Below are 72,089 nucleotides of genomic sequence, written 5' to 3' on the forward strand. Positions count from 1 at the left end.
ATATCGCAGTGCTTGTTAAACACAACGATAATGAGGAATTAAATTTAAATTTTAAATGAAAGTCTACAGTGGTAAAAACTTTAATGGTGCACTAAAAAAATTAATTACTGCGTACATATTTTGCGCTTCTTACACGACACAACCGTTTTAGATAATCACATGCTCTTTATATTTGCCATGGATAAATTTAAAGCTGAAATGCAGGCCCAAAATTTTTAATATCGAATTACAATTTATAGACTTATACTACGGTATGAGCCTAAAATTAATAGCAATTTCTTTTCGACATTTAATTGCAGACTTTCTTTAAATAAATTAGTTAATTATAACACTTTTAGTTTCCGTACAAAATTACAAAGATTGTTACCTTATGAATAAAGATAATGCGAGAATTTACCTCAAATATTTCTAAGTTAAAAGAAGTTTATTACTTACTACTTAAAAGTATACATTGTTTACAAAGTTTGTATTGTTTTAGAACAAGTTCACATCATTAATGAAAATATTCATAGTTGAATCATTAATCTTTGCCACAAAATTCGTTACTTTATTCATTATATGGAGTAATTAATCTTGTTTCCAGATCTGGATGTCCCTTAACACCAGCATTGCTTGTATGAAAATTTCACATAATGACTTCGTCACTTTTTGCCTTGTCATAATTTTACTAACCTTAAAAAAATGGATAAGGAAAGCAATTTGGAAACTTTAATAATTTTATCTTATTATTTATTTTTATTTATTTTCCAAAAACGGACAAATAGAGAAAACTTGCGTTAACAAAAATGAAGATAAGGTTAAGACAACTTATTTACAGTGAAGGATTTATCTTTTGGAAGTCATTAAGGAACGGATGTGACTTTGAGCCATTAATCTTGAAGATTAACGTTCGCGTGTAGTGATTCTTAAATCTGCACCATGCTGTGAACGTGAGCATTATAACGTGCATTAACGAGCATTAATTAACGAGCATTGTAACGTGAGCTTTATATGTAACTTAAAAAAAATCATACTTTTTTACCAAATATTTATTTCTATTACATATTCTGTTTGTAAGGAGCAAGATGTGAGAATATTCGTAATAAATCATTTTGGCAACGAAAATAAATTCCATACAATTGACTATTTCACAATTTTTCGATTGCTAAGATGGATCTGGGGTTTTCAAATTGATTACTCAAAAAATGGCAAATGACATTTAAAACCAACAGATTAATTAGCAGAGTATTTATTATTTACTAATATTTATTGTAAACACGACAATAGTCGAACAGCGGAATTCGAACTCGCAATCACGTGATCGGATGTCCGCATCCTATGCTTACACTTCTAGCACTTTTAATGCAAAAAATCTTACGAGAAGATACACTTTTTGTTGCCAAAAAAACAATTTTTACGGAAACATAATAGTCCGGTCATTTTAAACAATTGAAATAAAGAAAATTCCGACAAAGCCAAATCTTCGTAGAGACCTTAGGTTTACCACAAGGAATAAAGTGTCAAAAGTCCCCATCAGTCCCATGTGAGCTTCGGGACTTATTCGGGGCCCAAGGTCAAAATTTTAGGTTTTTTGGATTTTTCTCGAAAACGGTAAGTTTTATCGAAAAAGTACCTCTGAGCAAAGTTGTAGATTTTAAAATTCTCTATAAAAATGGTCCCTATGATTTTTTCTCTAAGACCCACTATTTCCTAGATATTGCGCTTGTAAAAATCATGTTCTACATAATATGCACATATATGCCACGTATATACATATTTAGCTACTCAAGCAAGGAAAAATGCCTACTCGTGTCTCTTTTATGTATACATTATACTATTCTAAGAAAATTTACTCTAAAATGATAAAAAATTGATTGCATAGATACGTACAGATATTTAACATTTGTAAAAAATACACGAAACAAAAAACAAGTACAGCTATCTTGTCTTCCTCCAACAACATCTGCTAGTCAACATTTGTTCCGAGTATACTATCAAGTTCAGACATGGCAAGGCAATGAACTGAACCCTGAAGACTGGGGTTGGAAATTGATAAATAATACCTTGGAACCGATTCGAACTTTACTGCCCCCTGCTCCAGAAAAACTTCTTAACACTATTTTTTGCAAGAAAGGTTGTAGTGCCAAATGTGGCTGTAAAAAAGTAGGGTTGCAGTGTTCTCTAGCGTGTACCAATTGCCAAGGTGTCTCTTGCTCAAATGTTCAATTAAATACAAGAGAGGAAGATTCATGTGATTTTGATGAAGAGACAACTGATTCATCTGCATTTGAACAATTTCTAAGCGTTCATCAACAGGAAGGAGAAGAAGAACAAGAAGAAATTGAAGAAAACATGATTGTTGAAGTTAAATATGAAGAGTATGAGTTAGATTAAAGTAATAAAAAAAAAGTTAGAAAGACAGTTAAACTCAGTAACCCATATCAATAATCTTCATACTATTAAATAATTATTGTTCCTGAAAATAACGTCATAAAGGTTCGTGGAATAGGCCTACCGGGGATACCACGTTAAAAAAACGCGCCGAGTACACTACCTCACAGGTGGTGTGGAAATGTGTGCATATTATGTAGAACATGATTTTTACAAGCGCAATATCTGGGAAATAGTGGGTCTTAGAGAAAAAATAATAGAGACCATTTTTATAGAGAATTTTAAGATCTACAATTTTGCTCCGAAGTTCTTTTTCGATAAAACTTACCGTTTTCGAGAAAAATCCAAAAAACCTAAAATTTTGTCCTTGGGCCCCGAATAAGTCCCGAAGCTCACATGGGACTGATGGGGACTTTTGACACTTTATTCCTTGTGGTAAACCTAAGGTCTCTACGAAGATTTGGCTTTGTCGGAATTTTCTTTATTTGATCACTATTTTTATGTCTAAAATGACCGGACTATAAAGCATCTACTAAATAAAATAACCCTAATATAAAATTTAATAAAACATGCGATTTTCGAGGAACAAGGATTCTGACAAAGGAGCACGGCACGACCCAATGCCGTTATATTGCATCCCAAAATAAATCCGTCTTACCCCACTTGAATATAAAAACACTGAGCTATCTGCAATGTAATCGCAAAATACATTTCTATTGTGTAACTAATCATAAAGATGTGTATTTTTAAAAACCTAAAAAAATCAGATTTTGTAAAATCGATAAAAAGAAACATGAAAAATCAATAAAAAAATTGGTAAACGAATGTAAGTTTTGTGAAACTTTAGCTCTCTAAAAAGAAACCCAGAGTTAATAACAAAAATGAACACATGCGTGCCCCGTGTGCCTGTGACTTCGTACGCGTGAAATTTAAAACAAAATGAGTTATTTCAGACTGTCCCTCTTCCAAATTTCATGCAGATCCGTTCAGCTGTTGTGGTTGTATGATATCAAACATTAAGACTACTCGTTGGGCCGGTCGGCACAAAGAGGAACATCCATACATACATCAACCATCCAATCATTCTTTGATAAATAATGGCAACAGCACCACAAGTGTGCAATGTTACTTCAAAAAAAACTAGAATTCGAACCCAGGACCTTTGCAGGTCACGATGTTTTCCTGCCGACTTTTGAACTCAAATAGTATTTATGCTTATTCAAAGTGACAAACGATAGTGCGATTTTTTTCGATGCAGCGCCATCTATCGCTCGCTTAGAATAAATGAAATATGACAAAATACACTACTGAAAAATGTTTTCTGATTAATTTGCTTAGACATGATTTTTAAGATTTATTTATTTGTACCATGATGAAAAATAATGAAAAATTACAAATTTAGCCCCATTTGTGAACGGATAAATAACATGTCTTAATGCATAATATATTTACGCTTTGGAAACCTTATAACAATAAAATATGAAACTAATCTATATGAAATAAAATTATATGGAAAAAATTATAATATGAGAATATGATTTTCTTTTCATTTTTTATCATACTGTCTATTCAAATTTTTTGTTTTCACGTAAATCTGTAATGAAGTCTCAGCGCCATCTTTTATCGCATAACGAATGAAAAAGGTTTTACAGTACGCCTGTTGCTTTGCAATTGCAATGCCACGCAATGTAATAAAAAAATAAAACAGTGCGCAAAAGTTAGGAAGAAAATAAAACTGTTTTCTATTTAAATACTTTTGAGTTCGAAAATCATCTTGGGCTTATGTGCGCAAAAACGACAGACTTTCAAACAACATTGTACAATGTATTATGTTTACGATTAATTATTAAATGTTTTAATACGATCTACTACAGCAAAATACTTATTTAAAATTTATCAAGTATATTTATCAAGTATTATGTATAGTGTGCTATATTGTTCTCATGTAAGTGACTTTTTGTTTGTCTTTTTGAGAATAAATTCTTTAAACCTAAACCTAAACCTAAGTAAAAAATATATTCAAGAGATAATATTTATCAACATATTGTATCTAATGAGCAAAAATGAATCGTGACGATAGTGAAATTTTTAGAATCTTACTAATATTTTAATTGCCAAAGTTTAGATAGTTGGATGGATGGATGTTTGTTAGAAGTTATCTCCAGAACGTCTCAACGGATCTTGATTAAAATTGGCACAGATGTAGAACATAGTCTGGAACACATAGGCTACTTATTAAGTTTTTTTTTATATTTCCGACGGAGTCGCGGGTGACAGTTAGTATAATAATATATTTAGAAATATACAAAGTTGTAAAAAGGTATGTTAAAAATAAAAAGTTGTTCAGAATGTTGACGACGCCTGACGTCTAGTATCAATTTAGTTCAGTGTTAATCAGGGTTAATGGTTTACATTCAATTAGTCTTGGGTCTGTTTTTGTGTAAACCCACCGCTGAATAAGTCTTTACAATGGAGTATATTTAACATAAAGGGAGTAATGAGGTCTAAATAACCCTCTTAATTAATGATGGAATTAATATCCTATTAATTACTAAAGGCTAGCAGTCACTTGAGTTAAATTGCTGGGATTCAAATCATTGCAAAAGGTCGCGCATATTCAGAGATCTTGAAAGAAATATTATTGTTTACGATTCTATTTAGACTACGTTCATAGAAGATACAGCTGTAATTAATTTGGGTAGTTTGCATATTTTGTAGAAAAATAATAATCTACTCATGTTCGTTACAGTCTCTATTATCTTGTCTAACTGTTACAGTCCGCTGCGCCAGAGTTTTAACAACTATAAACACTTTACTGATACTTGAGTACCTATCGTGGATTTGTGTTTAATTAATTGGAATAAAAAATAGGAATTAGGAATTTTCTATAGTGATACAAAATTGAAAAGTACCAAAAACTCAATACCACGAGGAAGATCGACCCAAATTAGGTCTTGGCTTCCGACAGTATTAGTAGGAAAACTTTTCTCCGTCCCGCGCCACCTATGACTCCAATACTTGAACCTGGGACGGCCTTATGGGTGTCGGCGTATTATTTTTGGTGCAGACCTAGTAAAATAACTAATTTCTAAATAAGCATTGTAATTAAAATTAAAAACATTGTAAACTCTTATAAGTGTTTTATTACGTATTTTACCTTATTACCACCAATATAACAATATCTTGCAAATGCAAGGAGGTAACAATTAAAAAGGAAATTAATTTTACTTGACGTAAGCAGACAAATCTTCAATAATGTAATATTTTGTTGGAACTTTATCGAAAACTTTACTGCTGAAGAGTTGTACGTATTCTATGGTTTTATCAAAGAATACTTTTCCGAATGTGTCCAAAATCAATTTCCAATGGTCGTTCAAATACTGTATGACGTTATTACCTGGAAATAAACATTTGACAGTTACCGAAATATTGAAATTCCTTATCTATCCCCTGCCCAACAAAATTTACAATTGTCAAGGTTTTTGTCACTTTACATCAAGGCCAATTTTATAAAGTTTTTATACTTATGTTCAGGTTTATCAATAATGTAATATTTGCAGTTCTACGAAGTCTGTGTGCTAAGTCTTCGTCAACATCCTACTTTTGAAATATTAATTTTTTAGAAAACTACTTACTAGCTTTTGTATCACCATCTATTAGATTATCAGCCACAAAAGTTGCTTTTCCTAAAACTTTGAAACTGTATGTCAAATCCTTTTGAATTTTTAAGTATACATCATTGTCTTGTTTCGCTAAGATATACGGAAAGTCAATTCGGGCTTCAATTTTATCTGTTGAAATAATTGTCCATTAAATTAATGAATTTTCAAATCAATTCTTAAAGTTTAATTAAAATAAATGAAAATCTTAGATATTTGTTACTGATAACGTACCAATGATGACTTTAGCATGTCCTGCCCCGTGCACCTTGTCACCGATTCCCTGTATATTCAATAGCGAACTGATGAGATCAACTTGGTAGTTACCCTGGATCTCGAGGTGTTTACAAAAAACTTTCAATTTTGCATTTCTATTTTCTAAATCGTTCCTAAAAACATTATTAATAAGTTTTTAAGCTATATACAAAAACTACAAAAAAAAATAGTGTTATAATATATATGATTTTCGTGGAGGATGACAGCCACTCATTTACAAATCATATTGGACTTACTTAAAACTTTTAATAGTACAAGTCTGAACTCCAACGACGTTGCCTTCTGCTAAAGTCAAGTTTAAGAGATCCAGAATAGACACGTGGACATCTTTCAATTCCATCGGATCGATTTTTTCTACACCAATATCTGTTGCGCCTTTCTCGGCTAATGTTTCAACTAGTGACTGATAAAAGTTCCTTGAACATTCATTGTCTTCTATACTACATTTCTGTAAAGTATCCACTGAAATATCGAAAAAGGGTTCATTATACTACTTTTGTAGATTTAAATATAAAAACAAAACACTAACACAAATTTCTCTTCAACATCGGTTAACCTTCAGTTAGAGAAAGTCACAATGGAATGTATGAAAATGCATGCAAACAACATACTCGTGAAAACATACAATACTATTACTATTACTGTTGAGACTGGCAATTAACATTTAAAGAATTTTGGTAAATCATAGAACTAAAGAAATATTTCTATCAACATGGGCTTATTTACAAAAGTCATATTACAAGTCTTAACTCCTTAATACTAAATTAAAAGACAACGACAAACGACACAACTCACGTCGTTAACAAAAAGTAGTAGGCAGAGACACAGACCTCCATATGGCGCGGTCTTGGCACGCCTGTTCCACTTCATCCCCATACATAATTCTCATACATACAGTCAGTTTCTCATACATACAATTATTGATCTATGTGTACTCTCCAACTATGTTCTACGAGTATATCTATGCCAAATTAGAGCAACAACCGTTTAGCGGTTCTGAAGATATCTTCTAACTAACATCCATTCATCTATCCTTCCATCCATCGGTCTATATATTCGCATTTATAATATTAATAAGATTACAAGTCATATTTCTATAACCAGCAGTCTATTATTCAATTCAACTTACCAAATGCAGATTCACACAAAAAGATTGACGTTGCAGTCAAAAATAAGAAGTATTCTTTTCCTATATTCATGATGCTGAGGGTTTTTGATGGAACCTTTCGAGGATTACTACTAAACAAGCTGTATTCGCCACATTTATATGAAATCATATGTACTTAACATCGGATTAAGCAAGCAAGGATTTAAAAAACATCTGCGCCTTGTACAATAAAAACCTTGAATATTAAGTTAAAAATGAAAAAAAAAGAAACATTAACTTACGATTATTTCATTATTATTCTAATTTTTTATTGTTCTTCTCAAATGTCGACGAGCAATTTGAAATTAATGTTCATATTTTTTTTTGTAAAAAAATAAATAAAACAACGAACGCATTCCCTAACTTTTAGGTAGGTTCGCTGCAAACGATTCCCTTTTTTTTAGGGAAATTGTGTGTATGGTAAACAAAATATCAAAGTCAATAAACTGGGATATACTTTCCTTTATTGTTCAAATATAATGGAAAACATTTATAACTTTATTATCTACTAATGTTTTTATACTTGTGAATCTCACAGATAAGGTGTCAGGTCATCAGAAAGGTAATGCTTCGCTGGAACTGAATCAAAGAAGTTCTTTTCAAAACGATTGTAAAACTCGGTAGCCTTATCAATGAAAACTTTTCCAAAAGTTTTCATTATAAACTTCCAATTATCATTCAGGTAGTTGACGGCTAACTTGCCTGTAAAATTAATAGAAGTATTAACAAATTATATTCGAATGTCGAAAACAATCCAAAAGGAAATTTAGCGGCGATTTCTTGCAAAAAAAATGATATCACTATACATATTTTTTGTATATATAAATCAATCTATTGTATACTTACTGACGTCCTCTTTGCCTATATAAAGGTTGTCTGCATCAAAGGTAACTTTTCCCAAAATATCGATTTTTTCTGCCGTTTTGTTGTAGTCGGATTCAATGTAAATTTCACCGTCATCCTTTTTAAATACATGTACAGGATAGTCAAATGCAAGTTGAAGTTTGTCTGGAAAAAAAATGTTTAATATTAACATCGTGAGATATTAAAAATCAAACTCGGTACTTATTTGGTCAATAATTCTTTAACAATAACAAAGTCATAAAATATTACGGTTTAGAAAATGAGAGTAACCAACAAGACTTGAATACCAATTAATCAATCTTTTAAAACCATAACTTGGAAGAAGTAGAAATTAAATTTCTAGTCAACACAACTTCAAGGGCGACAATTATATTGTAGGTACTATTATTGTGCTTGACTACAAAATTGTCGTTAGTTTTTTCTTAACAATTATTATTACAATGTAACAGTTAATTGACGTAAGTTTTTAATGTTCTTTGTTGGTGATTAAATTATATGAGATCCGGAAGATGCTTTAAGCCAGATTATCCGTTTATTAAGTACCGATTTTCGTAGTCTGCAGAGGTTATGTAAATTTTATCTTAAACAATAATAGTTTAGTTTTAGATGGCATACTCTTAACATAGCCGTCTATTAGGTTAGTAGTTTGATTAAATCTAACGAATATTTAAAGAAAAATTGGAATAAATATTACGTGTCACTTAGGAAAGAGCGCTCAAAAGATAGTCTGAACAGGTTTTAATGAAAGGTAAGTAAATATTTTATAAATTATAAGAGAACTTAGGTTGATAAAGTCTTCAAATAAAGTGTAATCTAAAGTATAAAAATTAGTACGGTTAACAATTTTATATTTTTAATAATACAAGAATTTTTAAATTTTTAAACTACTTTAGGATCGAGGTGAAAAAAAATATACTCCTAGTGGGACTTTTGTCAGTCTTTCTTTCATGTTAAATAATAATATTCCTACAACTATCCAAGCAATTTACTAAGTCAAATTTTATGTATTCAAGAATTAAAAATAATAATATATTTTCCATACCTATTTTAACTTTTCCGTTGCCATCTCCTACTATTTCGGATCCTCCGAGAACAGCTCCGATCTCCGGAGATGTAGCCACTACATGATAATGTCCCTTGATTGTTACATCACATTGTAATTCTTGACTACCTCTACCCTTTTCAATATCAAGTCTGTGAAATTCGAAATTATTTAGTAACGTTATGATTTAGTATATAAATGAATTATTTCTATATCAGGAGGAAATAATAATTTGTAATTCTTTAAAAACTATACAAATACCAAAATAAACAGTAAAATAGACAGTAAGCAATAAACTTCGAATGGTTTATTTTCCATTACATTTGTAATCATAATTAAAATAAATGGCTCAAACAAAAATAGAAAAAAAAAACAAAGCAATACTTACTCGAATTTGGTAAATTCACAGTCCTTTATGCCCTTAACAACTCCGTCGATCAATGTGATGTTAACCAAATTCAAGATAACAACTGACACACCCTGAATTTGTATAGGATCAATGGGTGGTATGTTTAGTTCTGGTATACCAGTATTTCCAATTCGTTGAAGCGCGCTTTTTATCAGGTTCCTTTGACAATTACTGTCTTTGATACCACATTTCGACAAGCTATCAACTGAAAAATAATTTTATAAATTTTAAATGAATATCTTCTTAATTTCGTTAAGTGGTAAAATACAAAATATTAATTAAAAATTACGTACCAAATGCAGAATTACTTAAATCCACAGTAAAGCAGATTAATAAAACGCCAAAAGTGAATTTGATTGCGTTTGAAGACATGTTTGTATCACAAGTCTTGCAAAATAATAATCTAACAATGTGCAATTTGTGATATATATATATATATATAAGTCTACGATGAATAACAATTATACTTTAACTTATATGAATATATATTTATAATTATTCAATTGAAAACCGGTATTGTTGAGGTCGACTTTTGTTTCCTTACTGAAAAACCTACCTATGGATAAAGATAATAAGATAATTATAAGAATACATTTTAATAGCCGAAGAAAACAAGGTTCCTTTGAAACATCACGATTTAAAAAAAAATGAGTACATTTAATGCGTTGACCTGGGGACCAAACATTGTTCTTTGGAGAGGTAATTTTTTTATGAGAAATCTAAATTAACCTGCTGGATATGCAGTATTTAAAAAAAAGGAATATATCTCTTATAATTTGCCTAGCCATATTATAAGAGATATATAATTAGCCTGCGACTCTATCCGCTAAGTAAAACTACATCTGTGCCAAATTTAATCAAGATCTGTTAAGTCGCTCCGAAGATCTCTTCAATCAAACATCCATCCATCCATCTAATCATTCGCATAAAATATTAATAAGAAGTAAGATACATCGTTGTTTCTATTAAATTGTGTTTAAAATATCTATGAAAATTGGGTCTAAATAACTTACGTTACAGAGTTGATCCGTGTTTTATTACCTAAAAATCAAAGTTAGAGTAAATTGCTATTTAAAAGTAGGTAATAATTAGCATAATGGTAAGTAATTCATGATATAAAAACTGACCAAAGTAATCACATCCCACTTATTAATAATATCACAGTTCATATTACGCTTTATTACTGTATTTCAATGTTACAGGTTACATGGAAATCAACTACAACTAAATGTATGACAACAAAAAAATGTTAGTAGTTATGTTACAACTAGATGTCTCCCGAGACTTCATCTACGCGGAATTAAAAAAAAAACGTAATTAGTGTGTGTTCGTCCAGACTATGTTCTACATCTATGCCAAATTACATCGAGATCCGTCGAGCCGTTCTGATGATACCTTCTAACAAAGATCCATCCATCTGTCTAAACTTGTACATTTATAATATTAGCAAGATAAGCAGAGAGCTTTTGGGCGCTATATTATCCTTTACCTACCAATATAATCAGCTGTTCCTGTTAAGAAAGACAGACAGAAAAGTTTTACTTAGCGTTCTTTTTGCCATAAAATACCCGACAACAGTTTTATTCTTTTACATTGAAAAGAGGATTAGTAGAGGGTAGAGGGCTACAGTCGGCTTTCGGATGGCATTCATTAGACGAAGCGAAGAATAAATGTACTTCACGCATGGCGTCTATTAGATTATTGTAATTCAGCTGTTGCACCAACCAGAACTTAGTAAAAACAATTATTTTTTATTGCTTTGCAACAGTGTTAATATAATTGAATGCGTAATTATGTATAATTTTTACTTTATACAAATTGTGTCAGAGACCAGGAACTGGTTTTGTATTATCAAATTAAGAAGTTTTTTTTTAATGTTAACGAATTCATGGCTATTACAACGTAATCATTACATTTTTAGCATTGAAATATATTCTTGGAACATTTTTCCCGCTTGTTTGATATCAAATCGTGTAATTTGAAGGATTTGAAACGGAAGGTATTTGAGAATAAAGAGTTAATACCGCATAGAACTCAACCAACCTAAAATAATTGTATCCTTGGTCCGGATAGGTCTCTTGGATCTTCAATGTCGTCGAATAAAAAGCATGAGTAAATGAAGTAACATAAAATCAGACATAACATATTAGAAGTTATAGTGTATCATATTAAATAAATTAAATACATTTTTAAATATGTAGTTTTTCTTTGCTTCGCTTCAATGGGGAGTGGTCTGAAAGCTGTACTCGTAAGTAGTTGGCGCTTGGGTCAATAGTGGGCTGTCATCTGTCACCTGTCAATTTTTTTTTACATCATTCTACCGTATTATTGTTTTTTTTGTTATAAAAACATTATAAACTATCTTTAAAAAAAAATCTATTTTTTGAGTGAAATATGTCAAAGTCGTTGCTTCAGTCCATAAAGTACTTTGTTTACTTTCATTCTGAACATACTAACATTTATAGTTAGAAAAAGACAGTTTTTTTCCCCATTGGAATCACGGCATAAGATATTATGGATAACGCCTTCCTTTTTATTTCTGCAATTTTTTTGTTTGCATTTTTGATAAAAAAAAACAACAGGTGCTATTTACAACTTTTAAATTCTAGGTGAATAAAGATCTTTATATTGTTTTAATTCTTTTTGTTAATAAAATCATTTTTTAATTGATTAATTAACTACTACATAAAATTTTATGAGCCATTATATTATTTTGTTAGCGCAAATTTCACCCTTAAATCTATAGAATACACTAAATACTTACTACAACATATAAGATACTACAATTTAATTTATAATATATATAATAATTTTCATTATATTATTTACTATATACATCAATTAACCAGTTATTACAGAATTATATATTTATGTTTGTGTATTTCATAAGGTTGTTTTAAATGTTACCAGAGTAGGTTTTTGTTTTAATACCTCTTGTTAATCAATACATAGTATAAAACAAAGTCGCTTTCGCTGTATGTCCGTATGTATGCTTAGATCTTTAAAACTACGCAACGGATTTTGACGCGGTTTTTTTTAATAGATAGAGTGATTCTTAAGGAAGGTTTGTATGTATAATAAATGCATAATATAGTAGAGAAACACTGATAAATTTAAAGGTTTCTAATGTGAACGCTGTGAACGTTGTGTATAAGGACATTCTGTAGTAGGTATATTTTGCATTGCACCCGTGCGAAGCCGGGGCGGGTCGCTAGTGAAATATAAATTCGAATTAAGTTAGTCTGCTGCTGTACGATGTATGGTGGGAAAATTTTAAGAAATTATAAGTTAAAATAAGCTTAACATATTTCAATTCCCGTGTACAAGGAAACGCATTATTTTCTTGTACAGAGTCAAGTTCAGAATAGTAAGTAGCATGAAAAGGTCGACGACTAAATATAAATAAGTTTTCATCAAAACGCGTTAAGTTTGATTGAGTTTATTACTTAACAAACAAGTTCTAGCTCGTGTTGAAATAGTGAAACAGGGAAAGTGGGCCAAACGCGGACTTCGATGAACGAGACAGAAAAATTGAGGAAATTTAATGAAAAAATTCCGTAGTCTTATTGAATTTTTGGATAAAAATGGTTAAATTTTAGTTTTTCCTACTCAAATTTTAATATAAAAGAAATACATACATACATACATGTTTTATCTCAATGTCAGAATTGTTTTATTCTTAAAGGGAATTAAAATTCAACTTAATGGCATAGTTTCTTTAATCCACTTTATCATATATTTTTTACTAGCGACCCGCCCCGGCTTCGCACGGGTGCAATGCAAAATATACCTACTACAGAATAAATGCACAATTTATTTAAGGTACTTAAATGGATAAGGATTAATGCTGTATTGTTTAAAATCACTTCGTAAAAGAATAAAAATGGTTATGCTGGGTTATCCCTAAGAGATAGACATATACCATCGCGGACTTTTTTGTTGAACTTTTTAAGGTGAACAATACTGTAGTACATTATTTTGGTCTATCTCGTAGGGTTCAGCCAGCGTTTGCAATATAAGCGCAAAAAAACGTGCTTATTTACGACATCACATTAGAAAACTTTAAATTTATCAGTGTTTCTCTACTATATTATGCATTTATTATACATACAAACCTTCCTTAAGAATCACTCTATCTATTAAAAAAAACCGCGTCAAAATCCGTTGCGTAGTTTTAAAGATCTAAGCATACATACGGACATACAGCGAAAGCGACTTTGTTTTATACTATGTATATATATATTGATATCAATAGTAGGCAAACGAGCAAGCAGCCATCTGAATTCGCTGAAATGGCGAAGCGACCGCTGCTCATAGAAATAGAGATATTATATGTTTTCGTATAATTGTTTTGTCTGTGGAAAAAACAGGGGAAGTGTTTTTCAGAGGACGTACACAAGTATGCGTTGTGTCCGATTTGCTTGGCTACGCTTCACATATCATGACCTCAAGCTATTCACTGCATTACAACATATGTACCATTCACGACATTGATAAATAGGGATAAACAGATATTATACATTTACATTTGGTATCATCCTGTATCAACTAACATACCAACTATAATCTACACCATTTTAATAATCTTCACTTATTTCTTTCAATCATTTATTTTATACCTATCATTAAAATATCTACAAATCTATTATGTTATCAATAGAACTATATTTTAGTAGGAATAAAATTTTCATTCATAAAAAAATTAATCTAAATTCCAATTTACATAATGCTGCCAATTTTATTTAATTCAAGATTACAATTCGCGAAATAAATCTACTTTATTTTGATGACTTTATATTTATAGCAATAACTCTGAATCAAGGCACTATAATCTGTTGATAGAGTCGTAACTGATTTTACCCGATATAGTAACGACATTGCCAATAAGTGTCTTAAATATTTATTTGCAATCGCTTAGTCCGATTTTGATTACGCGTTGCTACCAGTAAACGCGTGTAAACATACACAGTGTGGCGTGCGAGGTGCAAACACATTTTTAGAACGCATTATAGTGTGGTTTTACGTTGGTACTTGACTAAGTTGGCAAAGAGCTAACTGAATTTGTGCAACCGAAAATGAGAAAGAACCCGTTTCGATTTACATAAGAAATACGAAACTAGCTAAGACGAAGGTCACAAAGGCAGTGTGTCTGTCGGTCTTCAATAGACCGCTGCATTGTTATCATTAAATTCATATTTTTCTTCTAGTCTACTACGTTTAATGTGTGGTGATCGAGATGTGTGAGAAACACGTTTTTGTTAGTTTTTTTGTGGTAGTTGCGGCCTTTATCAGTTCCTCTACGGCACTTCTTGCGCGTAAGTTTTCTATTCTACTATACATAATACATTGAAAAAAAAAAATACAATGTAAGTTACGAAAATAAATCGTCGATGATGAAATCTCAAAGTTTACGTAGTTAGCAGCATTTTTAATAAATCAAAAAATGTTTGCTATTTTTATAATACAACGTTATACATAACATAACCTCCTTCTTTTTGAAGTCGGCTAAAAAGTACAAGACACTTATTAGACTTATTTAGAAAATGTAAATCAAGATGGGTAAGTATTTTCAATTGCACAATTTATCGATTTTTCAAATTAACCATTACTATATTTTTTCAGTAAAGTGTTTATTTATAAAAGATATTTATTTATTTTTTGGTTACCAGACTTAGGACAGATTTTAGTTAACTTGTTGAGCCGACACAATCGGTTTCGTGAAGTTTACCTACATTTTTCACCATATCTAATGCTTTCTGAGTTATGTTATTTAAGGGGAAGTGTAACACAAACCTGTTAAAGTTTAATTTACTTATATCCTCACAGATTAACAACATTAATAATCTTAAGGAACATTAAAAAAATGGTGGTTTTAAGTTTAAAGAAATCGGTAAACCCTTCTGTGATACTCTGTGGCAAAATACGAATCGAATGACACCTGACTCAGCAAAATAGGTTTATTCATTTAGGTTACAGTTTGTCATAATGGAATTGACATACATACAAACTTATACATAAAAAATCGTATTTGTCGTTAAGTTCTTTTTCCAGTCTTTCGGTTTTACAATTTTATAATATGTACGAGTATGTTACATACATAAATGATAGGAAATATCCACAGAGCAACTATGTGTACCATGTTGGTACCCTAAGAAACTCTGTTAAAACCTTTTCTTGAATCACTTTAAATTCGAATAAAACCGTGTTTATATTATATCAAATACTAGCAGACTTTATTGGTAAAATAATAAACCATCACGTTGCGTTCGCATAACTTAAGTAGTTTCACATTAGGATAGAAACATGCAGTAACTTATCCGGGTCAAGTCCGCTGCTATGTACTTCAACTAACGTTTACTTAACGTTTTAAGTGTGCAGTTGAAACTTATGATTATATCTGTCATATATTAAGTCGGAATTCGGAATTAAGAAGTCGGAATGAAAAAAAACCTAATTAGCCTATGTGTTCTTCCCGACTATACTCTTTATTTATGCCAAATGTCATCGAGAGATTATATTAGTAAGATACAAAAATATTAGCAAAAACAGGTGACCGTTTGCTCCCATTTACTATAAATTTATAAAGTATAGCTGATGTCCACGACTTCGTCCGCGCCGAATTAAAATTAATCTTGTAATTAAGATAGCCTATTTCCCCCTGGGATAATGTAGTTTCCCAACAGTGAAAGAATTATTCAAATCTGTTTAGTACTTTCGAAGTCTATTCAATGCATACAAACAGTCAAATCTTTTGTATTTATACCTATAAAATTAGCATACATTATCTACACTCTAATATATGAATAGAAAATAGAAGATTCGAAGACTATTTAACTTATTTTGTTTAATTGATTTAGAAGGAAAAATGTTTTGAATGCTATTTTCATGCATTTTGCGATATTCATGATTTGGTTTACAAATGCTCAAATGTGTTAGAACGAAATAAAACAACGAATGATACACCTTAAGCGAATTGCGCGTGTTAACGTCTCGAAATATCCGTTTATTATTGCTCAACCGGCGAACACTAGGTAATGAATGACTTACACTGCCTTGTAATGCGTTTATGCCAGTTTCACACACCAGGCAGCTGTCTCATTGCTCTCGTGTGTAACAGGCTTAAGTTATTGTGACAAAGACAATTGCAGAATACCATACAACTAAGCAATAAGATAACTAGTGAGAATAGCAGATATGCTCAAAATGCTTGTATAAAAACACATAATCACCTAATTCTCTTTAAAAAAAAAGAAAACAAAAAATACGTTTTATATGACAACGAAAATATACGGTTATTATTTGTTTGTCTAGTCACATACCAAATGAATTGTTTTAGAAATGTTTGAAATATTTTCTTAAAGCCTATTTATTAGTTTAATACGATAACTCCAAAAATATGTGTATACATAAGGCATGACTTATAAGTCAAGGACTTCCTTGAATAACTTGTGGAAATTTGTCTGCCATTACATAATAATTTCATACAGATACATAATTGAGACAATCGTGTCTTTATTCATGTAAGAACAATTAAAAAATATTATTGTATTTGAATTTCATTATTTTACAGCGGACTACATTCATCCGTGCAACAGTTCTGAGTCAGAATGCCTCATCAAAGCAACACAAGACGCTATTCCTGAATTTTCTAAAGGCATACCGTACCTCGGAGTGCCGTCTCTGGATCCCTTCATTATCGATAACCTACCAATACAATTACCTGGAGTCAAGGTAACATTCTTGGATGGAAAAGTAACGGGTCTGAGGAAATGTCAAGTGTTGAATGTAGAGTAAGTATATTGTAGAGAAGTTGTCAATTACTTATACACAGTAACAAATATTTCGAACGTATCACCATCTCAAAGGCCGGCAACGCATCTGCGATTCCTCTGGTATTGCAGATGTCCATGGGCGTCGATGAACACCTTGGTGTTCCCGCTGCTCGTTTGCCCCCTTCTCTTATAAAAAAAAAAAAATTATATACAATTTTTACATTATAAATGATAAAATTTTAACGTCAACCATACCATTATTTAATCTTGTTTTTGCGCAATGTTTTTATAAAGTTAAATTTAAAATCGTTAACTTTTAAAAAGATATTTTTTTTTCGAAATTTTTCAAGTGTAACTTTATACTTAATTTTAAAGCAAAATTTGCATTTTGTATTTCAGGTTTATTTTAACAAATAATTATATAAATAAAAAATACTTCATATATTTTTACAGGGCATATCTTGAAAAAAATGTCTTCATCTTGGAAGTTCGATGCAATATAACAATAAAAGGCAAATATACAGCTGTGGGTAGATTACTATTGTTTCCAATAAATGGAGAAGGTGACTCCAAAATAAAAATAGGTATGTCATGTAGAGTTTTCTTATAAAATTTGCCGATGGTTCCCTACCATAATATTAGGAGAAAATATTTTAAGTCAAGACTTCTGAAAATACCAATGTTACTTTTAATTATATTTCAACCATGAAACAATAATCTAATAACTAAAATATTAAAATGACTTTGAATTTTTTCGTGGCTAAAGCGTAATCTTAAAAAAATGCAGAATCAAAAACGCAAGGCGCTTAACAATCAATAGTACTAACTTTACTAATAATATAATATTAAATATTATTATTTTAAACAAAGGGATAAAATTATCTAAAAATTTTCTGAAATACGAACGCTAATTTACGACATCATAGTATTTATATAGCTTGGTTTAATGTTCAAATTGCAGTAAACTCCGTCATAAAAATGAACATAAAAACAAAGTATTTCAAAGATGCTGATGGACGGGATCATTTTGGAATTAAAAGCTACAGATACACTTTCGATTACGGAGAAAGGATTCATTATACTATTAGTAATCTATTCAAAGGGAATGCTGAATTAAGTGAGTTTAAATCTTAATTTATTTAAATATCAGTAAGCATGTTATTGTGAAAATACATTAAGATGGTTAATTTCGTTATTGGATTTTACAAAATAATATGTGATCTTGTTTAGACAAATGACCTTTTATTGAATTAAAATAATTTGGTCCTAAAATCATAACATTAATGGTATTTAGTTATAATTTAAATTTCATTTGCATTTATTTGCCTATTTTTTCAAAAATCCAGGTAATACAGTATTGAGATTTCTCAACGAGAATTGGAGAGTCGTTACCGAAGAGTTTGGACAACCAGTTGTGGATTACGCTATGAATGTTACCATCGAAACTGCGAAGAAATTCTTTGATGCGGTACCTTATGATGAATTATTATACGTACCGATACCTAAATATTAATGATAATATTTTTAATAAATAAACCCACCTGATACTTGTCATATTTTAATGATGCCGAAAAAGAAGCTATTGATTTAAAATATAATTTGTATCTTTTCTTGTATTTTAGACAACTTTTATTACATATTATGTTTTATAAAATAAGTAACTCATTGTATAAATTTGTAAATTTAAATATAATAATTATATTCAATAGTAAATATAACCATTAGGTTTGTAATATATATAATACTCACACTAAGTTTACCGAATTTCTTATCAAGTGATTTTAACGTGTAAAAAGAATAGATATTTACTTAAAAAATCTAGTAATAATATTTAATCAAGTATTATAAGTAAGGTTTAAGGTTAACGCGCATTGCTCCAGTCCTCGACCGCTGCGTCAATTCTACCCGTGAAAGCAAGATTGACGTATCGCAATTATATATCTTTTTCCCATAGGCAGTTTAGGGGTGCCGGGTAAAATAGGAGTGGAGCAATGCGCGGTATTCCTTTAGCTACACTAACGTAAATACACAATAATAAAAGCTTTCTTTTCAAATGTCAATTTATCTCTTAGTTACTTATTTTAATTTTTTTTTCCTTTTCAATTCGACTGTATTTTAAGATGTAAGTATGATTATTAAAATGTTGGCTATTAATTTTTAGAACAAAATATTAAACATATTATCGAGTAACAGTATTTTTATTAATTTAACATTACTAATATCCTGAACATTATCAAACATTTTACAAGTTTTAAGAATACAATTATTATATTAATCCTATTAAAATACATAATATGCATACAATATGATTTTCATACATATATAACCGATAGATGGTTACCTAGACCTATAGATGATTTATAGAAGTTTTGCGTCTAATAACAACTCTGAGGATTTACCTCAATAAAGGCCTCTTTTTTGTCGCTTCACTTTTGTGCTCCGGTATCTATCTTACTATGATAAATGTGAATGTTAAAATGTATGGATGGATGGGTGTTTGTTACTACGTATTTTTGGATTGTTTAAATGGATCTCGCTGAAATTTAGCCTAAATGAATAATATAGTCTGGAAGAACAGGTACTAATTCGTTTTTTTTTTTTCGTACGGATATGGTCGAAATTATGTTCAACACAGGTTCTAGTTTAGTGTCTTTAAAAAATTGATAGTAATATTTAGTTTCTTATTATGTTAAAGGTCATTGGACAATGGTTTTGGTTAATATAATAAATTATAATTATGATTACTTTATTAAACAATTACGGAATTATATATTATGTAGTCGCTTTTTTTCTACGTAATATATTCTGTTTATTAAACAATTGAAACAACTCTTATGTTAATATTTTTGATGGAAAAATATTCATATTATTAATTAATTAGTTTTTATTGTATAATTCAGTGAGAAAAACTTAATAAATAGTAATGGATTGTACTGGCTCCGTTATGTAAATTGTGTGCTGGGAACGCCATGGAGTTTCAAATTAGTGACATGGTAATATTCACTCGTAGGTTTTCGGTAGCTCATAATAACACAGTTATCTCTAGTAGCCTGAACAAACTGATCTCTATATATATATATATATATATATTCGCCAGTCAGGTCGCGGCTTGATATCGGTTTTTGCACGCAGAGTTCCGTTTATGTCCAATACCAGTTCAATACCTGTCCAAGACCGATCCACACATACATGTGTTGGAACTAAGACAATAACTAGTAGACAATACGGGCAGTATGAAGTGCCGGCAATAGAAGAGACAGTTTTTGCTTTGTTCCGACTTAAACGTAAGTTGAAGTTACTTTGACCAACGGTTTACATCAATTCTATAATGCCGATAATCAATTAGGCACAAAATACCATCACAAGAAGGCGATACATAAATAAAAATAAATGGTTTATTGACGGATTTATATGATAACATTTGGTTAAATACTACTACTTAGAAAGAACTAGATGTAACATTAAGTTTTACTGTTTCTACGAGTATTCGAAGTTATCAAAACACAAAACAGAATGATGTTCGCTTTTATAAAGGTCAAAGTTAAAAGGAGTTATTCTTTAAGTTATTCATGTAATTAAGAATCATTGCACTGTATAAATCAATTTACATATTAATTTAAAGCGCAAGGAACCTTGAGTTTTTATTGAATCTTCTTCAACCGCATTAATATTAAAAACACGGAATATGTTTTATATATCTTTGCACTATTCATTAAAATCACTAATACGATGATATTCACGATAGATAAATAATTTAAACCTATACAGTCGAACCTGGATAAGCGATTGTTCGAGACTCCCGTCTAACTCGAGGTTTTCGCTTATGGAACCAGAAAATGACTCGCTTATAGAGGTTTCTCGTTCAACCTTCGACTGTATTCACTAAGAATAGTAAGTATTATTAAATTCGTCAATCATCTCATTTATCATATCTTGCTCATATGAGGACTAACTAGTAATAAATCATGTGATTTTTCACGCAATCCTAGAGGTTCCCAAACTTTTTTCTCGCAGCCGCTTTTTAAAATTTTATTAGGTTTAGTAAACTCCCTGCTGTTATATTTTTTTTTAACTTGTGAACCTTCCACTTAGGTACTTTAAGATGCGAGGCATCCTTCCGGAACATACTTTGTGCTTAATCGATAGCTAATAAGGTCCTTTTCCTGCAGAAAGCTTTTGATTCGTCCATGAAGAATTGCTCTGTATATGCATGTTATTCTGCAACAAGTTTGATAAACAATCTAATAATGTAAAGGTAAGGTTTTATCGTTTACGGTTGCTTATCATTGGCCCATCTTATATTAGATTATTATCATAAAAAAAACAATTCTTGTTTTTAGTAATTTCGGGCACTTTTGTATATGTCCAAATTGTGTATTCATCATTTTATCCTAATTCGAACGTCTAAGTATATTAGGTCCTTACATATGAAATTGGCGTTTTGTATGGGAGGAACAAAAAGTCGAATATTTTTAATATAATATATTTAATTAATCAAAGTATGAACCATTATTTTCTATGCACTTTTGCCATCTCATAGGTAGTTCATTGATCCCTTTACTAAAAAAACCAGTCGGACGGGAATCAATAAAATCTTTGAAGGCGATTTGGACTGCCCCATCGGAGTTGAATTTTTTCCCTTGTAAGAAGTTATCCAAATTTCGAAAAAAATGGTAATCTGTTGGAGCAAGGTCCGGGGAGTACGGAGGATGTCTTAGACTTTCCAATTGAAGCTCTTCTAATTTAGTAGCCGTCTGTTGCGCAGTGTGTGGTCTAGCGTTGTCGTGAAGCAGCAGTGGCGTGGAGCGATTGACCAGCCTAGGTTGTTTAGCCGCTAGCTTTTCCATCATGGTTTGCAATTGCTGACAATAGACATCAGCCGTAATAGTCTGGCCAGATTTGAGAAAACTGTAATGAACAATACCGGCACTAGTCCACCAAACGCTTACAAGTAACTTTTTTGGTGTTAATTTTCGCTTGGGGCAGGATTTGGCTGGCTGGCCAGGATCCAACCATTGCGCTGAGCGCTTCCGATTATCGTAAAGAACCCATTTTTCATCACAGGTAATGATTCGGTTTAAAATACCTTCATTATTGTGCCGGTTTAGTAATGTAACGCAACAGTCGACGCGCGTTTGCCGGTTTGCTTCAGTCAATTCGTGAGGTACCCACCTTTCAAGCTTTTTAATCTTCCCAATTTGCTTCAAGTGAATTAAAACAGTTTTATCACTAACATCGCAGCCTGCAGCTAACTCGGACGTGGTTTGCGATGGATCCGCTTCCACAATAGCCTTCAACTCTTCATTATCAACTTGAGTCTCAGGCCGTCCACGGGGCTTGTTCTGCAGATCGAAATTTCCAGAACGAAAACGTTGGAACCAAAAACGAACTGTGTTTTCTTTTGCAACACGACCGCCATACACATCATTCACCCTTCGAGTCGTTTCCGCAGCACTAGTGCCACGGCGGAACTCGTACTCGTAAATAATGCGATATTTTAAGTTTTCCATTTTGTAAAATGAGTGACGCAAACAGAAAAAAACAGAAGAAAAAAAACAAATGAATGACGGTCATCGAACCACAAATACATGAGTCTATAGCTGTACAAATTTGAATTTGGAATTCCTTACCAAAGAGGAGAAATTCGTGATTAAAGTGGCCAGTACGAAAAACGCCAATTTCATATGTAAGGACCTAATAGTAGTTATTTTTATAAATACCAATTCTAAAAGATTTTTTATGAACATTAAAGAAAAAATATTTAAGATGAGGTACATTTTAGTATTGAGATAACATAAAATTATTTAATTATGTAATTTTTCACTTTATGTGATGGATCAATTTTCTAAATTTATAAAAGTTGGTATTATTAATGATTTTTAAAAATGAACATAGTTCGTCCTCTTCAAATATAATTATTCATCCTTAATTATAAGCTAACGTATCCGTAAACATCTTGGCTTGCATTATTAATAGTCATATTTTTAGCTCTGTTATCACGACTCGAATATTTATACGATATAAGTTTTCTATATAAGGAGTATCTGTAAGTTGTATCGAGAAAAAAACAAACACATTTCGTGTATCTATAATGAAAAACCATTATTTGTTATTTCTGTATGTCTGCCTGTCTATCTGTCTGTCCACAAGTCCGCGTTTGTTCTTTGTAATGTACGAAAAAGCTGGACTCATTTACGACAGAAAGGTAGCTGATGCGTGAGGGCTACTATGAGCTACTTTTTTTCTACGCTGACCAAGTAACGGGCAAATGCTAGTAGAACATATAGCTACACATAATAACACATATGAAACATATTAAAATTATAAGTGAAGTCGGTTCTGAAGGTGTTGAAATTTTAAAATGATCTTGTTGAAGACTGAACATGAAAAAACCCATTTTACATGTCCACTATACAGATCTTATTGGTTATTAGCGGATACGTTCGTTTTGAAAATTAAATTCAGTCTTTGGGGTTGAAGGTAAATATAATTTATTGTACACCTGACTATACTTTGTATGTATCACAGCGATAGTGGATAATGATAGGTTGAATCATCGAATAACAGATAACATGTAATCGAAAAAACGTAAATAAGATCCAATCTTGGAACCGGTTGTTGGCTTACAATGTCAGCTGCGAAGGCCCACTGATATCTATCCGTTTAGAAGATATAAGGCAGTTATTCTTAACGCGTGTTGCAGAACTGAAGCTACTGTAAATTGATCCACACAATTATATTTATCTTAAGAAAAATGATTTTGAAAATCACATCTTCTAGTATATTGTTGTGTATCTTGTGTAATTTATTCGGTGTTACATATTCGAGACTTGCACGTAAGTGTAGCATTTTTGTTTTTTAAATGAAATGCATTCTGTATAATAAAACATTTTCATTTATTGAATGCTACAACATTATTTAATAAATGGACAGTACTACTTACTGTTTTGTCAAAAATATAACCTGATTTATTTTAAAAATTATGTCATTTTATTTAAAAAATAATTACTATTTGAGATAATACTTTATGTCTTGTATTAATAGCAATTTATATTAAAAACTCTATTTTGTCTCCGTGTTTTTTGTTTTTGTTTTTACTTTTCAAATTAGTATAGTACCTATATATAATACAAGTACATTATATTTTAAAGATATTAAAGTTCAAAATCCAAACACAATGATAAAAGTTATACTTTTTAATTACCCTATCGAAGTTATCAAAAGTAATAGTCATTCAGTTTTTAAAACATTTAAAAAAAAATATTGTTAGATTCAATATAACCTAACCTAACCTGAACCACTTTTCAAATGCATCTTGTATATTTTATACTTTTAAAATTTGTACAAAAATTACATTTTAGGTTACATAAACGTATTATTTTTACATTATGTATTACTTCTGTCGGCAATAACTAAGAGAATTTATGCATAGTTCGAGGTGCAAAAGCAGCTCAATTAACCGCTTTTGTTCGTTACCAAAGTAAAGTACTGTACAATAATGAACACGCGAAAGACATGAATTCAACTCACTCAACGAAGATCCGGGGACTCATACCAGCATTGCACTTGAGAATGGCCACTGAGGGGGTTTTATTGAGTCAAGTCTCCTATAACCCTGTTTTTCCCCCAATCTTTTGAAGAATTCCTCCCCGAAAAAATAGGCTAATCGCCCTCTTCGCTGGGTCACTTTAAGCCTGGAAAAACTGTAAAGGCCTCTAAAAGACAAACAGGAGCTAGTCAATTACAAAAAAATCAACTAAATCATTGTTAACAATGAAAAAACGAAATTAAAGTTAAAGGCTAGTTATTACATTCAAATATTTTGTAGTCTATTTGGTTTTATTTTTGTGCCTCGAGTTATACTATGATTTTCTAAGTACTAATTTGATAATTTTGTTTCACGACCTTATTACGTTCTTCTAATTAAAGCTGACGCTGAATATACATATGCAGCCGTTTTTTTCGTTTGCTTTTTCATGCTGTAAGACAAATAAATTATAGTTGCATCATTTCAATGTCCTCTGGGCCTTGACAACAATAACTTTATTTGTATTTAATAAATTTTGTCCACATTTTAGATCGGTAAATATTTAAAGCATTCTGAATTTATTTCGGATTCATAGTAAGTTATCAAAGTCCCTAGTTTTTTTGTGTTAAAATTGATTAATTTACATCACGTTAGAACAAGGAAGTGATAAAAATATTGTTTATTTGTCGCCGTTTTGGCGATTTTTTTTTAGAATAATTTATTAAACTAACGCAAATGATCAGCATAAGTAATCATAATATTATCAGAACTCAGAGCGATAAAGTGTGTCAGGATTGCATTGCTAGCTTCTTAAAATTAGTAATTCCGTTGAGTGTTAAACCATAAAATTACTTTTTCAAAGTATCTTTTGTGCAACGTGAGATAACTTGTTATAAAAATAAAAGTATTTTTCAAAGTATGTTAACCTGGGAATTGAATTGTTGAGGGCAAACAATACGATAAAAAACGACATTGTACAGAAGAAATAAGATGTTTTAGAAATAAATTTAAAATATATGCAATTACTATTTTGTACAAGCAATTAGTAAAATAAAAAGAGTCAGAGAAGACAATGGAAAAGAAAAATATTTTAAACTGAATGAAGAAATCGTTTAAAAAAATTTAGAACGTTTTAAAAATAGTAATTAAATCCTGATTTACTCTCGTATGGATTTTAGTAAAGCATGATTCGTTTTTGTTTTTACTATAATTGTTACCTAAAAATAATAATAACAGTATACACAAAACTACGTACACTTTCTTTTTAATGAATCAAGGTTGGTATTGTGCTCTGGTATTCAGATGTGTGCTCCAATCACTTTCAAGGTACAGGGTTGTGCAACGCATACGTTTAAAAATATAATGGAATGATGTAGTATATTAGGTCCTTACATATGAAATTGGCGTTTTTCGTACTGGCCACTTTAATCACGAATTTCTCCTCTTTGGTAAGGAATTCCAAATTAAAATTTTTACAGCTATAGACTCATGTATTTGTGGTTCGATGACCGTCATTCATTTGTTTTTTTTCTTCTGTTTTTTTCTGTTTGCGTCACTCTTTTTACAAAATGGAAAACTTAAAATATCACATTATTTACGAGTACGAGTTCCGCTGTGGCACTAGTGCTGCAGAAACGACTCGAAGGGTGAATGATGTGTATGGCGGTCGTGTTGCAAAAGAAAACACAGTTCGTTTTTGGTTCCAACGTTTTCGTTCTGGAAATTTCGATCTGCAGAACGAGCCCCGTGGACGGCCTGAGACTCAAGTTGATAATGAAGAGTTGAAGGCTATTGTGGAAGCGGATCCATCGCAAACCACGTCCGAGTTAGCTGCAGACTGCGATGTTAGTGATAAAACTGTTTTAATTCACTAGAAGCAAATTGGGAAGATTAAAAAGCTTGAAAGGTGGGTACCTCACGAATTGACTGAAGCAAACCGGCAAACGCGCGTCGACTGTTGCGTTACATTACTGAACCGGCACAATAATGAAGGTATTTTAAACCGAATCATTACCTGTGATGAAAAATGGGTTCTTTACGATAATCGGAAGCGCTCAGCGCAATGGTTGGATCCTGGCCAGACAGCCAAATCCTGCCCCAAGCGAAAATTAACCCCAAAAAAGTTACTTGTAAGCGTTTGGTGGACTAGTGCCGGTATTGTTCATTACAGTTTTCTCAAATCTGGCCAGACTATTACGGCTGATGTCTATTGTCAGCAATTGCAAACCATGATGGAAAAGCTAGCGGCTAAACAACCTAGGCTGGTCAATCGCTCCACGCCACTGCTGCTTCACGACAACGCTAGACCACACACTGCGCAACAGACGGCTACTAAATTAGAAGAGCTTCAATTGGAAAGTCTAAGACATCCTCCGTACTCCCCGGACCTTGCTCCAACAGATTACCATTTTTTTCGAAATTTGGATAACTTCTTGCAAGGGAAAAAATTCAACTCCGATGGGGCAGTCCAAATCGCCTTCAAAGATTTTATTGATTCCCGTCCGACTGGTTTTTTTAGTAAAGGGATCAATGAACTACCTATGAGATGCCAAAAGTGCATAGAAAATAATGGTTCATACTTTGATTAATTAAATATATTATATTAAAAAATATTCGACTTTTTGTTCCTCCCATACAAAACGCCAATTTCATATGTAAGGACCTAATATACAGTTACATTACATATATATATATATATATATATATATATATATATATATATATATATATATGTAATGTAACATATATATATATAGTTACATTCATCAAATCATTATCGTACAAATAAATTATAATAATAAATAACAAAGATTATAGACTATGACCAATCACAAATGCAATGGATTGACAACCGTAGAAATTGACATTGTAACTTTCCGCGTTTGTTAAATTGTTTTGTACCTGTCTTTGTTTACGATTTTGTTTATGTTTAATCGTTCACCAGACGCCTTCTAAACTTCTAATACAAGAACAAACGCGGTGTCATAAACATTTTAGGGTTGATATTTAATAACCATACAGAGTTATCGAGTATGGACTAAACGTATCTGAAAACGTATATAGACATTTTTTTATTACCAACAATTACTTTATACTGGCTAAACATTTTCATAAAATTTTCTAACACGTTTGTATTTTGTTTCAGCTGATTATATCCGGCCTTGTAATGAAACAAGCAGAGAATGTTTGATAAAATCAACACAGGATGCGATTCCAGAGTTTGTCAAAGGACTACCACATCTTGGAGTACCTTCGTTAGACCCCTTTACTATAGATAAACTATCCATCCCGCTTAGCGGTCTTAAAGTCACGTTTTACCAAGGAAAAGTTAGTGGCTTCAGAAAATGTATTGTTGATAATGTTATGTAAGTATGTTTCTTTGTATTTTTTTTTTTTATATGAGAAGGGGGCAAACGAGCGGCGCGAACACCGAAGTGATCATCGACGCCCATGGACATCCGCAACACTAGGAGAATTGCAGATGCGTTGCCGGCCTTTAAGAAAGATATATGCTCGCTTCTTGAAGGACCCTAAGTCGTAGTGGTTTGGAAATACCGCCGAGGACAGACCATTCCACAACACGGCCGTGCGCGGCAAGAAATTTCGCGAGAACCGCACTGTTGTGGAATGCCAGCCATCCAGATGGTATGGATGGTACCTGGCGGTCTGTCGGGTCGTCCGATGACGAAACTCGGCGGCAGGAATCGTTCCAAACAGTTCTTCGGAACACTCCCCGTGGTATAAACGATAAAAAATGCAGAGGGAACTGACGTCCCTCCGCAAGGCCAGAGTATCAAGCCGATCGGTAAGAGCTCGGTCGTTGACGATTCGAGTCGCTCTCCGTTGTATGCGGTCAAATGGAAGAAGCTGGTATTGGGGTGCTCCCGCCCAGAGGTGCGAGCAGTATTCCATGTGGGGCCGAACTTGCGCCTTGTACAGTTGTAGGCGGTGGCCCGGCTGGAAATACTGCTTCGCCCTACTGAGCACACCCAGCTTTTTGGAGGCCAGCTTGGCCTTGTCTTCCAAGTGACCGCGAAACTGAACGTCACTCGATATGTCAACGCCGAGAATACCGATACTGGCTGAGGCAACCAGAGGAGTGCCCTCAAAACGAAGATCTACGACAAAGGGTTGTTTTTTAGCGGTAATGGCGCACACTTGTGTCTTTTTGGGATTGAATTCAACGAGATTTCGTATTTGCAAAACGAGTCTGTAACAATAACATATATTAGGTAGTGTATACCTACTAAGCTACTTTACACTGTGTCCATCGTACTATTGTGTAATGTAGTCACGGTAGTGTAAAAACAAGTAATGATAAAAAATATAGGGAATAGTAAAAATGAGTCATTGGCTATTTCTGGCCATTGGTTGTGATGACGGTCATCTTGGAGTATTCATAAGATACTGTGGTCAACGCGTCAAGCCCCTTCTTTTGTTACCCATGTTGGGGTCGATGTACAAGTTTATGTCATCCCTTATTTTGGGTTTTGCATAGTGTCTACAAGTCAAGCCATTTGATACCCATTTGTGGGTATGTTTTGTCAAAAATGGCTTCTAAAGTCGACCAGACGCAATGTCACAAAATTATAGAAAACAGACGTGAACATAGGCCCAACGATAAAAAAATTGTGTAGGTATATTATTTCTTTAATTGCCAACATACTTGAACAGTGCTAGACGCCAGCAACAACAACATCCGTTGCACGAATTGGCCGGCTCGCCCAGTGAAATACCACGACCACACAGAAGACAGGCGTGAAGTGGAAGTAATCCAGCGTTTCGTCTGATGAGTGTGATGCCGGAGACCTAATTTAGTCCTCTTTCCCTTCCCACCCTTTTCTTATTAAGAAAGGATGGGAAGGGGATGTAGATTTGATTGAGGAGGAGATGCATAGGAAGGTTAAATATTCTCTTTTTGTGCTTCTCCTCCTTCGTCGATTGGGGGTAGCCAACGCATCTGAAATTGCGAATGTCTAAGGGCAGCGGTCGCTTCGCCATTTCGACGAATTCATGTGGCCGCTTGCTCGTTTGCCACCTTGTAATATAAAAAAAAATGCTAATAAACATATTCTGCAAAGGCAAAGATTGTAGTGATTTGACAGTTTTTTTGGATGATTATCATCGCTATACGAAACAAATCATTAACCTCTTGGCATTACATAAAATTGAAGTTCAAGACAGGTTGGGAGTGGAAAGACCACAATGTTATTTTAATGTACAAATATTTTTCAAGAGCGTTGCTAAGCGATTTAATTGACGTTGAAACAGACACTGCTATAGTATGTTTATAAAAAAGTGTGTTTCATTAATTCCGCATTGTGGCAATGAGTATTTGTTTCATATTAAAACAGATTCTGGCCCATAGATTCGGATAGATATTAAAAGAAGAATTAGTAACAATAGAAGTAAATTTAGTCGAGAATTTCCATCATAAGAGAAACGCATAACCTCAAAACATTTATGTCAACTTTATGTTCGTTCTGTTAATAAGAGATTTTATTGTAGATTGATATTTAAAAAGAAATGTATTTTTATTAATTTGATTATTTAAAGGTGGGTATACACTAAACCATTTTCATGAATAGTTTTATGTTCTTATTTGAATAAGACATTTAATATATAAAACAAAGTTTCCAAAGCACGACTATTTCTTGAAATACACTAGAACATGTTATAGAGCGAATCGTTGTTCTATTACAAGTAATGCTTACGTAACAGAAAAAGCTCTCAAAACATTTTCTTTGATTACAGATCTGAGCTTGAGAAACGTCACTTTGTTTTAGAGTTCCACTGTAACTTGACCATCAAAGGAGGTTACGACGCCGTAGGAAAGGTGCTTTTGTTTCCCATTAACGGCGAGGGCGATGCCAAAATTAAATTAAGTAAGGTTTTTTCTACTGTGAAAAATTGTTTAATACTGAAATATTATTTTTTAATGTAAAATGATGCCAAATACAGGAGGTTTACTTTGATTACTTTTCAAACCTTGACAGGAAATTTAGAATTTGGTACATATCTTTAGTTCTGATGTCAATACATTATTATCCAAAAAAAAAAAACCGTTGGGTATTTTTTATCGAATTGATTGTGTCTTTCTCATTCGACTTTAAACCTTATGTTAAGTTATTCTGTAATGTTAATTAAATCTAATATTTAATTTTGCAGCAAACCTCAAAATGAAAGTGGACATAAACACAAAGTATATAAAAGATGACAAAGGTGTTAATCATTTTGCTATCAAAAACTACAAATATACATTTGATTACGGAGACAAAGTAACATTTGATTTACAAAATCTTTTTAAGGAAAGCAAAGAGTTAAGTGAGTATTATTTGCAAATAATAAAATAATAATAATAATGCAAATTTTTATACTAGTATTAAGAATGTTGAAGAATAATATTTGCCAAATGAGTCCATCGATCTATAAAATACCAAGATCACAGAGGAAATGCATAAAAAAGAGTATTAACCAAACTTAGTCATCTTTCCATGGCCCGCCTTTTAAAAAAAAAAAAAAAAGAGAAAATGGAGTATTTGCCTGAAAGAAGCTCTAAAGCCTTACTTGTTTTGAATGTTTATTGTATTTAGTAGCAGATGTTTAATTATTTTAAATTCTAAACTCGACTGTAACTAATCCAGAGATATTAAAAAATTTAGTCGAAAAATAGTTATAGTGGTTAACAATTAGTTATTTTATATTTTAATTACGCAAGCTTTAATATTAGGATGTCAGGGTAAACGAGGTAATCAAACTGGTTATGTAATCACGAAGAATCCAGAACATAAAATAATACCCAAAATAGCTAAGTTCATCGAAAGAAAAAACATAATAAATGAATAGTTTTCGTGAACAAATTATAGTTATTTTTTGTTGGCTTTTGATAATAGTTTATTTGACAAATGACAGATTACAATCTTATTATGGGTTGTAATTTGTTTTCTGATAAGTTCTAATCAAAATTTTCCACCAAAATTACATTTATCTTTTTTTTAAAGCAATAATAATGATGACACTTTGTTTTTTATTATATTTATAAATATTTAAACAGTAGAAACTCTTATTTATCGTTGTTAAAACTTTACATTCTATCTACGCACGCTTATAACCCAGTACGACAAAATAACTATTGACAAGGTTGAATATTTTCCTATCGTGTAAGAAAATTTCAAAAATAATTTTTGAATGCAGTGATTTCTGTATATGTAGAGAAGACATCTCTAATTATTACATAAAAATAGCAAATGTAGAGATTCAAATGTAATACTAGTTATAGAGTGGACATTACAAGCACTTTTCTTTAAATATTCAAAGCATAATTAACGTAAATTCAACGTACTGTGTGTATATTTTTAATATCGTTGTTGGCAAAGGACTAACCGTTGGTTTCTGAGACCAAAATCTCCGTTTAAAACATATTGTTATCCATGTTTTTTCAAAGATAATGGCACGGATGACGAAATGTTTTATACAGATATTTTGGTCTCAGAAATCCACGGTTAATCCACCATAAATATGTTTACAGGTAATACAGTGCTGACTTTCCTTAACGAAAACTGGCGGACCGTGTCTGAAGAGTTTGGTAAACCGATAGTAGACTACGCTGTAGAACTAGCGATAAAGACAATAGAAAAGTTCTTCCTGGTTGTTCCCTACGAAGAACTTATTAACGTTCCTATACCGACATAAGTATTTATATGCTAATTAGTTTTAGAATAAATCCATCTATTTTAAATAACTTTTTTTATTTTCAATATTTTACTGAATAGAAGAGACTTGGATGAGGCGATAGGTTTTTGATTTCTGAACGGCCAGATAAATTCGTTTCATTTCATTCATTTTCTATACATCTAACATATTATTTTGTCCAGTAAAGGTGTACACCGCTGAAGTCATGTCGCAATTATAGGAAAATTACCACCACCTTTTGTAAAAAATATGATAATATCTGTCGTATTCCTTCATTGTTTAAAATCGCCATATTCACATACGTTAATCGAAACCGAATTTATTAGATTCAGAGATGTTGATCTGCAAAATTTATTTATAATTTTTTTTTATCCGAAACGTTTTCTGTTGTATTTATTAAATACGAACGGAGACGAATAGGCAGCAATTTACTTTAGAATTTATATTCGTCATTATTTCCTTTAGCTTCGTTATCGGTCACGTACTGCACTGATTGAACATTTATCGGGAATTGTTTTGTTGATTTAATAATAAAACAAAAAGGTACTTTCTACAAGCTTTTTTATAAACTTTAAGAAAATTTAAAAACAAGTTTCTATTCATATTCTCTCCATTTTAAAATATTTATAGATATGGGAAGTACGTAACAATAAATAAAAACTATCATTCTAAATCTACGATGGAACCCAATAATCAATCTTAAATTATTATCAAAGGATTTTAAATAACGTTTTCAACTTACTCTCTTTAAATATAACCTATGTAAGTAAGTATATAACATTATAAGTATATCTTATAACAAACAACAATCTTCGAGCCGATTATTAGATCCGAAAAATTAATTTTCAAACAAAATGACTACAGGCGCAGTAAATACAAGGCCAACTTAGACATGTTATTAGTAAAGTCTATTATAAAACTCAAACAAGATCCACTTAATTATTGTTTTCTCAACCTCTGCCCCTATACAATTGTATGGAGTTTACATCTTAGTTTTAACGACCTCCTACATTATTTTAAATTATAACTTGGCGTTATTTTATAACTTAATACATACAGAAATCTTTTAAAACTTATTACATCGTCTATCATTATATATGCCATTAAAATCCCGAGTAACATATATTGTTGCTCTATACCATTGTAAAATTATGTCAATATATCTGCGCTATTATTAAATGGATAATAACAATATTTTATTAATTTTATTGCTATCCTCAACTTCCTTTAGCCCGTGACTTCACACGCGTACGTTTCTTTTTTCTTCTAGAGTTTTGCAGTTACTTTATTCCACACTTTATCTACCACACACATTTTTTATTTAACACAGTGATGTGGAAGCAATTCCGCGATTTGTCTAAAGAGTGTGCGTGCCGGAGGAATAAAATTAGTCCCCTTTCCATTCCAACCCTTTTATTATAAGAATAGGATGGAAAAAGGAATTGTATATCCATCTTCTCCTCCGTCGATTAAAATATGGCTACACAATTGCAATTGCGGATGTCTATGGACAGCGGGCGCTTAGCTATTTGCCACCTTCTTTTAAAAAAAATTGCCACTATATACTTATTGAACATTGATTCAAACCAGTTTTCTATTGAAATAAAATTCATTCTCTAACTACGTGTTATTAGTTCTTTTATTTCAAAGTGGTAACTAGATTTGTAATACTTGTATAGTATTGACGAATTCGGTTCAATGGTAAAGCGAGATGATTTTAATTTTCTAAGGGTATTCTTGTTTAATTGTATAGTACATTTAATACATCAAATCTATAAAGCGATTAATCTTACAGTGATAAAACTTTGATGTCTGCAGAAGATAATCTTAACTTCTTTCTTTAAAAATCTTTCATGATAATTATTTTTTTTTTACCTTTTCAGCTTGTACAATAAATCAATTTCTACGATACTGAATCTAAATCAAATGATATAAATAAATGTTTTAATTTACATATTTCCGGCAGCCTTTCAATATGTTTATGATTAAAGCCGTAAGTTAACGTGGATTGCCTTGAATGTTTATCTCGAAACATAATGCATCTATATACTGTTTTTTTCTTATGAAATTATTATACAATAAAACATCCCAAGGTGAAGAAAACTATAAACGAACGGTCCACTTTGATAAAATTTAAATTTGTGCATATTTTAATCATTGATAATTTTATTTCATAGGTTAACAATTTTTTTGGCAGTTGTGATATCTGTATGTCAAACGGATGAACCGATTTTATTATTGTAGTGTCGTGTCGTTCAATTGGTGTAATTCCCCGAGGTGTCATAAGGGTACATTCAGCCGGGATTATTGTTTTTTAATTAAGAACTAGATTACATTTCTGGTTACGTTATATGAAAGTTAAAATGTAAATTGTTCGGTTAATAATTAAGTAATTAAGATTTTTCTGTAATTATAAAAATATATATTTACATTATAGTATTTACAACTTACGTAGGCACGTGCATTATTACTTTGATATTTTGCAATACATTGCTCCATACGTTAATGATCGATCTCTGTCAAGGACAAAAACATAATCTTGGTCTCGTTTCACCACTTTGTTGTTTAATTAATTTCAAGGTCATGGACAAGTTGTTATGAGTAACTATTACGCATATTTTACAACAAGATACTGCCAAAACTTTCATAAGATAACTCATTATGTTTAGTTATATATCTGTCATTATATTTATGTCTGTGAAAAAACAAAATTTGTTTCATAAGTCACGGTCATGGTGAACGTTTTTATTCCGTATTTGATACGTATTAACATGAAATATTACCAAAAAATTATATAAAACAGCTAGTGTCGCCCGTAGCTCCATCCGAGCTTAATTTAAAATAAAGAAAATCTTAAGTAGAAGCCTATGTGTTCTCCTAGACTAAGTTTTCCATATATACCAAATTTTAGCAAGATACGTTAAGCCGTTCCGGAGATAGATACCTTCAAACAAATATCCATTAATCCACCTAAACATTCACATTTATAATATTAGTAAGATTTAGGTAGCGGTTAGGTTAGGTTAGTTACCTTTACTTATTGTAGGACAAAGAAGGCAGGTTTATATTGTACTAATTTACTTGTATGCTGGAGGCAGCATCAGTTGAGCCTCTTCCCATTAGCCAAGAACTATGTTTTTCATTTTTTAATTGATGATATATTTTTGGCTAATAAACGTTAAATTTTTTGCGGGGATGTATGTTATGGTCGTTACATTGTGACCGCCTGTATTCTAAATATGTCTTTATATAATATCAATAATGATGCATTATATTTACAGATTTTAAAACAGTTGTCCAACATACATATTAAAATATTTCATTTGGATATGTCGAGGACGATTTCGTAGTCTTTCTGGAATATTCCGCTCATTATAACTGAGGTTGATGTTTTATAGAATAGTAGCAAGTTATTTCTTTCATTTATTAAAAATGCACAAATTTTACACACATATAATCACGCCTGTAACCCAGAGGGGTAGGCAGAGATCACGGACCTCCATTTGGCGTGGTCAAACGAACCTCCGCAATCCACTTTCCGCCATTTCAGGAGACGGAACGTGATGGGTGGCGAGCCGCGTCGCCCCCTTTTTCTCCCGGGAATTCAAACATATATCTTTGAAATTTCTTTTACTGACATGTGCAGGTTGCATCATCACACAAAGGAAAACATCTCCTTCGTCGTAATAACGTCGGAAAATGTAAATATGTAAATCGAAAATCGAAAATCACTGGTACATCACGGTATTCGAACCCAGGACCTGATTTTAATATGATTAAAATTACTTCATATTTTTTAAAGTTTTTGGCTAAAAATAGAAAACTAATCTACTATAGAAAGATAAATACGGGGGTTTTCTGAATGTACAACTTATAATTCTGTAGCAAATTCTTATAGGTAGCGATCGCTATATCTGGTAAACTTCTTTTACCCGTTTGTTCGAGTTTTGAATAAAAAAAAAACTTTTTGCTAGCCCCAGCTTATCATACTTAATTCTGAAAGCTTTGTTTACGCTTCTCCATAAATACTTTTTAGGTGTGTCCAGATCCAATAAAGTTTTTATAACCTACTTACTTAAAGTTGGTTTCAAATTGTATTAACAAAAACTTTTAAGAAAAAAAGAAACCCGACTTCATAAAAAAACAGTCTCAAATAAAATGCACTAAAAGGTCACAAAATAATGTCATGAAAACCCTCTAAAGTAAGAAAGTTCACTTCTTTCTTGTAACATGTCTATATTGTATAATTATTGTTATTTCGCAGTCGGTGTCGGTTGAAGTAAATAGGTGACATTTTATATTTGAGATGTATTAGACATACTTACGTTTATGTACATAGTTACTTCGATGCGATCGTAATAAATTGGAAAAATGTAAATGAAAATAGGCTATAAACATAAGTATAGAAAACTTTAAATTATATTAACCTATTCAATCATATTGTTGCCACAAGGTTTCTATTGACAAAGTAACAAAACGCAACTCATAAATTCATATACCTAGGTACGGTTACTTGATTCCGTAGTACGATTTACATTGTGTAGAATATCTCTGTAATTCAATACGACGAGACGAAAGGTATAGATAACGAATTCAAACGTATTTTTCAAAAAAATTATTTTACCGAGATAATGACATCGGTGCTTCAATATCAAGTGTGAGATATCGTCGTCGCTGTTTGATTTATTTACATAGAGAATATACCTTTTTTTGTTCTAACATTCACATCGCTATCTACATTTTATAATAAGGGAATATCAAAAACAATTCATCGGGTTTTTGAATAATTTTATAAACCTGTTTCATTTAGAGAATATTAAATATAGTTTTTATACGAAACATACATTTTGAATTATTTAACGTTTTTCATTGATAATAGAGTTAGATTCATTTTTATTTTATAACTAACTGCTTAATGATCTTGCATTACAAAATATACATCTAAAATTCACCCAATATCACCCTATTTAAGAATATAATTACAAATATGCCACCAGCATTAAATTCCGGCAATAGAAAACGGACAAGAAATAGGGGACATAAAAGAAATAGGAAGGTCATTCTGATTACATGTATGAATGAACAGTAATAATTGGCTTGTTATTATACTTCTAGTTCACGCAGCGAGTCCGTGACACTCGAGACGCGGACCGATACATTCGTTCTACGAGTAGTTTAAAAATCGTTAAAGTTACTCTTGCAAAAATAATAATAATATCATAGTCAACTTAAATATGTAGTAAACATTGTGTAGAAGATATCGCCTCTGACTTCATCATGTACAGATCATAAAACGTCGACACGCTCTTAACTTCAAGCATACTTAATGTAATGAGAAAGATTTTAATGTCGATATGTTATATTTATACTTTAAATCGCTTTGGAAATTTTGTCGATAATCTAAAGCACTTTAGACTTGAACTTTAGCTATGTTAGTTAGGGCGAGTGCTACTCTCTTTATCGCAACATCTCGCTATGACAAGGACAAGGTTTCTTCAAAGCGCCCTCATTTCCTAAGCATTGTAACTGAAAATAGATTTCGTTGAAGTTGGCCCGTAGCCAAAGCGTGGCGTCTCCGCTAAACTAGAAGCGATCTCATAGTTTAGCTAGCTGTTTAATTAAGTGAACACGGCTTGTATTTTTTATTATCTTTCGAAATAAATTGTATAATTATTTCTGAATATGTTTTAAACGCAAATTATTTTGATGATAAAGAAAATCATCAAATATAGTTAATTATTTGCATAATTTCAAGAACGTAATTGTTAATGCATTAATATTTTATATGATGTCTATCTAGAATCTAAAATTGAAGATATGTAGTCGTAGACGCCAGCAACAACAACTCTTGCACGAATGGGCCAAATACCACATGAAATACCACGACCACACAGGAGACAAGCGTCAAATGGAAGTAATTCCGCGTTTCGTTTGATAAATGTGCGTGCTGAAAGCCTTATTTTAGTCCCCTTTCCTTTCCCACCCTTTTATTATGAGAAAAGAATAAGAAAGGGAAGTTCATTTAAAGGACGCGGGAACACGTAGAAGCAGAAAGTGTCTTCTTTCTGTGTATCCCCTCATCCGTAGATTAAAGGTAGGCAATGCATTTGCAAGATGTTCATGGGCAACGGTTGCTTTGCTATTTCGGCGAATTCAGGTGGCCGCTTGCTCTTTTGGCACCTTATGTAATAAGAAATATATGTTACTAAAGCAGAGCCACATGGAACTGACATTATCGATGCTTATTTAATACTGGAGCTAAGTTACAAGGTACTTACATACAGTCGTCGTATTGAACATTTCAGCATATCTGAATTCGCACATAAACGTCTCTATAAATTTCTGTTATCGTACAGTAAGCGTATGTATTTTAGAATAAATGTTTTTAAAAACTCAAGTGGCAATATTATTTTTGTTTACAGCGTGGTTGGAGGAATACATTAATTTTATGATTTACATAGCAGTGCAAATCCTGATTATCTAAACTTTACGAGGTGTTACTTGTGGTACCTTTACGAGTTTCAATTTATTTAAACTGTTTTACTATTTTGTATAAAATCAGCTTCTCATTTAAGCTTTTATAGAATTACGTGAGCACAACATAATGTGTAAGTTAAAACTTAGTCAACTTAAAAAATGAAATAGCAATTTTGAAGATGGAAAACTTTGCTAGGAATAATCGTCTCGAAAACAAAACTAGTACATTCTGCTGCATTGGACCCTGCAATGAAATTTATCTTAAATGAATATTCTCTTGCACTTTAACGACAAATTACTGTCTCTTGCGACGTTGTAACTGAATCATCGGGAACGTAGTTAAACTGTGTCAAAGGCTTGGTACATTAACGTATGTTTAATGCACAGATACGGCAAAGAACCATTAGTATAATAGTGAGAAGTTGTGTTCTTATCTCACTGGTGTCGTATCTCCAATATTGTGTATTAATTTGTGTTTTCGTTTGACTGTAATTGACACTTTACTAATTCAACAAACCTACAATGACCTACAATATGATCAGCCATTAAATACATAGAACAAGATGTTACCGTACCCTTTTTAGTGACGCTGTTTAGTTAACTTCTTATCTACAGTTTTGCAAAACGATTTAAGATACAATTTAAATTGTTGTTTCAAGCAAGTTGCAACCGTTCTGAAACAACTTAAGAAAGTATACAACTATATACAATTACGCCTAAGGCTCCCTTGAGTATAGTTCAAACTTGTTGGCTCTTATAATTATAATGCATGACTGTATTATTTTTAATAAACGAAATTTTGGTATTAATTAAGAGTTTTGATCGAAATGTTGGATAAGATTTATAAGAACATTATCTATTGGAAAAAGTTGGGATCATGGTAGAGCATCAGTTTCTTAATATGGTTTACATTACATTATTAAGAGACGACAAACATTTTTCGCCTTTCATTCTACTACTATTTTAAAATCGTAATTTTATAAAAAAAACACAATTGTTATGTTTCATATTTAATTACGAGTTGTGAGTTTGTGGCAAACATAAAGTCGGGTTTAATTCACAAGAGACTGTACAGAAATGCAGTAAAATTTCAAAGCGCTATGACTGTTAAATAGCGTCACACTACGATGCGAATCGCATTAAAAGTAATTTAGGAAGTTAGCAGCTCGCCTTCCATTTGAACTTTACCATTCCCACAAAATATAAATGAATTGCACAGACAAATATAACTTTAGATATTTATTTTCGTCTTACATTCTGGAATTTCTTTATATTTACTCATTGTATGTCAAAACACACAGCACGGCAAAGAAGTGTACAAAAAAGAAGACATGATGATACTCTGAAGTACGTATACTTCGGTAAAAATATTTTTTGTCAAAAAAGTAACAAAGATCTCAAGTTCTCATGCTTTGATCACACACTCGAACGACCATAACCGATGGTTGCTGAGACCAAAATCTCTGTATAAAACATATCTTCATCCCTATCCTTATCTTCGATGTAACAGAGATAGCAATATGTTTTAAACGGATATTTTGGTCTCAGACACCCACGATAAGTCGTTTCGTATTAAATATTCTGGAGAAATATTGTTACTTAAAAATGTCAACAAAAATTTAAAACGATGTATATTCGTCACTCATTTCCCTGCTACAATTTCACGGACTGCAGAACACAGAGCATAATTCTCAGGTTGTATAATGGAATTGTTCAGTCGAAAGTTTTAAAATATGATTAAATTTTCCTTTGCAAAAATTACGTATAAAATCGTACTATCATAGTTGAAACATGATAAGATTTCACGCGCAACAAAGTCTTAATTTTTTTTACATACATACATAATTTGCTAATTGAAGGATTTAGAGTAGAAATTAGCGTTAGCCGTCAAATGAATCAACACTCTATAAAACTCCTAAAATAGTAAATAGTAGACTTCATGAATGACTAATTCATTGATTTTAAGTTCACTAATTGTATAGAAGTTGTAATTAATAGCACTAAGTTGAGACTAACGACAACTCTTATCCGATAAAGATTAGTCTAAAATTAATGAACCTAAATGACCTTAATTACCCTCAATAATAAATGCTTCTAAAGCTGATATCCAAAACTGATTTATCAACGGAAATACCAGTTTGCGATGTTTGTGTTTGAACTAAATTGAAGTTTATTTCGAAATAAATGGCTTTTTAAATATATTTTTTTGCGCCAGACCTACAAAGTACGATACAATTTAAACACAACGAAAATTTTTGTGATTATCAAAGAAATATATTGAACGGATGTCACAATTTTCAATTAAATAAATTCGGCTCCATTATTGTATCAATTTTACGATATGCATTTGAGTTCTCTCAGCTATGTTCTATCTCTCATTTATGTTCCTCAATCTTTCTGAACTTTTTGAATTTCTTTTTTTTTAGATGATCGTGATAAAATTAGTGAATGTTAGAAGTATACTGTACATCAAAATATGGTTTTTAATTTTTAATAATTTGGCACATATAAGCTACTAGTCAGTATTATCTAGTTTTGTTTTATTTTGCTTGTGCTTCAGTTTTTCAAAATATCAAGTGAGACTCGTACCCGGCCTGATGAGGGCTGGATGAGGGTGAATACGATTTTAAAATACGACGAGAAACAAAAGCTATTAAAAAGTATTTTATGATGCGAGTTGAGATATTGCCGACACTGTTCCTGACGTATGAGTACTATGCTTCAAAACCAATTGAAGCGAAGCATAATATGGCCGTTATATAATAAAAAAATCTATTTATTTGTAATATCAGAAAGGAAGATATTAAATCAGATAATATGCTTCTTCACAATTTAATACATAAATCGTACTCCAACATACAATTTCAGTTACAGTTTCTAAATACATTATAACCTTTTTTGTATTAAATACAAGTGTATTTATTTATCTAAATACATGACTAGCTGTGCGTCTTACATTCCAATTCCCGGGGTAGAAGAACAATAGAAAATGAGGCGCTCTATCTCAATTCATCGCTCTCTAGAGCACAGTGTAATATATTTAAAAGCTGTGAACACTTCTGTCATAGTTTCATTTGCAGAATAATTCTCACCTGAGTGCTATTGTCGGTAAAGCATTTCATAATTGAAATAAAAAGAGTATCTACAGTGCAACTTTATTAAAATTCTAATACAAATAAGCGATTAAATGTGTCGGCGGGGGAAAGAACAAATAGAAAATCGGAACATACTCTTTATCGTTCTTTTTTCAATAAACGTAGTCAGCGCAAATTCTAAGCTTTTCAGATGTTTATAACGGTCACTTTCCTATCTTAGCGAAATCCGGTGGCCATTTGGTAGATTACCACCTTCAAGTAAAAAAAAACTGGATTATCAAGTATTAAATTATTCCAAAATAAACTAAGAAACGAACAATCTAAATAAAATGGTAACAAACTATTTACTGTACAAATATTTGTTTACTGTTTGTTACAGCAACAGATTAGAAGAATACTTAATACATATAAAGAAAACAATGTGAGCCAATGTTGTTAGTAAACAGAGTCGTAAAGAAACCCGAAACTTTACGAGGTAAATGTGGTATTAGAAAGTTGGCGATATAGTTTTATGTCGTTGTGCTTCCTTTTGCTTGGTGAAAAGAAGGTAAATTGTAACTTTATTCATGCTGAAATGTAAATGTTTTTAACGTTTCCTAAGTCAGGTTTAAACAATGTGTATCTTTTGCTTGAATGTAATGGATTATCACAAAACATAACTCGAAACTTTAAACTTAATAGGTACATTATTGTTTCTTCAATCAATCGATTTTTATTTTTTATACCGAGAATAAAATTTACCAAAAATAAAAGAGAAAATTATTGCAATATACTTAAATAAAGTCAATGACTACATTTTCGATAAATTGTAACAGTTACTTTTCCTTTAATAATAGAAATTACTCAACACACTCAACAGTTTTTCACAATGGTAGAACCCGAAACAACAGTATTTACGAGTATTGCGGGCTGTGTAAAACGGCGAAACTCCACGACCACACAGAAGAAAGACGTGAAGTCAAAGTAATCGTCGTATAATGAGTGTGCGTGCCGGAACCCTAATTTTAGTCCAGGTTCCCTTCCCATCCTTCTTATAAGGAAATGGCAGGAAGAGGAAGTCGATTTGGCGAAGGGGGAGACGCTTAGGAATGGGAAATGTGGGCAATGCATCGTTAGTTCTCCGAATTCAGATGGCCGCATGCACTTTTGCAACTTTATAATATAAAAAAAAACTTAATCACGTACATAGTTTTGTTGACTTCACTTTTCGTCTGAATTCATTAACCGCTCTGTGTCTATTTATTCCTGTTTACAACGTGTGAAGCTGACATAGTATAGTTTGTAAGTAGTTTCAAAACAACAGTGACCACAGGATCTCAATGTGTCGTGTCCAGTACAACAACGTTTAACATTATATCCGTTAAGACAGGAGCCATCTACACTAATCAAGTGAACCTAAATATATAGACCTAATGTTTTTCTCACAAAATTCAAATAAGTAGAATTTGGCACTTAATTAAATATTTCATTGATATAGTAAAAGTAGATTAGGTTAAATTATACTTGCATGAAATAAATAAAATAAAAGTACAACCATTTGACCTGATGTAAAGTGGCCTAGAGCTTCAAAATACTGGATTAGTTAAGAAAAAGGATTAAAGAAATTATATAAAGAACTATTGAATTCGACACGTCAGATGAAACTTGTCATTAATCAGACGAACACTGGCATTCTAAGATATTATTATACATATCTGTTTTAAACAATATATACATTCAACCAGTACAACAAAAAAAAACTTGAGAGGTGTCAAGGGACACCCGGATGGAATGAAGTTCCTTTCAATTAATTAGTGAAGGAACCAATGTTAATTCTATGAATAAAAAACTTAAGTCTTCACAAGAAGTACATTTTATTTCTATGAATTTTCGTTATATATTGTCACGTCGTTGCCATGGTGATATAGCAAAAAGTGTCGTGACAACTTTTCGTAAGAATTTTTTCCGTCTAGCCCCCTTTCACAACGCGCGATAAGGAACTTCGTTCCAAAAACAATTTAACAGTATAAGAAAGTAAATGCAATACAGGCTTGTAATACTATATGTCGGTGTATGTACAGTAACATCGTATATCCGAATGCACATACCATGAACCTATCATACAATTTCCATCCATTGTGATCGAAGTTCCAACACCGCTCTAATGAATTTCGACGCTCGTGACGGAATTTCCAAACGACTTCTAATAGACTCACGGAAAGATTCCAAAGCATATTCACCTGTAGTGTTATTTTTTTTATTGAAATGTTGAATGAAATACCCTCGTTATTATTATCTAGCTATTGTTTAGAAGCACAGCTGTAAAAAAAACTACTATTAATTTTGGAAACATATACTTAAGTTTTTGTAACACGTGTTAGTAAATCATAGAAATATAAAAATTATTGAGAAGAACATTTGGACATAATTTAAAGAATAACATAAACATGATTTTGTCTAAAAAAAAGCAGCGTTATGATTTTTCAAAAAGTAGTCGAGTTCAATAATTTTAATACCGAATGTATATAGAGGAAAATATTCAACATCAACATTAGGTACTCTCGACCTGCTTAAACTAAGACTTATAATTATTCTTAGTTGCAGTTGAAAATAACTCAAATGAAAATAGTCGAATAATAGATTGTATGTGTTACTATATTAACTACTAGCTGTCGCCCGCGACTCTGTCCGCGCGGATTTAAAAAAAAAAAAGTAAGTAGCCTATGTGTTCTTCCAGACTAGGATCTACATCTATGACAAATCTCATCGAGATCCGTTCAGCCGTTCTGGAGATACCTTCAAACAAATATCCATCTATCCATCCATCCATCCAAACATTCGCATTTATAATATTAGAAAGATATGAAAAAGAAATGTAACACTTCAACAAGAAAAGAAATCTACACAAGTTACTTGTGCAGTATAACTTCAGCGACTATCTCACCAAGTTAAACTTAAACTAAACTAACTCAACACTTGAATTAAGTAGAACTTAGTTTTACTGAGCGGGTAGTGTTACAGTTTACGTCACGGTTACTTATAACTTAGGGTTTTGTTTTAATTACAAAAAAAGTAAAGTGCAAAAAACAAAGATTTTTCTATATATAAAATATTAAAATTACTATATGTATGTGTACACTTATAAAGATGACAAATAAAGTTTACCTAAGTTGTTATACGTAGCTAGCAAAATTGGTTTAATATCCCTCAGGAGTATAGCTATGGAAAGGTAGCAAGGGCTACACAAATGTTATTGTATTTATATAAAAATGCGCTGCCTATTTCAGTGTGCATACGAGTATATCTTAAAATATGACATCGAGAAAATCTGAAGGAACGTAGCAACATATTAAACATCATCATCAATTCCCTGTACGTCCCACTCTCGCGGCTTGAGCTTACCCTCAGTTAGGTGTGACTAGGACATAGTTGGCCACGATGGACAAACTAACCACACTGGACAATTGCGGGTTGGGTATTATAAATTATATTAATATACTGATAGTATACATAATTTATAAAAATAAGTAGCATATAGGTGTAAGCATTTTTTTAAAATAAAATAGAGATTTTCTGAACTAGTTTTGAATTAAATCAATAAAGTTGTGAGGATAAAACTTGTAAAAACGCTGAAAAACTAACAAGAAAAAGCTTAGAAAGGATAAACTACTTTAAGTTAGATCACTGTTCAGAATTGCGCGAGGAGCTCGCGTAGAGCGAATCGCAAACATTGAGACAACTTCAACGAGGCGTTGATTCCGTGAAGATTGAACTTTTCAATCGCTACATCGGTTTGCTTGTTAAGTCTTATTTTACAGATCATGGAATTGTATATATTTTCTGCAGCAATATTCTTTTATAATAATTAAGAAAATTATAAACTAATTAATTTTGCTTCGATGAAAATAATTTAGAGCAGGCGTTTCAGTAGAAATTTTCACTAACGGTTTTAGCTCTTCTATCGCCCTGGGCGAGATTTTTAGGACGGCCTCTTTGTTTTATCTTGCCTTATAAAGGGGGGGGGGAGTAACAGAGTTACGTGAGTAAATAGGAGTATTTAAGCTGGCTTTATTATAAAGTTTTGTTTTGCACGAAGAGACGAAATTCTATGGGTATTTTAAATAACCATGTTTAAAAACTTACTGAGACATAAATTAAACTAGTTTATGTAACAAACCACGTATACTGCAGCATAAATTGAACAAACTTTAGCCTTTCCCCATGCTATCCACTGTTAAAGTTGCCAAAATACGACCTGTTGGTTTCGAAGAGCAATAATTTATTTACCTGGAAATTGCTACCACAAATTATAAAACTTCATTGAAATCTTTATTAATAGAAATTAAGAAGACATATTTGAATTCAAAATAGTAATACAAATTATGACTAAAACTGAATAAAATATGCTACTACTAAAATTATAAATGTGAATGTTTAGATGGATGGATGGATGGATGGATGTTTGTTTAAATGTGTCTTCAGAATGGCTCAACGGATCTTGAAGAAATTTAGCAGAGATGTAGAACATAGTCTGGAAGAACACATAGGCTACTTATTAAGTATTTTTTGGTACCGCGCGGACGGAGTCGCAGGCGGCGGCTAGTAAATAATGATCGGAATAAAATGAAAAAGTATTATTCCATAAAATCCAAGACTTGGTAAACAACATTTTTCCGTACCAATTAAACGTTATTATTAAAATAAAAATAAAGCATTCAAGGTGTCGAAGAAATGAAAATAGAACGTTATGAACAAAAGCAATTTATAAACAGGCATCAAAACCAGACAAGAAAAACTTTTTTATAAAGCAATTAACGAATCAATCAAAGACAAATTTATTATTAATTTATTGTAAAAACCAAATACATCCTGGAAAATCATTATGGTAAATAAATAAATACTATACAGAATATCGATCTACTCAACATTTCTTCATACTAGTACTCCATTGAGTTCAAAAGTTTTTTATATATATACATTTATTTCAACAATACGCAGGTTATGTTAGTGACGTCATTGATTGGGTAAAGCCACTGCCAGAGTCAAAGCCTATTTCAGAAAGTTTCTTGTATTAATTAAAGTTTTGGTTCCACTCTGACACGCCACCGAGCAAATATAAAAGTGCAACAAAGTTTTAAGTCCAGTTGTATACTGTAGCCCGCCTTTAAGCGGGGAAATCTCAAAGCGCGATTAAAAGTTTGTGCTTTGCATTGAGAATTGAGTTTATTAGCATTGCATGTTACCGTGTATTTACCGAAAGACATGTATAAAACATGTAGTACATGTAGTACATACATTATTAATATGATTTCTTTCTTGACTGTCCTGTCAATACAATGCAATGTCCTACAATGTAAGGGTAAGGGAGCTTAATTTTCTTACTCTGTAAATATTTGTAATCGATTTTCGTTTACATACATAATAAAAGAACCTAAGGATTCCTTTCCTATTCAATATAAGATCATACATTTCCGCTTCTTTCTTGTGAAAATACTTTTTCACAATAGGTATCGACGGCCAGTACAGTGAACCGTGTGAAATAACCAAACTTTTGTCGAAATGTCTTTGTGTCGTTTTTATTAAAAAAATAAATAGGTAATTTTTCTTTTAATTTATTCGGTATTTTACAAAAAGACATCTAATATAAAACTAAATAAATAGATGTTATATTAAAATTGGTAAAATACGAGTATATTGTTTGGTTTTTTAATGTTGATTAATTAGGCCGGAGGCCTAATTTTAGTCCTCTTTCCCTACCCACCCTTTTCTTATTTGGAAAGGATGGGAATGGGAAGTGAATTAGGCGGAAGGGGGGACGCATAGGAATGGAAAATATCTTGTTTCTGTACGTTCGCTTCTCTGTTGATTAAATGTAGGCAACGCATCTGCATTTGCGGATGTCTATGGGCAACAATCGCCTCGCTATTTCGGCGAATTCAGGTGGCTGTTTGCTTGTTTGCCACCTTTTCATAAAAAAAAAACATGGAGGCTAACTCCCCAAAATGGCGAATTGTAATATTTTTACACAACCCATACAATATGAGTATCAAATGACACGACTTGACTGATACAATATATTAAACTATGCATAAATTCAAAATAAGTGCTTTCACAAAAATGAATAGAAATGTATTAAACGTATTAAATAAAAATGTTTAACAATTAGAGTAGGTACAGAACATTATGAATTAATACAATGCCTCGATAAAATTCGTGCAAAAATAAAACAAGCTTTACAATGGCTTACACATAACAGCTAAAATAGCTACTTAGTATTATTTATGAATATTTTCTGTGTTTATATCTATTTGTATGTATAGATATAGATTATGAAGCAGGAAAGCAAGATATAGTTTTCCCAAGACAGCATACTGAGAGCAGTAGACAAAATTGGTTTAATATCCCGTGGGAGCATCTGTAAATCCGCCAAGCAAGGTCTGAACAAACAATGAAAAAGTATTGTATAACCTCTTTCGAACATATGAATAAAATTGCAATTTGTTGAAAATGCCAAATATGGTCTTATGGTTACTTTCAGCTTAGGTAATGCTTTAAACTATAGTCTCTTACGTTACCTTAATTGAGCACAAACATGGTTGTTACTAAACGTTGTGGCATTAATCCAGCTGAGTTGGATTAGCTTTGATGCGTTACCGCACTGTATAACAACGAATTGTGTGAAGCAATATCAATTTATACGGAAGCGTTATTAGGTGGTACGTGGTGGTGATACGCTTTCCGTAACGTAATCCAGACTATAGATAGAGATTGTGGATTTCCTTTGGAAGCATTTCTATCGCTTCTTTTAGATACATTTACGTTTGTTTTTGTGTGTGTATACTTGTCGGTTATGAGTAGTCGTTATAATATAACCTTTTTTCTTCATTTTTAACCTCATTTCATGAATAAGTTAAGCCTGTCCATTATAATAAAGAAGTTCACATTTACTTGCATTTTAAATAAAAAAAGTCCACCATTTCTGAACTTATTTTCCTTCTCACTTAAAATCCGCAGAGTGTATCACTGAATGGAGTTGAAATAACCGAGTAAACTCATTCATTAAATAAATTAGAGTGTTTTCATCACAGATATATTCTAAAGAGCTCTTAGTTAATGTTCAACGCAATGTAATTACGAGGTCCGAATTACTCCGCATCAAATAGAAAAAGCCGATGACAATCGTTATGTATTTACCACAAAAAAAATTAATCAACCAAACATTTATTATTTACATAATTTGATTTTTACTATTGACAGTTTTAATAATATTACGTTATGATTGTTTAATTCAATTTTCGTCTAAAATTAGTTACAGCGATATGTAAATTAAGAAACAAAAAGGTCTGGTTTTTATTCGAGCAGTTCTATTTTTTTTAATAATTAAAGATTTATGAAATTAAGTAAAAGGCAGGGATGTTCATGAAAATAATAATTTACTTAAGCAAACACTTACACGCTACTTCGCGTGGGGGGTTTGGTAACGTAAAGGTTAATGGAGACGAGGCGAGGCCAATGGGCCAAGACGGCGGTCACACTGGGGGAGGCGCGCCCTACTTTTCAAAATAATTAATAGAAATATGTGCTCCCTAACAGAGATGTACATAAATACACATAGGCTACTTATAAATTTTTTTGATTCCGCGTGGACGGAGTCGCGGGCGACAGCTAGTCGATTTATACATATCGCCTATGTCACCCGGGGATAAAGTAGCTTTCGAACAGTGCAAGGATATTTTAAACTGGCTCAATAGTTTCGGAGCCTATGCAATGCAAACAAACAATCAAATCTTTTCTCTTTATAATAATAGTATTCATGATAATATAGAATTACTGGCCTACATCAAATTTTAATTTATATCAAGTACATTATTAAAAAGAATACTTGTTAATTAGTTACATTTTAATTAAAATCCGTCCATCCTGTATTACTACTGAATAGGCACTATGAGGGTATGGGTGGTTGTCAAATGTAAAGATATAATATGTATATCACCCTTATTTCTTTTTAAAACTTAGAACACAAAAAAATATTTTTACGGAAATTAAATTAGAGATATGTTAAACATATTAATTTAAAAATATCCAGAATACAAGTTCGTTTAAAAGTTAACATCTTTATGATTGCAGTTTAATTTGCAAAATAAATATTTAATAATATTTTCGAAAATAAGCTTAACTCTGAAACCAATGAAACTACTTTTATTTTTATTTCTAAAAATTAATAATTAAAAATATATATGCTTAGTTTTATCTTTTGTATTATTACGTCTAATAATAATACGTTCCGAATTACTAGACTAAACTTCTTACAAATTCAAATGAAAGAAATAATATTATTTTTCTTTACATACCAATAACGGTTTCGGCAAATAAATGCCATAAAATTATAAAAGCTGACCTTACAACAAAATAAATTTGCCCTTGCATACGGCCCTGATGACTCATGAACATGACACGACACGAAGACCCGCTGACCCGTTTCCCAAGCCACCTGCGACTAGTCAATTTACCTTAAAAAATCTCGCAAAACCCCGGTACTCAAGAAAAGTGTTGTGTTGACTTAACACACATACATGAGTCTTAACGGCCGCTTGTCCTCATTTTATCGTCAAACGAAAAGGCACGTTAACTTTGACACTTTTGACTTAAAGTCCACATTTCAGTAAACTATGATGCGGTCATTACGATACTCTTCTTTGTAGATTTAAAGAAATACTATGCTCATGTAATCAAGTCGTTATAAGCTAACATACATATACATACGAATGCTTCACACGAACTTATTACTATCTTGATCTAACATAATTCAACAATTATTTGAATAAACATAAAGCACTATTTAAGAGAAAAATAAATGATGGAACATTTTGGAATCGCCAATATTGATGAATATTCAAATTCAAGAAAGCGTACAGTGAATATTCATAAACCACGAATATTGCAATGAAACGTAAGTATCGAAGATATCGATAAAAACATTGTTGTAATTTAAATCGATGTATGTATAAAAGAGAGTCGTGTTACGGCTGAACTGATTTGGTTGAAAATTGGTGGTGAAAGCTTAGAACTAGGAGACCGCCATAGGACTGTTTATCCCGTTTCCGTGGGACGTAACATATATTTTTTAATTCCGCGCGGACGGAGTGACGATCAAAAGCTAGTGTGCATATATATTAAGTTTAAGGTAACAATAAAAGTTGAATTGAGGAAAAATAGCCCATTAAATAGATACAACTGTACAACTGTAATTCAAGCCCACATTAAAAATACAGCTTTAAACCATTATTTTTAAATGTGTTGAGGTTCAATGTATCAATTTGTAAGTATGAAAAAGTTATTGATGCGATTGGATTAAACAGAAATATTAGGTCCTTACATATGAAATTGGCGTTTTTCGTACTGGATACTTTAATCACGAATTTCTCCTCTTTGGTAAGGAATTTCAAATTCAAATTTGTACAGCTATAGACTCATGTATTTGTGGTTCGATGACCGTCATTCATTTGTTTTTTTTCTTCTGTTTTTTTCTGTTTGCGTCACTCATTTTACAAAATGGAAAACTTAAAATATCGCATTATTTACGAGTACGAGTTCCGCCGTGGCACTAGTGCTGCGGAAACGACTCGAAGGGTGAATGATGTGTATGGCGGTCGTGTTGCAAAAGAAAACACAGTTCGTTTTTGGTTCCAACGTTTTCGTTCTGGAAATTTCGATCTGCAGAACAAGCCCCATGGATGGCCTGAGACTCAAGTTGATAATGAAGAGTTGAAGGCTATTGTGGAAGCGGATCCATCGCAAACCACGTCCGAGTTAGCTGCAGGCTGCGATGTTAGTGATAAAACTGTTTTAATTCATTTGAAGCAAATTGGGAAGATTAAAAAGCTTGAAAGGTGGGTACCTCACGAATTGACTGAAGCAAGCCGGCAAACGCGCGTCGACTGTTGCGTTACATTACTAAACCGGCACAATAATGAAGGTATTTTAAACCGAATCATTACCTGTGATGGAAAATGGGTTCTTTACGATAATCGGAAGCGCTCAGCGCAATGGTTGTATCCTGGCCAGCCAGTCAAATCCTGCCCCAAGCGAAAATTAACCCCAAAAAAGTTACTTGTAAGCGTTTGGTGGACTAGTGCCGGTATTGTTCATTACAGTTTTCTCAAATCTGGCCAGACTATTACGGCTGATGTCTATTGTCAGCAATTGCAAGCCATGATGGAAAAGCTAGCGGCTAAACAACCTAGGCTGGTCAATCGCTCCACGCCACTGCTGCTTCACGACAACGCTAGACCACACACTGCGCAACAGACAGCTACTAAATTAGAAGAGCTTCAATTGGAAAGTCTAAGACATCCTCCGTACTCCCCGGACCTTGCTCTAACAGATTACCATTTTTTTCGAAATTTGGATAACTTCTTGCAAGGGAAAAAATTCAACTCCGATGGGGCAGTCCAAATCACCTTCAAAGATTTTATTGATTCCCGTCCGACTGGTTTTTTTAGTAAAGGGATCAATGAACTACCTATGAGATGGCAAAAGTGCATAGAAAATAATGGTTCATACTTTGATTAATTAAATTTATTATATTAAAAAAAAATCGACTTTTTGTTCCTCCCATACAAAACGCCAATTTTATATGTAAGGACCTAATATATGTATATCAATTAGCAGGTACAGCTGAACATTACGTGTACTGAAACCTTAAAAGTGAAGTAGTCCGTTGTCTTGCTTTAGCATCGTATTCCCTTCGCAACCTCCAAGAGTGTCCTATAATCCAATTATATATACGTATGAATAATAGAAACTTATAACATGAAAAATCTGGTAAATCAAGTTAATGAATTACATATGAAAAAATAATGAACGAAACATGCGGCATTAATTGATTAAATTTGGACATTCGAAACAGTTTATTGAAAAAAAATGTTATTTGTAAATATGAGTAGTTATCTATAAATATACAATAATTAATATATATACATTATAATATTGTCATTCACTTTTCGCCCTCCATAAACTCGTAGTCAGCAACACTTCAATGGAGGACGCAACGCACAGAGTAAGTAAAATATCCAGAACGTTCGTAATTATATTAAATCTTATTGAATGCCTTTTTTGTACATAAATATATACTTAGTTAAATTTTATAATTAATAGGATATTTGTATAGAGAACCAAATTTATTAATACGAGTATAGGACGGGTTCTAACTTTATGATTACAACACAACTTCTAACTTTGTGTCTTGTAGATTTCTATCTTTTGATTAGTTATTTGAATTTTCTTTTCCTTTATGGAATGTTTTGAATTAATAACATGTCATATATGAATTAACAAGAATTTAATTTTTTCTAAAAATAATATTTTTACATCAAATGTTGAGGGTAAACTAAATTTTAATTACTCTGTGCATAATCCAGTAAAGGCACACAGTAGCCGACATGATACGATTTTATACTGTCGTTGGGCAGACTGTTAAGTGCTACAAATCCTCTTTCCAATGCCTCACGCTCCTACGGCCAGTTTCCTTCACATAACGAACATACAAGACTTATTCAACGGCAGTGAATCGTCCTGTGTAATTAAAATAATGAAAATGACTGCAATATTTTTGACTCTTATTATTATTATTACTACTGGGGCTAAACAGATATGCTTAGAAGCAAAATCGGATGCAGTGAGCGAAGTGAAATTCGATAAAAGCTACTCTGAAGACGTTTTCCAACAAATGCAGACGACATCGGAAATAACGCCCGCGCCTTCAACAGGAAACAAAGTAAATGATGTTACTAGTACCGTGTTGAGTAAGTCTTTAGAAGCACAAGAAGAAAATTTTCTTGCAATCTCCCCAATTACAACGTCAGGAAAAAACTCCATTGAAGAAAAAAATAACGACTTGGATGAAGGAAACGCTGAATTATTAAAGACGTCGGAGCTAACCGCTACAAAACAGAATAAAACAGCAAATTCAATGCACAGTACCAATTTACGGAAAGCCATTAATTTGCCGCCAGCTTTAAATGTTATTTGGGAAAACTGCTTAGAATCTGCATATAGAGAACATAATAAAATAAATTTCAAACCCCAACGTCAGTTGGAAGTTGCTAAAAATCTACAAGTTCTTAATAATAGAATTGGAGGAAATGTTTGGGATAAAAGAGATGTGGACGGGACGAAATCAGTAGCAATTAAGGCTTGGTTAGATAAGTATAATAATTTAAAAAATGCAAATAAGGATAAAACAGGACAATCGAACGAAACAACAGACGTCAATGAAGTGTCGATATTAACAAAAACTACTAAGCCTGTAACGTTTGAAGTATTTTCAATAACAAAGAAGCTTTTGAATGAACAAGAAAATTTGATCAACAGTACGCTAAGTTCAGCAGTAACCGAGAATAATATAAGAGCAAGTAATTCCATAGAGTGGTTTGAAGAAATGGATCAAAGTAAAATAAAGTTTAATAGTTTACCTCAAATGCAAAATTATTTAGTACCAAAGTTTAAACTAGAGCAAGGATATCATCCTTTTACATTTGTGGCTGGCTTCTTTTCTATTATTTATCCATTCGACTTTCCTATCGGTAAGTATTGCAATTTAATTTATTACTTTTAATTAATAAGGTTTGTGCTATAAAATTATATAAAACAAGTGAACTGTCTCCAAAACACTTCAAAAGTCGGTTTCGCTTTTGATTTGATTTTTAATTTTTTCTTGTAGGTAATATGAAAAAATTGCTTTTATAAATATTATGATCGGATGTATCTTATTATTACTTGTTTCTTAATTTAAACTCGATCGTGTTTTACAAATTGACATGGTGTTTTTAATTTGGTAGGTCTTGCCAAGGATATAATTTGGGGACAAGTAACATTTCCGTTGTCTTTTATTCAGGTACTTATTATGTTTTTACTAACTTAAACTTTTGTAGTAAATCATTTATTTAAATATTATACCTAACAACTACAATTAATTAACGAAAAGTACAACAGTGTTTTAAAACAATCATATTTATAATTAAGACTTCAAAGACTCCACTTTAGGATTGAATTTCGTTCGCCGAAAGTTTTGAAAACATTATCGATTAACAAAATGTTTGCTGTCGCAATTAATAGGAAAACTGTAGTAACTACATTTACTTTTAGTTTATAATTAAATTATGTTAAATTTTCAATATAATATTTCATTTATAATACTACAAGTTCGTCTTTTGGTATTTTACTGAAGAAGCTCTGTACATTTTTGAACGCAATACCGATGACAATATCGACTAATGGTTTTCCAAATTCAGCATCTACAACTTTCCAATTTTCGTTTAGGAACGTCAACACTGTTTGACCTGAAGATAAAAAAATATATAATTAACTGTTATATTAAACATTTGTTAAAGAGCTTATTACTATATTATGCTTACTTAGTTCAGGGTTCCCTTTGAAGAGATTTGTGAGGGCGAAATGTACTTTTCCTTTAATATTATAAGATACTATGTAATCTTTAACATCATAATATGTTACTCCATCTCGAATATTGTCGATAAACTTAAGCTTTATTTTAAGATTCAAGTCAGCTGAAAAATTAAAAAATCGGTTGTCTGTAAAGTCGGTTTACGGACGATAATTTTTCGTGATAAACGTCATAAGGAAACATTGATGAAAAAATTGCATACTTCTATAAATTGAATTGAATTAGAACAGATAAAGATAGACTCAGGCGGAACGTGATAATGAGTCAAACTTTTTCGATGACGTGCGTGCGGCATTCATCGGTTATCACGTATATAATAACGTTTAAGTGACCTTGACTTTTTAACAGAACTTATGATCAACATTTAAATGTTAAACAATGTAAAACGTTTAAAAAAATAATTCACTACAGTTACATAAATATCACTAAAATGAAAAGCTTCCGATGTTAATGGTTCTACTCGTAACAAGACACATAATAACTTTAAACTAAAATGAATGTTAATATTTAAAATTAAAACCGGTAGGTACCCATGATTCTCTTCTAAAATGTTTATTATTTTAAAAGGCGCCTAAATTTATGTAATTTAAAAAATTCTTACTTATTTTTAATTTAGCGTCCCCGTCTCCATTAATTGCGATAATAAGTATTTGTCCTTGAGCCTTGTATTTGCCTTTAATTGTAACATTACAAGTTAACTCTACATCGGCATCATTGTTTTGGAATCTGAAATTAACATTTTATTTAATACTTGCAATAAAGATGAATTGTTAACAATCGATATTAATTAATCCTACTATAAGAAATCAACGTCATTATCAGCCTGTGTCAGTCAATGATTTTCCCCAATGATTTCCATAATTATGTGGTCCTCAGATTCCTGTATCCAGCAACATCCTGTTATCATAACGAGGCCGTCGGTTTACCTAACTACTTGGTGATTCCGTTTTTTAGCACAATAAAAAGTAAAATGCTATAGCGAACTGTAAACAGACGTAAAATAACAAATAACGCAAAGGGCCAATGTTTAACAGCAACTAAAGGATGTTTGTTATAGAGACCCTTATTTTATTTTTTATGACATCCGGTTATGAAATTTGTAGGTATGTTGGTTTTATTTGTGCCATAACTGGTGTCAACTAAAGTCATAAAGATTAAGGTTACTATAAAAAATAGATCGTAAAAGTATTTCCTTAACCGTTCAAGGTTGACACTGGTGAAATATACTATACAGTAAATCTTGTTTCTAAAATTTACTGGAGCTACTTATACGACTCAACACAACTCACAACTCACGCCTGTAACCCAGAAGGGTAGGCAGAGATCTCAGACCTCCATTTGGTGTGGCCAAATGAACCTCCGCAATCCACTTTTCGCCATTTCGCGGAACGGAACGTGACGGGTGGCGAGCCGCGTCGCCTTCTTTTTCTCCCGGGAATTAACACTTATGTGCGGCGGGTCTTGCATCACGATGTTTTCCTTCGTCGTACGAACGTCGGATAAATGTACATATGTAAATCGAAAATCGAGAAACACATTGGTACATGGCGGGATTCGAAAAAGACCTGCAGATTGCAAGTCAAGTGCTTAACCCCTGAGCCACCGACTACTTATACAAGTGAACATTATATAGTAAAAACAAGATATCATGACATTTGAAACTCAAGGTTTTATCGAACAACGAAACACCAATAAAAATATATGCAAACTTACTTGACATCATTGACTACGCAGTTTCGAAGGCCCTTTAATACACCATCCTTGAACTCAATTTTTAAACCACCGGGCAGTTCTACATTGACATAATCGTAGGTAAGAGGATCAGTGGCGTTAACAGCAAGACTCGGGATGCCTTTAACAAATCTCGGAATCGTTTCTTGAATGTTCTTCTTCAGACAAACGGACTTTAATCCCACGCATGGGCTTATGTAATCAGCTGAAAAAGATTTAAAAATTTCCTTTATTGATATTGTGCTTACAACTGTAAATTGTAATATTTAATTTACTGGCTGTCGCCCGCGACTCTGTCCGCGCGGGATTAAGAAATAATGTAATAAGTAGCTTATGTGTTCTTCTAGACTATGTTCTACATCTATGCCAAATTTCATCGAGATCCGTTGAGCCGTTCTGGAGATACCTTTAAATATCCATCCATCCAATTATCGCGTTTATAATATCAGTAAGATTAGAGTCTTATTGCAAATTAATTAATTTAAGTATGTACAGGCCATAAAATTAAGTCTTTTAATTCTGCAAATCTTTTAAGAATCCAATTGGGTTCGCACATTAAATTGACATAGACAACATCACAGTCCGTTAAATTGGATACTTTTTAAAGTTATTTGTCCTTATATCTAGTAGTATATTCAAAAATATTCATTTAATTTCTTCAAACCTCTAAGATAATTTAATCCAAATAATATTTTACAACAACAATTATTTTAATTACACTCACGTGCTACTCTGGAATAGCTAACAGAGGATTGTAAAACAACTAAAGTTATTATAAACACAGTATGTTCGAACATATTTTCTTTTATAAATTAATTTTAGGAACTGAACCAAAAAATATGTAAGCGATCAGTTGTCACTGTGATCTAAAGCAAACTGGAGTGTGATTTTAAATATATACGAAGCGAGTTTTTGTTCGAGAGCTTAACAATATGCATAAGCTTTGAATCAGGAAATCATTTAAGCTGTTTACAACTATACTCACTGTTTAATTCTGATAGAAATGTCAATGTCTCTATATATATATATATATATATATATATATATATATATAACATTTGTGTTATTTTAAACCTTTGTATATTCTATAAAATAATTAAGTATTATATTACCTGTACTATAAAGTTTTATAAGTAATAATTATTTAAAATAATTTTTATACAACTGTAGGACTTTTCATAATCATAATCCAAATGTAAAATCTAGTAAATATTTCAAATCACATAAGCTTGTTTGTTAAACAAATTCGTATGGAGAATATATTTTATGTTGCCTTACCAAAATTATTCACAAATCCTGTCCCATTCCCAAAGTCACATTTAGGTTTAATGTTTATTAAAGGTTTAAAGCTTAAAGTTTATGTTATAAATCGTCAAAACTTAATTTCAATTTAAACATAATATAAAAAGTAATTAAAATTCAATTCAACGAGTAAAAAAATCATGTCGTGCAAAGTATTTAAAATATATTTAGCAAAAAAAAAATAGTTAGTTGTACAAGGAACTTGAACGAGTTGCGCGAGTCAGTTTTTTTATAACATTGCAAAAATAAGATACTATACAGCTAATCACTACAATAGTTTTTATTTTTTATTTTGGGAGATATTTTAATAACTTGTCTTATATATCGGCAATAATTTGTTAATATAAAGTTTTAAATAGTCGTTTAAAATAGAGAAAATTAAGATAAGGGCACGTCGATTTACAAAACGGCACGCTCGTCGACAATAAAGATACGGAGTATACTTTTTTTTAGCTTTTAACGCGATCTACTTCGTTGAATCTTGGCAGTGTGAACTTTACGTTATTGAGTTTCAGGAAACAAGCATTTTAAAATGTCAATGCTGTTCCTATATTGTACACAAGATGAAATAATTTTTGCTGACCGGTGTTAGCAACTTAAGATTACAAAAATAATTATTAAAGGGTCAACAATTTGTTTAAGTTAAACGTATGTATACAAGGTTCTAATAGAAATATGAAGCTCAAAATTATTTACGTAGCATTTGCATACCAAATGTACTTTTAAAAAATTACTCTTATACAGGCTCTATTTAGTTTCACCTGTCCTGATATTTGTCATCAAATCTTGTTTAATTGGAATTAATTTGATGCACTTCCCGGTTACTGATTGAGGTGAAATTTTACACATATATGTGTGTATTATTACGTCACAATTTAATATCATGATGACGTGGTGCTGATCTGATGATGGAGTTGGAAGTTGGCCACAGTAACTTTGCTTGAATGACTTGAATGAAATGACACAAACTTATTGAGTTTGGGCTCGTTTGAATCGTCTTGACGAGTAGTTTGTCTTTTTATTTATTAGTTCTTTTAATTAGCAAGAACATAGTAAAAGCTTGATTTAAACAAGTTTTTCTCTTTTATTTATTTTTTATTTAAAATTAATACATGTATTAAATTAATAAAAACAAAGTATAGGTAATCTAAAACATTGACTTCTGCAATTAAACTTTACAAGAAAAGCTTTATCCAACCGGCTTTAAAAACCATTCCGTGTTAAATAAGCACTCCGGGTTATATCTGCTATATCTAGGGTTGTCAACAATGACATATTTTTTATTCAAACAAAGTACTATCATAGTATGTTATTTTAGTATAATATTTTTATTTTCTAAGCTAAAAACATTAGTTACAAATAAAACTTCCCGCCTGAATTTTTTTCATTCTTCTCCTATTTTACTCAATGCTCAGAAATAACAAAAGCTAATTTTTACTAACACTAAATTTTATTATTAATTGTATACACTTATTAAACTAAATTTATTTAAACTATCAGAAAAAATCAGTAAACAATCTATACGAAAAAATGAAAAGCCGATAGGATAGTAAGTAATCAGTAGGATACTGGTATTTTGACAACCCTTGTTATATACCGCTAGTCATTTACAAAAGAGCTTATTTCTTCTGAAGGAAAAACGTATCAGACATTTCCTAATTACATCGACGATTCGCAGTGTTCCGGTGATTATGTATTCATATATGTATATAATTCAATCCGGTGAATGTGCGAACAGCTTTCAGAATAAGTGAACCTTTATTAAATATATTAGAATAGCTACACTGAATAGCTATTAACTCGAACCCTAGATAAAGTAAAATTATGTTAACTACAGAGTACTTGTGAAAATTGGAAATATTGATCTATTTAATAAGGGAAATTTTAATGTGACAGATGCAAAAGCCTTTACTCTCAAAAATATACGTTTTAGGAATGTCAGCATTTAAATTTATAATATATACTTTCTATTCCTTGTAAATGTTAATTCCTTCTCACAATATATTGTAAAACTGAATTACTATATATTTACACTTATTATTTACGCTTTTTTTTCAGTCTATCAAAGTGGAGTCAACTTTCTTAGCATTCGTTGTGCTCTTTGCGTGTATTGCTTTAATAATACCGACGTATCTCATCATTTTGGGAATAATATACCTTCTATCAAAGTCAAGTTGCAACGACGAAGCGGAATCTGGAGCTTTATTCCCTGAGCAAGAAGGTTCAAGTTGCGTTGACAAGTTTTTGGTCTTTATGACATTCTTTACTGTTATAATATGTTGGTAAGCTTTTAATATTATTACTTGAAATTCAATTTAATTCGATCTATCAAAAATTGTATTCGTTGTAGATACTCTGGATAGGGTTTGATGTAAAATAGCATCGAAATTGTCTGAATAAGTATATGTTAAGCCATCCTTCAAATTATGATGAATAACGAAGGCAGAAATGAATAAATTACCAAGACATTTTCTCTCAATCCGTTTACAAATAAAATCAAATGAGAAACATCTTTCCGAATGGAATAGAAATAGAGCTAAATAATACAAAGTTCATCCTTTACAAAAGTTAATGCGCTTATCTGGAAGTCACAACTGCCACTATACCTAGATTTTAGGTGAATAAGTTCGGCCAGAGATCGAAGCGTACAATAAGCCCATAATAAGGGTCGCCCGAGTATTCTACAGAATGACCCAAGGGGACAATTGACATGCATTTCTCAATGAATTGCCTTTCGCTTTTATTGAAGAAAATTTAACCTTTGTTCATCCTTTTTATATTGATTTCATTTACTGAAACATAGTAAAGTCTTTTAATGTTCGTTGGTCAATAGACTTCACCGTACAGTTTTGGATTAATACTTTGAAAAGAAAAATATAATTTGAATTAATTTTTCCGGACACATTTACATTTAAAAGATTATAATAATTTGATATAAAAAACATCATATGACTTATAAAATAAGGTTGCATTTTTTTTTTATTTCCCAGCACCCTTATATGCGGTATGGTGTTAAGCAATGAACAGTCGCATGTGGCAGCGATGAGCAGTCGTAATGTGGTGAACTGCGCGTGCGCAGACATCGCAACGTGGTTGTCGGTCGCTGCGAGAGAACTGCATTACAGTTTAGTGCCGCCTATAGATCTTGTGCTCTACGCTTACCAAGAGGACTTAAAAAGTAAGTAACATCGTACATGTAACCATCAACACTTTTGATGATAGTTAATTAAAATCCATAAATATGTTACTTGGTCCTAAGAGTATACACTATTATTGAAACTACTAATTTTCTAGGTACTGTCGATTAAAAAAAAATTCAGGCAAAAAAAAAACATCAAAAACACCACATCTCATACTTGACTTTACCTCATATTGAAGATAATAAACAGCTTCAAAAAATAGAAAAAGCATTTCATACTGTAGAAAAAACTTATTTACTTTATGCTGATACAGTATTGTAAGAAAGTAACCCTTTCGAGGGCTTTCAATATTCCTTGAAACGTGAAAAAATGTGTTGGTCCGCAAATATCAAAAAGGTTATTTGTGTCCATATATTATGTGCAGTTAGGGAGTGTCGGAAAAGTGTGCGATTTCCTTCATATAATGACTAGGGCAAATCTTAAGTTTCCGGGACAAACACTCAGATGGGCCGTTACTTGTATGTTACGTTACACTTAAAGCTCCCTTGGTAATGAACTCCTTATTTTTTTGGAACGAAGTTCCTTATCGCGCGTTGTGAAAGGGGGCTAGACGGAAAAAATTCTTACGAAAAGTTGTCACGACACTTTTTGCTATAGTAACCATGGCAACGACGTGACAATATATAACGAAAATTCATAGGAACTTCGTTCCATCCGGGTGTCCCTTGACATCTCTCAAGTTTTTTTATATAAATAAAGTATTAACAGATTTTTATTAATTTACTAATATTTCTTAACCATTCCAGATAAGCTAAGTCGATAAGTCGAATGGCAGGAATTCATGACAACTAGATTGATAATCCGTACTCTTAAACTTTAGGCTATTGACCCGTAAACTATTTACTCCTTAGTTCCTTTTATTATACTCGTATGTATGTCAGAATCTTAATATAGTAGCTTGTTAGCATACCTCTGCAATATGCGTAAACATTTTCATAGCTGTGTATTTACATGAGAAGGAGTATTGTATCAATTCTGTAGCAAACGGCTCTCATAAAGGTGAAAGGATTACATTATGGTAGCGCACCCTTTCCAAATTGAATTTCATCCAACACGAGTACACCTTCACGTTTATTGTTACGCGAAGCCATTTCACACAGATAACAAAAATAAAATTTTATGTCTAATTGATATTAAACTGAGGGCTTTATTTTTTTGTTAGCAAGTCAAAGGTTATTTACCTGAAACAATTGTTTAGTTATTCTTCGCGTAGATTTTATAATACAACGCTACACATACAAAAAAATCACTGACGATCATTTGAAAGGTTGAATGACAGTCTTTTATTATCGTGTTTCGTCACAAAATATCAGAAAACCAATGGTTTTCCATGAGCCATATCCATATTATGTAATGTTTTTCATGCGTATGTAAGTTTAATTTTCAGTTTGTGGGTTTTTATGTATGTAAATTCCTTTGAGACAACCTAGAACATATACAACTGTACCGATTTTGTTAAGTTAGGTGTAATTCAATTCGTCTTAATCACAGGACTGTTGTAATGGTATATTACATTGGCACGAAAAACAAACAATGGATGTAGGAATAAACATACTAAATTAGTGAAAAACGAGTTTCAATCTACACGCCTTCACATTTTTTTTACAATACAAAATCATTATTTCCATATTTTCGAGAATACTATCGAAATTAATATTATAAAATTACTATTATAAAATTAATACTATAGAATATTATAAGAAAGTATAACATATAACAACGGTTATTTTAATATGCAGCCAATAGATGGCGATATATCACCTTTTAGAGCCTCAGTCAGTCTGACTTTTTTTTTAAATAAAATTTATGTTTTTTATAACGGTAATGGTAAAATGTAATTTTTTGGACCTGCTCAAACACACAACTTTTATCAAAAATGATTTAATAGAAGTTTAATATAAATATGTATAACAAAAAAAAACTCAATTTCATTTGTGAAAAATCATAATGTATATTTTTAACAACGTATACCATGTTTGTTAACAGACGTCGACACGTTCCTAGGCGAGCCAATACAACAAGCTATTGCTTCGGAGAGCGGTATCGATTTGGTGCTGGACTCCTTAGCGGACATAATAGCAGGTATCTATTGAAATGCGAAATTGTACTACGTGAGGTATTCAAACGACCCAGCTATACAAGGCGTTAGTCGTATTCTAACACTATTAAAGGACTATTGCAGACAGCTTGTATTTATAGCTAGCCACTAACGTCATTGTATAAATTTTATTGTTACTGTAACTTTAAAAAGCGATGTAATTTTTAGAACTTTGCGTGGGTAAAGTACTTATAATATGTATAAGAGAAAATGCTCTTTAACAGTAAAAAATCCTTCTAAAATACAGAAATGGGTTATTAAGACTGCAATGATGCGCCAGTAGATAATTTCTTAATGCGAATATTATAATTAATTTCATGAATTACACATAAGATTTTTTGCGTCGCTTTCAGAAAGTGAAGATCTCTCATCGAAAGTGTCCGCTTTGCGAAACATAAGTATCAAGGCAGGCACATTAGCGGCAGTCGCTGCGGACAGACTCGATGACCTCGCCAGACAAATAGACGGCCTGAAGAAGCAATGCTCGGCGAAAGACGCACCACTCTGTGACACAATTAACACTCATTCTATGGAACTGAAGCTGAAGTTTAACTCGGTAGATAACCAATTAGTTTTATAGGTATATAGATACAACTAAAAGGTTCTAAAAGTGTAGTAGTTTAGACTGAAGATTTATTTTATAGAGTTGATCTAACATAAATTATTTATAACTGCAAATTTTGTAAAGTCTAGGGAAAATCAAGTTCTCTGTATACTTACTCTTTTGTTATTTCATTTTATTAATAAAAAATACAATTTATCCATACTTTATAGATACTAAAGGAGCAACAGTTATTGGAGCTTCGAGCTCTAGGTGTGGACAACTTGACGCTTGCCATTGCTACAGCGAAACGGGAATTGCGTTCTTTGCCATCACTTATTTTAACACAGACCAAGGAAGTTAGAGATAGTAAGTAAACAAGTCATTTTTATAATCATTGCAAAAGTCTTGCCGATTTGTTGAACGTTTCTCTACTCCTTACATCACCCCGATAAATAGCGAATTCAGTATTATCTATGTCTGTTTTCAGAGTTTAATAAACGATAGTATCATGAAAGAATAACTATAATATATCAATAACTACATATTCTGCCCTTCGATTATGTCAAATCAAGGTCTATCATTTGTCTGTTTAGCTATGGTTGTAGGAATAAGGGCGTTATTGAATGATTAATTAACTTGAAGTAGTCGTGAGCATTTCTACACGGACATTAATATAATTCATCACTTGTGGTGGATTGGAGATCAAAATCCCCGTATAAAACATCATATTGTTATATCTGTTTTGTCAAAGATAATGAGAGGGGTGACATTACAGAAATTTTGGTCTCAGAAACCAACGGTTAGCGATAACTTGAGCAGATAAGAGCCATTCACTAATAGAATACCCAATGATCGATTTTCTCATTCGTAAAATAATACTATGATTAATTAAAAAAAAATCGACATATCTAGAACCTTGGTTGTTTTGGAACCTTGGAAAAAGAAGGAAGACTAATACTCGCCGGAAGAATACATGTCTATGAGGTCAATTCAATATCGGAAAAATGATTTTTATCAATATGATGTCCGTCTGAACTTAAATGTTTTATAAGTAGAACTCCCTTTGTCCGTTTTAATGGAATGAAAGAAGTACAAACGATACATTGATATAGGAATTCTTGTATTCGACTTCACATCGAACAAAACAAAAACATCTCCTAGGATATATGTGAATTTTGTTTTAATGGGGGCAACCTAATCCATGAAAGTTTAATTAATATCCAAATTCTTTTAGGTATTCTTCGTGACATAGAAATTCGTCGTGACAAAGTTCATAGCTCGGCTAGAATCCTTACCGACATTGTGCGGTACTTGACGGCAGACCTACATTCCTTCTCTAGGCAACTTGACGCCAGCTTTGAAAGAATACAGATATACGAATTTTGGAGATGGATTTTCATGTTGGGTAAATTAATTTGTTTACAATTGAATTGTTGTAAATAAGTCGTCAGTTATTTTGGTTAAGTCAAAATCTAAAAAGCATAAAGATGTAACGTAATTAAATGTAATCTTAATGAAAATAAATGAAAGTAACGCGGCACCTTTACTTCGGAAGTAAAGGTGCCGCGTTACATTTCGTTACATGACAAGGACGAAAGATATGATTATAATGAGAGCAAAAAGGAGTAAGGTTCATTTTAAGATATGTTAAGATTACAAAGTACTTATGAAAGTACGTAACAAGTTCACATGAGTGAATATCAGATTGAAAAACGCAAATCTTTAATTACATTTTGGTCTGTGAGAAGATGAAAATAATTTAAATTACTTAAAATACACATATAGGAAGTTTCCTAAACAGTAATAAATTATATTAATTTTAATACACAATTCGATCAAATCTTCCGGACTTAACTCAGTATAACCAGTTTTAATCTGTGAGAACTATTGACACCGAATAAGAGGCCTTGAATTTTAAGTATTTTATAATATGATCTTCACCTTGAAATGCAAGCTGAGTTATTTTCCACTGTTATTTTAATAATTTCTTAAACTTACGAGTATAGTACATACGGAAATTAAACTAATATTACGGATCTTAACGTGTTTGATGGTCACGGCACCATGAGCGCTTCGAAGTGCTTGAAACGTCGGCCATAAAAATATAAATTAAACTCCATAAAAATATAAAATATAAATAGTATATTAGTGGTTAATTTTATTACATTTTTCTTTATTTAAAATTTTAAATTATACGAAATTTGTAGTATCATTTGGAATGATTACGTACACTTATGTCTGTCTTACGTACGATTGACTTGTTACTGTTAGAATAAGTTTTTCGCATATTTATTTAATTAATTGCAAGGTCTTATACTTCTAAATGTAAATCTTGATAATCTGCATTCAAGGTGTTACTGACCTAAACATATATATGAAGATTTTTGATTATTACGGAAAAAAATTATAAAAGAAAAATATCAAATTTGTAATATTATATTTTGTCTTATTTGGACGTAACTTGATTTCCATTTTACAGTATGCACCGTAGTTTGCGCGTTGGTCATGATGTTAATGTTGGTAGCCATGTTGTGTGGATGTGGAAAAGCAAAGATCCACGCTAAAAGGACGCTGCAACTGTAAGTATCATAAGCATCCGAAATAAGTAAAATAGAAGGTGATGTAGACAGGAAATGAAAATTAATTTGACTATCTCCATCCCTTCTTTTTATAATAACTGATGAGATGGTTGACAGGGAAAGAAAGAAAAAACATTTATTATCACACATAGAACATAAAACAGCAATAATAGATAGTAATCATGCCTACCACACATTACTCAACTGACCAGCCATAACAGTATGAATACTTATTACTTGTTGTGGCACTTCTTTGAACGTTGACTCATTGTTTATCATCCAAAAAGAACTATATCTCAGAATAACTTGTTATTTTTAAAACTTTTGATGTTTCATTTCATTTTAAGAATAAATTGTCTTGTCAGCATGCTCGACTATTTTTCAGTAAATCTTTCAGATCTGCCGTGTGGATATGCTTCGCCTCTCTGCTTTTATGGAGCGTGATTTCCGCTGTATTTCTTATCGCGGGACACGCCGAGGTATAAATACGTGATACTGAAATATTGTCTTCTTTATTGTTTAGGGATAATGATTATCAGATGAATACATTTGCATTTAAAATAATTTAATTGTATCAAGCATGATCATTTATTATTAGTCGTAGGCTTTCTTTGAAATCCTTATTTATGTTAACTCTAACCAGAGATCTCAATTATTTAAACACTTACTTAATTTCTTCTTGTACAAATTTGAGGCTGATGAACATATGCTTGAATTAAATGATGCACAGTGATATTAAACAATTAAGATCACTATAAACTAATTCTTTTTTAAATCTGTCTAGATATTGTTACATGTGGAGAGCCTTTGAATAAATTTCCAGCATTTATATATTTATATAATTGCTCGTTTAAAAATGAAAGGCACTTATGCTATATGTTAACGCTTATCTTAAAGGAAAGGCAAAATCAATAATAATAGTGGCATTTTTCCCAAAAGGTTTTTTTGTGTCAAACACTGTGGGATTCTGCTCAGTATAAAACTCTATCAAAGCTTTTGGATAGGCCGTCTCCACTGCTGGAAAACAATGAAGGATTTTTTGACGCCATGTTCAGAGATCTTGATAACGTCACAATTGAAGTGTCCGTAAGGGATGTTTTGAGGTTAGTAAACAAATATATTTTGTGTAGCCATCATTTAACCTCAAAATTATAGTTAGTAATCACCAGACTTAAATGTTACATACGCGTCTCTACCAAGTGTTTTAATATTGAATTCATTAAAAAAAGTATACTTCTGTTACTTATTGTTTGAGTTGAAAACATTTCCCAATAGGTTACAAAGTTTTAACGTTTCATTTTAAGTTTCAACTCGAGTAGCAAATAAAATTGCTTACCTGTTCCCTTGCTCAGAGATTGCGAGCGGAATCGACCGGCGTACGTAGTTTTTCAACTCGACAGAATCTTGGATGTTAACAAAGAGACATCGTACTTCGAATGGGAGGAGCTGCAAGCGGATCTGGGACGGCTGTCTACTGCCGTCGATGTCAGCTTCCTCAAATCAATATCCGCTCCATTTAACAGAATACTTAATGAGATTCTTGTAAAATCTAATGTCAATCTACCGTCATATAGGTAAGTATTTAAAATATTTCTATAAACCAAATTAAATTCCTACTTGCTTATTTTTAAAAGTCATGGTAAATTAGGACACGAAAAATAAATTACAAATTGATTGAATTCCCTATTATTGCAAACCATTCAATTTCCATCCAGAAATTTTATATTTAAGGATGGAATATAACAATCCAGTTGTTGGAAAGGACTTGCCTGCTTTAGAAGATCAATTGGAGAATGTTGCGGCGCAAATATCTGATTTAACAACTTCAGGAAGACTCGAAACTTTAGGTGAGTTTAATTTTTTCTAGTCTGCCGGTTTTTTGACGATAAAAACTTTTTTTTTAAACATTTCACTATTGCGGTTCTCAAGTCCTAAATAATGTAATGAAATAAAGAAAAACAATACCTTCGCATCAGCTTTTTCGTTTTTATCAAAAAAATAGCACAGAAAACTTGTTTAAATCAATTGCTGTGCATATCCTTGGTATGAACAACGTATCCCAAAACCAAATCGGAGATTGTCAGTCGTAAAATTAGAATTTACTTTTCAGCTAAACGTACAGAAAGAGTTTATTTAAGTAATATAAAACCATTAGAGCAGTTGAGAGCGGATCTTGTATTCAAACTGACTGAACTTGAACTTCAATTAATACCCTACCGAAGAAGACTGAACATATCGCTGAGTCATATACACACGGCGCAGTTTTACATCGACAACCAGGGAGACGTCATTGCGCAGAAAGTAAGCAAACTGTTTCTCCATATACACAACTGGATCGTTAAGACTATCGTCTTTTGTCAAGTTATGTCTATCTCGTTTAGAGCCACCGCCAGCTAGAGAATTTATCGACCGGGTTAGGCTGTAAAGTGCACACACTGTCCCAACTAAACAGTAAGGTTGGTTGTGGGTAAGTGTGTAGTCTTGTGTTGCTCTTGTGGCAACTGTATGTACAAGTTTATGTTAAGCAATTCAGTGTGTATTAAGGCATAAACCTAATTTTAACAATGTAACTGTATTAAATCTAAAGTTCTCTATATCTTCCTATTCTTACCTAAATCATGTACGTCGGCGCACCAAGTCTTCGCCGTCTAGATCGATCTGTAATCCATCATTTAAGTCGTGTAATCATGTCACCAATCACCCAATCAGCCAAATTAACAATGGTAGACGTCAGCAACAACAACATCTGTTCCACGAATTGGTCGGCTCGCCCTGTGCAATACCACGATCACACAGAAGACAGGCGAGAAGTGGAAGCAATTCCGCGTTTCGTCTGATGAGTGTGTTGCCGTAGGCCTAATTTTAGTCCTCTTCCCCTTCCCGCACTTCAGCGCTCGCTCAAGTCGCTAGCTCGTTTGCCACCATATGATATAAAAAATCCATATCTAAATAGGTTATACTACATAAATAAAAGTATAAATTTCTTGAGTAGACTGCGTCAGCGTTGGCGTTGTAGATAGAATCGCATAAATCGTGAACAAAGCCACGAAGCGTCCGCCCACACGCGGCAATTAAGACGTCTAACTGCGTGTTCTCCGGCCAAGTACGTTTTCGTTTTGCCCATTCTTGGTGAAATACTTTTGTACGTTTAACTTTTGTTGAAACGTCAAATAATTTTACAAGATTAAACAACACTTTTTGATTAAAATTGTTATAAGCCATTCTACTATTTAAAATGAACCGTGATTTTACCACTAAGACCGCCCGAAATGAATCAGTCATGGACCACTTATTGATGTGTACACATTTATTCAAAATGTTTCTACTTAGATGATAATAAAACAAAACAGACTTTATAATACTAATAATATATCTCAATTCCAACTTTTCATCTCAAATCACGTACATTTCACGACATTATTAGATTTATGTCCTAACAACGTTAAACCATTTTATAGGATCAACTCTATTTAGTCACCATAGTATATATGTGGAAGATCGCATTGATTGTAACAGATTGCAGAATTATTGTGCCAATACGTCGCAATTTCGCTTAGAATAGCAGCATTGTAATACGATTCATGTCTATGAGCTATTCGTTATCGTTTAGAAGGTGTCAGCGTACGTATCCCGGTTGGTGTCGCACGCCGCTAGATGGCGCTCTCACGTGCTCACGTCTACTGGCAAACACGCCGCCCGTTGTCAACCGTTGTTTGCAGTGTACGCTGCGGTCAGGGCTCTACTCTGCACTAAATATATTTCTTCTTTGGTATGATAATATTGCTTTTTAATTTAAATTTAAGTTTAAGAAGCGAAATCGTGATTAGGATTTTAAAAAATTGTCAAGAGTAATTAAAGACGACTAATAGTTTATAGCTATTCCGATGCATCTATATCGGTTTACCCTGTGTATGCTTGGTACTTTCTGAAAACTATTAAATTTTAATAATATAATTCCGAAAATGGTTTGTTACAAGCACGGCTGGTGGCTTTGTGGAGTCGTGTTGGGTCTGCTGTGGTGCATACTGCTAACCCCTTTGTGCGTCAATCTCTGGCGAACGTATGAGCGGAGAATGAACACGCAGGACTTCATTACTCTTTCTAACTTTAACACAGCGTAAGTATATATTGATTGTTAAACTGTTAACTATGAACTGACTACTACTGCTACTACTCTCTATATTTCAGTCAGTGTTTTTTTTTATATTGCTTAATGAAACTAAAGTTCAAGTAAATAATTGCAAAACAATATTAATAATAACAATAGCTAATTTAATTCTTTTATTGTCTTTCAGACCTCAAGGAACACCGGAGACAGAACCCTGCGAAAATGGCAACTGGACCACACCTGGATCAATTCCTGGGTAATGTTTTTGGCCATTTATAGGTCAGCATGAATAAAGCATTATTCGAATCAAGAAATCAAGCTTATTATGACTAAAAAAAAAATTGAACAACACATTGAATGAATCAGATAAAAAAGAATTACTCATACAAACAATTCAACATCATACTACTTTCAAATCTTAACTATTTGCCTCATCGCTCATCACCAATCACCCTAATCGTATTTACGATATATCACTAGAGATTACCAACTCACAATTTCAAGTGGTTAATCAGGTTCAGAATATGGTCCTTTGAACAAGACTTATCCAACTTTACTACAGTTGTATAATAATTGAAAATATACTAAAAATTAGAAAAACATATCATAAGACGAATAATGTTCATAAAATAGTTATTGTTCGGGCATCCTATACCTCAACAGTGTATCATAAATAATTTGGCTTTATTATAAAAACGTTCATCGTGAAACTAAAAATATTCTTCTCTCAGTTATTTTAAAGAGTGTAAAGC

At 32.0% G+C, this 72,089-nt stretch overlaps 6 protein-coding genes across 6 annotated transcripts in view; 3 read left to right on the forward strand and 3 right to left on the reverse strand.

Moving 5' to 3' along the window:
- Positions 1-5,542: 5,542 nt before the first annotated feature.
- Positions 5,543-7,551, reverse strand: LOC106719692. The gene is made up of 5 exons (XM_014514089.2): positions 7,435-7,551; positions 6,542-6,767; positions 6,264-6,418; positions 6,006-6,161; positions 5,543-5,767 (listed from the first exon to the last, which is right to left on the reverse strand). Exons 1-5 carry the CDS (start codon positions 7,502-7,504, stop codon positions 5,595-5,597), a joined length of 780 nt encoding a protein of 259 aa, XP_014369575.2. The 5' UTR covers positions 7,505-7,551; the 3' UTR covers positions 5,543-5,594.
- A 353-nt stretch (positions 7,552-7,904) lies between these two features.
- On the reverse strand, positions 7,905-10,183 carry LOC106719688. The gene is made up of 5 exons (XM_014514085.2): positions 10,061-10,183; positions 9,747-9,972; positions 9,359-9,510; positions 8,299-8,460; positions 7,905-8,154 (listed from the first exon to the last, which is right to left on the reverse strand). The coding sequence occupies exons 1-5, from the start codon at positions 10,137-10,139 to the stop codon at positions 7,985-7,987; spliced, it is 789 nt and encodes a 262-aa protein (XP_014369571.2). The 5' UTR covers positions 10,140-10,183; the 3' UTR covers positions 7,905-7,984.
- Positions 10,184-14,723: 4,540 nt separating this feature from the next.
- Positions 14,724-19,052, forward strand: LOC106719690 (circadian clock-controlled protein daywake). The gene is made up of 5 exons (XM_014514087.2): positions 14,724-15,082; positions 17,338-17,557; positions 17,993-18,123; positions 18,501-18,656; positions 18,886-19,052. Exons 1-5 carry the CDS (start codon positions 15,004-15,006, stop codon positions 19,050-19,052), a joined length of 753 nt encoding a protein of 250 aa, XP_014369573.2. The 5' UTR covers positions 14,724-15,003.
- A 5,128-nt stretch (positions 19,053-24,180) lies between these two features.
- LOC106719661 (circadian clock-controlled protein daywake) lies at positions 24,181-32,805 on the forward strand. The gene is made up of 5 exons (XM_014514054.2): positions 24,181-24,375; positions 28,213-28,432; positions 30,822-30,952; positions 31,236-31,391; positions 32,596-32,805. The coding sequence occupies exons 1-5, from the start codon at positions 24,294-24,296 to the stop codon at positions 32,757-32,759; spliced, it is 753 nt and encodes a 250-aa protein (XP_014369540.2). The 5' UTR covers positions 24,181-24,293; the 3' UTR covers positions 32,760-32,805.
- Positions 32,806-53,679: 20,874 nt separating this feature from the next.
- LOC106719711 (prominin-1) overlaps positions 53,680-72,089 on the forward strand; it is a 19,144-nt gene continuing 734 nt past the window's right edge. Inside the window, exons 1-17 of the mRNA XM_014514140.2 lie at positions 53,680-54,894; positions 55,150-55,205; positions 60,867-61,090; positions 61,799-61,986; positions 63,995-64,090; positions 64,460-64,662; positions 64,881-65,016; positions 65,885-66,055; positions 67,130-67,229; positions 67,627-67,708; positions 68,169-68,332; positions 68,582-68,803; positions 68,961-69,076; positions 69,340-69,530; positions 70,840-70,998; positions 71,207-71,346; positions 71,525-71,593. Coding sequence (XP_014369626.2) covers positions 53,811-54,894; positions 55,150-55,205; positions 60,867-61,090; positions 61,799-61,986; positions 63,995-64,090; positions 64,460-64,662; positions 64,881-65,016; positions 65,885-66,055; positions 67,130-67,229; positions 67,627-67,708; positions 68,169-68,332; positions 68,582-68,803; positions 68,961-69,076; positions 69,340-69,530; positions 70,840-70,998; positions 71,207-71,346; positions 71,525-71,593 — 3,401 coding nt within the window. The 5' untranslated portion in view covers positions 53,680-53,810. The remainder of the gene's footprint in view (positions 54,895-55,149; positions 55,206-60,866; positions 61,091-61,798; positions 61,987-63,994; positions 64,091-64,459; positions 64,663-64,880; positions 65,017-65,884; positions 66,056-67,129; positions 67,230-67,626; positions 67,709-68,168; positions 68,333-68,581; positions 68,804-68,960; positions 69,077-69,339; positions 69,531-70,839; positions 70,999-71,206; positions 71,347-71,524; positions 71,594-72,089) is intronic.
- LOC123721394 (circadian clock-controlled protein daywake-like) lies at positions 55,242-58,368 on the reverse strand. The gene is made up of 5 exons (XM_045680027.1): positions 58,231-58,368; positions 57,489-57,711; positions 56,377-56,501; positions 55,726-55,878; positions 55,242-55,650 (listed from the first exon to the last, which is right to left on the reverse strand). Exons 1-5 carry the CDS (start codon positions 58,301-58,303, stop codon positions 55,499-55,501), a joined length of 726 nt encoding a protein of 241 aa, XP_045535983.1. The 5' UTR covers positions 58,304-58,368; the 3' UTR covers positions 55,242-55,498.

The sequence above is a fragment of the Papilio machaon genome, chromosome 11 (genome assembly GCF_912999745.1).
Source record: "Papilio machaon chromosome 11, ilPapMach1.1, whole genome shotgun sequence".
In the NCBI taxonomy this organism is placed as follows: Eukaryota; Metazoa; Arthropoda; class Insecta; order Lepidoptera; family Papilionidae; genus Papilio; species Papilio machaon.

Coding starts and splice junctions, on each gene's coding strand:
- LOC106719688 (XM_014514085.2), bottom strand. CDS start 10,139: ATGTCTTCAAACGCAATCAAATTCACTTTTGGCGTTTTATTAATCTGC. Junction 9,973..10,060: donor TTTAAGTAATTCTGCATTTG/GTACGTAATTTT, acceptor ATTATTTTTCAG/TTGATAGCTTGTCGAAATGT. Junction 8,155..8,298: donor TATAGGCAAAGAGGACGTCA/GTAAGTATACAA, acceptor TTAATTTTACAG/GCAAGTTAGCCGTCAACTAC.
- LOC123721394 (XM_045680027.1), bottom strand. CDS start 58,303: ATGTTCGAACATACTGTGTTTATAATAACTTTAGTTGTTTTACAATCC. Junction 57,712..58,230: donor TAGCTATTCCAGAGTAGCAC/GTGAGTGTAATT, acceptor AATCTTTTTCAG/CTGATTACATAAGCCCATGC. Junction 56,502..57,488: donor TGCGTAGTCAATGATGTCAA/GTAAGTTTGCAT, acceptor TGTTAATTTCAG/ATTCCAAAACAATGATGCCG.
- LOC106719690 (XM_014514087.2), top strand. CDS start 15,004: ATGTGTGAGAAACACGTTTTTGTTAGTTTTTTTGTGGTAGTTGCGGCC. Junction 17,558..17,992: donor TGTCAAGTGTTGAATGTAGA/GTAAGTATATTG, acceptor ATATTTTTACAG/GGCATATCTTGAAAAAAATG. Junction 18,657..18,885: donor CAAAGGGAATGCTGAATTAA/GTGAGTTTAAAT, acceptor TCAAAAATCCAG/GTAATACAGTATTGAGATTT.
- LOC106719661 (XM_014514054.2), top strand. CDS start 24,294: ATGATTTTGAAAATCACATCTTCTAGTATATTGTTGTGTATCTTGTGT. Junction 24,376..28,212: donor TACATATTCGAGACTTGCAC/GTAAGTGTAGCA, acceptor ATTTTGTTTCAG/CTGATTATATCCGGCCTTGT. Junction 31,392..32,595: donor TAAGGAAAGCAAAGAGTTAA/GTGAGTATTATT, acceptor ATATGTTTACAG/GTAATACAGTGCTGACTTTC.
- LOC106719692 (XM_014514089.2), bottom strand. CDS start 7,504: ATGAATATAGGAAAAGAATACTTCTTATTTTTGACTGCAACGTCAATC. Junction 6,419..6,541: donor TGTACTATTAAAAGTTTTAA/GTAAGTCCAATA, acceptor TAATGTTTTTAG/GAACGATTTAGAAAATAGAA. Junction 6,162..6,263: donor ACATGCTAAAGTCATCATTG/GTACGTTATCAG, acceptor TTATTTCAACAG/ATAAAATTGAAGCCCGAATT.